General features: G+C 31.8%; 4 protein-coding genes across 8 annotated transcripts; 2 read left to right on the top strand and 2 right to left on the bottom strand.

The window, feature by feature from the left end:
• The first annotated feature begins 9,552 nt into the window (after positions 1-9,552).
• LOC134690643 (kelch-like protein 24) lies at positions 9,553-15,912 on the top strand. The gene is made up of 2 exons (XM_063550629.1): positions 9,553-9,626; positions 14,084-15,912. Exon 2 carries the CDS (start codon positions 14,121-14,123, stop codon positions 15,846-15,848), a length of 1,728 nt encoding a protein of 575 aa, XP_063406699.1. The 5' UTR covers positions 9,553-9,626; positions 14,084-14,120; the 3' UTR covers positions 15,849-15,912.
• A 5,714-nt stretch (positions 15,913-21,626) lies between these two features.
• LOC134691566 (uncharacterized) lies at positions 21,627-24,674 on the bottom strand. The gene is made up of 3 exons (XM_063552132.1): positions 24,466-24,674; positions 22,172-23,460; positions 21,627-21,637 (listed from the first exon to the last, which is right to left on the bottom strand). Exons 1-3 carry the CDS (start codon positions 24,672-24,674, stop codon positions 21,627-21,629), a joined length of 1,509 nt encoding a protein of 502 aa, XP_063408202.1.
• Positions 24,675-25,624: 950 nt separating this feature from the next.
• On the bottom strand, positions 25,625-33,327 carry LOC134690642 (clavesin-2-like). Its single transcript, XM_063550627.1, has 5 exons — positions 33,166-33,327; positions 31,857-32,287; positions 31,050-31,160; positions 29,398-29,585; positions 25,625-28,548 (listed from the first exon to the last, which is right to left on the bottom strand). The coding sequence occupies exons 1-5, from the start codon at positions 33,296-33,298 to the stop codon at positions 28,377-28,379; spliced, it is 1,035 nt and encodes a 344-aa protein (XP_063406697.1). The 5' UTR covers positions 33,299-33,327; the 3' UTR covers positions 25,625-28,376.
• A 5,785-nt stretch (positions 33,328-39,112) lies between these two features.
• LOC134690641 (protein FAM167B-like) lies at positions 39,113-70,329 on the top strand. Of its 5 annotated transcripts, none has more exons than XM_063550622.1 (3): positions 39,113-39,250; positions 65,456-66,035; positions 68,960-70,329. In XM_063550622.1, the coding sequence occupies exons 2-3, from the start codon at positions 65,523-65,525 to the stop codon at positions 69,209-69,211; spliced, it is 765 nt and encodes a 254-aa protein (XP_063406692.1). In that variant the 5' UTR covers positions 39,113-39,250; positions 65,456-65,522; the 3' UTR covers positions 69,212-70,329. The 5 variants fall into 5 exon arrangements, with proteins under 5 accessions (XP_063406692.1, XP_063406693.1, XP_063406694.1 ...); XM_063550623.1 differs by lacking the exon at positions 39,113-39,250 and adding an exon at positions 41,766-41,893; XM_063550624.1 differs by lacking the exon at positions 39,113-39,250 and adding an exon at positions 47,543-47,658.
• Positions 70,330-72,089: the final 1,760 nt, after the last annotated feature.

Raw genomic sequence — 72,089 nt, 5'->3', positions numbered from 1 at the left:
TCATTCCAAACCATACTTCGTCTGGAGAGGATGAGGTAAAAATCACATTTTAACTAAGCAAATATGGCAGGAGCTGGTACACTTTATTATTTAACAGGGCTGTGAATTACATAGAGGCATATTGGCAGTTGCCTCCTATTGCGAGCTGACGCAAAAAAAAAGTGGAGAAAAAAAACACTGAAAAGAAAAGAGTGGTTAAAATCATGCATTATTTTTATAGCACAGCTGGTTGTTAGTTAAAACAACAAGGTGGTTAATCATGAATGGCATGCAGGTGTGTTCAATATTTGGATCTGAACGGTCGGTACCCAATCAGTCAACTCCTTTGCACACATAAAATTTTCCCACCAAATACTATTGCATCTGCATACATAGAAGTGTCAATATTGGCAATATTGAATGCATAGAAGTGCTAAAAAGATGGGAATCGTCCAGTCAGAAAAAATCACCTTTAGCATTTGACAAAGCCAGAATATTTTTTTTGGGTGTATACAAACATTGTTACGTCTTAACAGAGACATATAATACAATGTATTATATGTCTCTGGTCTTAATAACTTGAACTTGATAGATAAAGTTATGAGTTGGTGAGGATTCATTTTCATTTTAATAATGTTTGTCTTTGAAACGATATCAAAATTAGTTCGATTTGGACAGTCAAATAAACAACTTCAGGGGCTTTCATTTTAATTCTTTGCAAATTTTTCCCTAAACTAAAGTAAAAATAGCTTGTAAAGAGTCATAAAGCAGGATAAAGCGAAAACAAATTTTACTCTACCGGGACACGTAATTGGGAGATACACTGCATACAAGGAAAAGGCCCGAAAAAATGGATGAGATCCGTATGCGCCAAAAATGCGTCATTTTTGCGCAAAAAATGCGTCCTTTTACGCAAAAACTGTTTGCGCCACCTGTTTTAAAATTACATGGTATCAATTGCGCAAAAAAATAAAGCATACGATTGCGACAATTAGAAGAAAATGACTTCCCTCCACCTTTATTTGGACTTGGAACCTGCAGTTTACACGGCAAATGTTTTCTTTTTTGAAAAATAATTTCTTCTTACTGCTGCTGCATGCATGGTACTTCTTAATTTAATGTATGTAGTAGCTTGTTACTTCACTTTATTGTCCAAAAAGACAAACATTGAACTACAAGGATGAAATGCATAAAACAGTTCATAATAATTCCCCGTGGAATGCGTCTACTCCATTACTAGTACGTCTTGCGCTAGATAGAGTTACACAGTCATTCCCAAAAAATGGGTACAATTACAAAATTACAGTGTTGCCGGCAAATAACCACTAAATGCAAGCTTAACATATGTCACAGATAATCTTTTTCGTGTTCTAAGTGATTAATATGTTTACTAAAATAAAATTATATTATTTTGTGATGTATATCTTAAATATATTTGTGTGGTTTTCTATTCAATATACGGAAATCTCACGATTTCCGAATGTCGCCAAGAAAAACTCCAAATATCGGTGTGAATTAAAATACTTTATTTCATCTAAATAATGATTAGATTTGCTTTTTTTTATTTGACACTATATTGATTTTTATCCACAAAAATATTTTAGAATCAAAAGTTATAATAAACACTTTGATTTACCCATTAAACCAATGTCGCCGATAAATACGGAAGCCGATAAGGGCCATTCAAAAAAAAATAATTATGTCGTAATTTCGACATAACATGTCGTTATTACGACATCGCTATGTCGTAATTTCGACATATCATGTCGTAATAACGACATAACTATGTCGTTTTAAAAACGACATAGCTATGTCGTATTAACGACATCGCTATATATATAAGAAAATGTATTATGATTTGTAAGAGACTATATGACACAGAAATTAACAATTATAGGTCATCATAATACCCCCAATAATTAGAAAAGCCCCCGAATTGTCAGCTATAAAAGAGAGAGAAAAGATACCAGAGGGAGAGTCCCCGAAATGATGTGTGGCAGACAGTGTTATTATTTAATTATTAGCTCCCTTGGTAAAACTCCAAATTTCATATTTAATGTATTTTATTGTTAAATAATTTACATGAAGCTTATGAAGTATATATATGTTAATTGCATAACTTTTGCTATTTGAATTCATTGGTTAAAGATTTCTATCTATATTGTAAAGTTTGATATTTGCATTGTCGCAAAATCCTAGGCTACCTTCTTTGGATACCTTAAATAAGAAATTTATATATTTTATAGATCTCATGTCTGATTGACATATATAGATTCTTACATTGATACCAGTGGATTATCGGATTTATCCAATCGAGATAGTTAAATTATCAATTTTAAAGTTCGAGCCGCCTCGGCGAGTACTTTAAAATTTATTATTTAACTATCGAGATCGGATAAATCCGATAATCCACGAGTAACTATGTAAGAATCTGTTTCTCTAATGATTAAAAAGACATTTTCTTTTTTTCTTTACCGAAAATCCCCTTCGAGTGCCTTTCACATTGCACGAAGTTGTCAATTTCATTAACACCTGTTATCATATTTTGGTTCATCCAGTCAGCCAAAAAGGTCATGACCCTTAAAATCATCCAATGATCTTCTGAGATCACTAGCAACCACACGTTGATTAAATTTTTTTATACAATGGGTTCGAAAAGGGATAAATTTCCATAATACATATTCTTTTAGTATAGCGATGTCGTTAATACGACATAGCTATGTCGTTATAACGACATGTTATGTCGAAATTACGACAAAGCGATGTCGTTATAACGACATGTTATGTCGAAATTACGACATAACGATGTCGTTATAACAACATGTTAAGTCGAAATTACAACATAGCGATGTCGTAATAACGACATGTTATGTCGAAATTACGACATACTATGTCGTAATTACGACATAAAATATTTTTTTTGAATGGCCCTTATCGGCTTCCGTAGATAAACGTATAACCTACCGTAACGTATCTTTAGGTACAGTCAAAACATATTTATATGATTGGAAATCATGCCCAAAGTGACTTTAAGCAAAGTTGATACATCAAATTTTAAAATCCTACATTTATCTTTTATTGCAATGAAACAAAAAATCAAAAAAAATCTTCTTTTTCTCTTTTTTTCGATTGTCGCATATAAGAATCAAACCTACGTAACGCGTATTTTGGAACGTACTGACCAAAAACAAATCAAAATGATGATTATTTCATTGAAATCACCCATAAAGCTTCTCAATAATCAGTTTGAGAAAGCAACTCAACAATATTGTTACATATTTCCATGTATAATGTGAATAAAACTAACCTCCGTTTAAATAACCTCCGTGACGCAATTTTACTGTTAAGTTGTCAGACTTTTTTATCATTATCAGCGGCTGCTGACACTGCCGAAAGTCATTTTTGTAGCAAACAACATTTATTATAAAGGAAACAGACAAACAAAATACAGATTTAGAGAAAAAAAATGTTGTTTTGAGAAAAGTAGGTTAACTTGTGTTTTCCCTTTTATGTGAGCAACATTATAACGTTTAATAAACGTTATATCAGCCATTTTCTTAGATGTAAAATAGTCTACAACACAATTTGTGTTATTACGACGACAATCATAACTTTAACAGTGGTTTAATGCAAACATTTTCAAGATCATTTAGGACTCATCAATGTAACGGAGGTTATGTAAATTAAAAAAATCTAAACATGCACGTAAACACGATCATACCAATTGAAATTCTTGTACATTTTTATAGATACCAAATCAGTCCATCAATTATCACTAATAAATATCAAAAGGTGATGTCAATCATAGACGACATCATTGATTTACGTTACGGAGGATCATGAGAAATTTTTGGATTTTTTTTTTTCTATAACAGGACTTTACTCTTTTTCTATAAGGATTTACTAAGAAAAATGTTTAATTATGTTGTCTTGTTTGTCATTTAATTCCAATATTTACATTCATTTATATGTTTGCTGTTGGTAAGAACTGGAATTGTCCGTTATGGAGGTTTTAAATGTCATTATGGAGGATAGAAATTTTCAAAATGAAACTATTTTGACCTTAAAACTTCATAGTTGAGTATAATAAAAAATTCCCGAGGCACATAAGTATAACGGGAATTGATTGTCTTCTTGCGCATGTGTAATACATGTACGTGTAAGCGTAGGAATTTTTAGGCGCCAAAAAATTAGGTTGTAAAGTGACTGTTTTATATAGTTAATTCTAGCCTGTACTTCGTACTGTGAACATCGTATTTTTAAGGTTTTTTTAAGGAAAAAAGATTTGCATAATTTTGTATTTGATAAATATATTGATTTTTATGTAGTAATCGTATTTAGACTTTTGTACCAAAACTTTTCATAGCCCTTGAGTCCTAATGACTCGCTTTCTTTTCTATTTCGATATTTACAAACAAAATTATGTTTTTCTTTTTCTCATTTGATAAGTGAGGTCCAACACTTAGAGTTTCGTTGGCATGGACAAAAGGACACAGGTTTCCTAAAAGGGGTTTTCCTGGGCGGCCACGAAACATTCATTTATTAAGTTATTCTAATACAAAAGGTCAACATTGATGAGTATATATTTTTGTTGAACAATGATGTTATTGTTTTCACATTGTATAGTGTATAATATGTTTGTATTGATCATTTGTCTTATTAAATCGACAGCTCACAATATGCAGTGCTCGAGCTAGTCAACAACATAAGTTTGTGTTGTGTTTTTCTTTATATAGTTAAGATGTATTAAGTGGAAAGAAGACTATTATACATTATAGTGTGAAGGAAGATGACATTATCTGTATAGAGCTAAGAAAATTAAGTTGAACAGTATTCGGTTTAGCCGGGTAAAACATATTTTTGAGTGAAAGTTCATGAATCGTTACGGAGATTTTGACAAGAACAAGTCCATTTGACTAAAAGAAACATATAACTTGATAGAAAACAGTTTTTTAGTTTGTAATGTCAATAAATTGTTTAGAAAAGCTAGCATTGAAGAGTTTAGTGTTACTATGGATCAGCATTTAGATACTGGTTTGATATTAACCTCCGTAACAAAGATAGGGGTGTGGATTAATACAAGCATAAAAAATACATACAAGTGATTCAAAACATATAAAATAGGGTTTTTCCTGGAAAGTTGTATTATGAAACTAAAATATTATACAGCATAACATTTCATTAGTTTAAATTCATTACTAAATAAGTTGTGGAAACTACTAATTTGAATTATTTTTTAAACGCTATATTAATTCAGACCTTAAAATTGGCATTTGCTTTCAATATATACAGAATAATACGTATAAATCAGTTTGCTATGGTGGTAAATGTAAACCATTTCACATGAGCCTGGATTTAAATCTTGTGTTTTGCTCTAATGTAATTTTTAAGATCACTTTATACAATACTAACCTCCGATACGTTCATACTTACCTTGGCTTACAAAAAATGCTAAAACTTGAAAACAACTAAAATGGTGTAAGTAAAAATTAAAAAAAATGACAGACTAGATATAGACACAGAGGAATACAGCACTCTCTCTCTGCTCAGTTGAAATTAATTTTTTAACAGTGTTTACATTCGAATTGTACCCAATTTTTTGGAATGACTGTACAGCTCATTTGGATAGTGAGAGCAAATCACAATTGTCATCAACGTATGTGGCTAAAATATAATCAGCAAAAGCTTATATTTTCTTCTCTTTTGGCATATCTTGTATTAAATATTCAGCAAAGCAACACTTTTTCTTCTCTCTGAGTCTCTCTGTACGTTAACTGTCTACTGCATTCAAAGACATTTCTCTCCAAATGCTCATCTTCATGGTGAAATATCTCCGATCATATGGTACTTTTTAAGCCAAAAATAAAAATAATTAATCATTTATATTTATGACAGATATGTGTACAGGTAAATTGACGCAAATGTGTTCCCGCGGATTATTTGCATGCGTAAATGATACATTTGGAAAACAAAATTTGACGCAAATGGTATCCCTGAAAAACAGTGATTGGCGCAAAAGGACTGCTGCCGAAAAAAAATATCCTTTTCTGAATGGAATGGGTCCAAAATGTTTTTGCTCGGCGATAATAAACTGCCTCCCCTTACAGGGCAGGCAATTTACGGCCCCTGGCTTACTTGCCTTTTGAAATAAATAAATATAAGAATAGAAAAATGTACAGTCCGAAGTCCTACGAATGCATTTCAAATGTGGTCCTTGATTTCATTGTTTTCCCTTAAGTTCTGCATGCACGATTTTCAAGGTCAAATAATTTGTAAATTTCGAACAGGGCACCAACAAGGCCCCCATCTTATTATCAAAATAAGAAGATATGGTATGATTGCCAATGAGACAACACTACTCTCCACCAGAGCCTTATCAGTAAGTGTCTTAGTAGACGGGATTCAGTGAAGTTTATGTGAGGCCGGACTAACAACACTAAAAGGGAAGCTGAACTGCATTGTTTGCGTATGTATACGCATAATGGTCCGTAATCACATGACAATGAGATGACAGTCCAATAAAATATCATAAATATGGTATCATAAAAGTTGCTGAAAGATTAATATAAGTACAGAATACCGTTTTTGGCTCTTTTTGCATAAATAGATATTCGTACATAGTTACTTACTATTTCTCGATCTACATGTTTCTTGCAGACTGCAATCTTTTTAATCTGGCCATCATCATCTTACATGTATACGGGTTGATACGATTTTTCGCACAAGTTGCAAAAATATTGTTTTAATTATTCGGCTAAAGATATGGTATAACTTGTGAGAAACACCATAATGAACACAAATATGAAAGCCATTGTCTTGCGTATTGAAACAGTACCGCTACGTTTCGTTTTCTAGGAAGCGTTCCAGCGGGAAGTATAAGTGTTCTAAGAAAGGTCGTTACCATATTTATTGAATAAATACTTGTTTGCGTGACTCATGATGAAAGCTAATACTATGTATTTGGCTAGTGTATTGTCAGCATTCTATTTTTTTTTCTTCATGGCTCAAGATAGATATTTGAACGCAGTTTGCCAGACCGTAGAAATACAAAAGAAGCAAAAGTAAGTGGTCTAAAACTCTTGACATTTAGCAAAAGAGAAAATAATTCACAGAGTTAACCGCTTTTTCAAACAGTTTTACAATTGGAAATATGATGCAAACGGAAGTCTAACCATTATAGATTATTTTAAGTTTACGTGACAATTGATGTTAATTGATGATCATTGATTGCATGTTATTTGTCCTTGGAATGTTGGCATGTTGATCAATACGCACATTTGAAATACGCAAAAGTTCTTTTCTCTCTCATTTTTGTAGGCCGTACTACATACATGCAGTTGACTATCGTGAATTGCTTATATTCACTTCATTTGATATTTGTCCAATAGGCAAGAGTACCGCATATCCTTATCTTTTAAAAAGAAACATATGCGTTAATGAAAGCTTAGATTTCGATATGTTTAATTAGAACAATGAATTCTATATTTTTCTAAATGTACAATTCCTTGGTTAGAAATTAAGCGCCATTCACGAACAAAAACTACAAAATTTCATATACCCGAATATTGACATTTTTCCGGAAAAAATAACCAAACAGAAAAAGATGTTTCCAACCGATCTTTAGCATGATGCCTTTTTCATAAAGTTTGTAATCTATGCCTTTCAACTGAGTCCAATGTTATTTATATATATGTGAATATGTGAATTCCGTTGATATAGCAAATTAATTTATTGGTTAGATATAGGAAGATGTGGTGTGAGTGCCAATGAGACAACTCTCCATCCAAATAACAATTGTTTGTTTTGCTGTTTTTGAAATTGCTGAACGAACGAAAATTATTTCTTCAAAGTATATTTTCAGAAATTCAAAATATAATGTCAATTTTCTCACTATTTAATACTAAAATAAAACCAAGTTTTAAGAAAACTGTGTATGTTCATTAAGTTAAAAGGTCAATCCCTCCATGTTGACCAGGAACTTGGCATATATAATCTGATCTGAGCGGATTCAGCCATTTAAAAAAGGGGTCCCAACCCAGGATAAAGGGGGTTGGAATTATATGTCCCCATGCAATTGCATTGAACGGCCAAACAATAGGAATTGTTCCAGCCCCCGGCCCCCTTTTCTGGATCAGCCACTGATACTGTTCTCAGATGTAAACGTAAATTTACAGTCTTACTTTCTTTATATCAAGTTAAATGATTTTACTATAGTCAGGAGCCTCTGGCCTTTGTTAGTCTTGTATGATTTTAAATTTTAGTTTCTTGTGTATAATTCGGAGTTTAGTATGACGTCCATTATCACTGTACTATTATGCATATTTTTAGGGGCCAGCTGAAGGACACCTACGGGTGCGGGAATTCTCGCTACATTAAAGACACATTGGTTGCCTTCGGCTGTTGTCTGCTCTATGGTCGGGTGGTTGTCGCTTTGACATATTCACCATTTCCTTTCTCAATTTTATATATGTGATCATATTATATTAAAATCAGGATAAAGTTGTACTTCATTTTACAGTATCGTACTGCGCAAATGATTTATGTACCCTCAACTAATACTATTGTGTTTGTATTTAAAGTGTACTTTCTCTGTATTTATATTTTAGAGAATAAGGTATCCATCTACTAGTAATATAAATAACGGTATAAAAAAATACATGCATACAAATGAGTCCCTTAAAAAGTCAGCATTTTAACAAACAAAATTCCATTTACTAAAACATCCGTTTTTCGTCTATTGTTTTGTTCATGAATACATCTGAGGCCCGTTTGAATTATTTATTATTATTATTAATTTTTGAACGTTATTACTTCCCATTATTAGTATTATAAATTATTATTTCCCATTATTAGTATTATAGGGTTATTGCATGAATATTGGGGAATATTGTCCCGAGTAGATGCACGAGCTTGCGAGCGCAATATATGTTCTACGAGGGACAATATTCCCCAATATTCATGCAATAACCCTTTTATTGTATAGCAATATAATATTTGGAAGCAAAAATTGGTCTAAACTAAGATTTAAACATTGATGACGTCATGGATTTTGAAGATTTATTGCACTAGTGCAATATTAGAATTTATTGCACGCTAACTTTTGGTTACGATCTGTGGGGAATATTATATTGCTATACAATAATATAAATTATTGTTTCCCATTATTAGTATTATAAATGATTATTTTCCATTATTAGTATTATAAATTAGTATTTCCCATTATTAGTATTATAAATTAGTATTTCCCTTTTTTATTATTATAAATGATTATTTTCCATTATTAGTATTATAAATTATTATTTCCTATTATTATTATTATTATTATTATAAATGATTATTTTCCCTTATTATTATTATAAATTATTATTTCCCAGATGACATATAGTATCAGCGTGATGAAATTTGCCATTGCTGATTATTGCTGATTAGGCTATGTAGATTCTATCAGAGACATATAATACATAATTGTATTATATGTCTCTGATTCTATGTACACAGTTGCAAAATAACTGCTGTACATCAACTGAATACGGAAATGTTTTGCATCCATTCCGATATTGGGATATAGATGATAATTATCTCCCTTTGTAAACAAACGAAACTTGTGTAAACACGAATTTGATACTTTTAAAAATAGGAGACTAAATGTAAGAAATTTACTTTTGTTCTATTGAAGAAGTTGAAAGACATATTACATCTTTTTTTTGTAACTCACAAGAGTGTTTCAATCATGTGTGCTCAAAATACCAAAGCACTCCAGATAAGACCCTGTCCATAACAACTGTCTATATAAATTTGCTGTTACTTGAATGATTCAATCCACCTCTGAGTCGGTCTTTAAGTATTCAAGTATTATACCTCGTTCCCACTATGCCTTTTTATTTAACTGGGTCTCGACCAGAATTAGCTACCCTAGGTTTAATTTAGGTTGGGTGAATGCCTTAGGGTCTTGGGTGAACTGCCAACTGGGATTAACCTTTTCTCTGCCATAGGGCCTATCCGGCCTATTCAAAAACACTACCGTTGAGTGCCACGCTGAGGCCCAAAGGCCAACGGAATTTTGACGTTACGTAATAATAAGCATTACGTCATAGTCATTAGTGCCAGAGTGCTTGATTTGGAAAATGGGCGGCGTGAACGCCGTGGATTCGGGTTTTGCCTGTCAGAAGAAGATGAAGAACCAGAGTTTAACGTTACCCAACGGGGAACAAATTAGAAAGCCAGATAAAACTGGATTTTTACAAATGTTAATTATGTTCATCATCAAAACTACTTTATCCGTACTAAAAGAAATAATATAACTAAAAAAGAAGATTTTCCTTCTTTGAAGTCATAAAAAAAATTCTAAAAAGAATTTCTCAGTTTATTCAAATTGAGCAAGCGAGGGCACCTGATAGCTTGGTATATAGATATAGGAAGATGTGGTGTGAGTGCCAATGAGACAACTCTCCATGTTTGAAATTCTTTATATTCGGAAAATAAAATGATGTCGCATTGTTGTTTTGTTTAGGGAAGTTGTATTTTTTGTTTATTCTAACTATAAACTTTAAATTGCCCTGTATCAACTATTCAAATTATCTTCTGTTGTGGTTGTCGGTGTTTCTGTTTCCATGTACTATATGTTCACTGAATGAATTTGAATTTATATAAAAAGTGTCATTAGCTAAACAAAACAAACGTATAAAAGGACAAACTATAGCACACAAAATTTCGAAGCACACACGTGCATATGTTCTGATAACGTTTACAGGGTACATGTTTCCGGAGAAAATTAAAAACATTAGATGACTCAATTATCTGCAAATATTCTTCAAACAATTCTATTTCTTTCTTATCAAAAGTAAAATCCAACAAAATGTGCCTTCAAAATATATATTTAGTATTTTAAATGTGTTAAATATTTGAAACCAATAGCAAAAAAAATATTACTGTACATCCATAAGACAGAAAAAAACAATACAAAAATGGGAAAAAAATAAAAAGAGTTAAGGGGTCAACAAACACTTCCGCCCATAAATTGTATGGCTTGATCCCTACTACACAAATATACGGTGGCAGAATGCGGCCATGAAAGAAAAAAGAAATATGTTGTTCCCTCAATATACTATGTCGTTCCCTCAAGATTCTATGTCGTTCCCACGAGATAGTTATCTCGTTCCCTCAAGATACTATGTCGTTCCCACAAGATAGTTATCTCGTTCCCACAAGATGCTATGTCGTTCCCTCAAGATAATATGTCGTTCCCTCAAGATGTTATGTCGTTCCCACAAGATAGTTATATCGTTCCCACAAGATGCTATGTCGTTCCCTCAAGATACTATGTCGTTCCCTCAAGATGTAATGTTGTTTCCTCAAGATAGTTATTGCGTTCCCTCAAGATGATATGTCGTTCCCTCAAGATATCATGGCGTTCCCTCAAGGTAGTTATCTCGTTCCCTCAACATAGCAATAAAATTATATTAATATGAGGAACAACATGTATCTTGAGATAACATCATAATTTTTTTCTTTCATGGCCGCATTCTGCCATCGTACAAATCACGACTGCTTGTGGATGAAATGAGAACAAAAAGTGTGGAAGATATAAAGGGTAACACAAAACCAGTCCTCCTAAAAAAACGCCCGGGAAGAGAAAAAGAGCCCGGAGAAAATAAATAGCGTCCGGGAAAGAAAATATAGGGCCCGGGAGAAGAAAATAAGATATTTAATAACAATAATAACACGATAAAAATCATTGCTCGTTTTATCTAAAGTGTGAAGAAAGTGTTGTTGCACTTTTACATTTTAGATTTTAAAATTGTATATAAGTAAGTAAGACGTAAATATAAACAAGAGGAAAACAAAAAATCATGAATTGATATTGTCCTCGATCAAAACGTATATTTCGTTATTTAAAAAAATCAGTGCCCGAGTTCTAATATTCGCAACTGCATTGTGAGTACTCTTCAAAGTTTTGTATTTTATTATACACACTTGAATAGCCATTGGACGGTCGTGGGAGGGTTTCAACATGCCTGTCACTAAGAAAAGTTAACCCCACAGCTAAAGCAAATATGACCTTGTGGAATGTGCAGTTAAAATTATAAAATTTATTAATTTTTGTTTTTATAAAACCAAACCTGTTCAAACCGCGGCTTCTCATCGGTGATTCAATGGTTTTTGTTTTATACCAAACACCTGCTTTTAAAATTCATAGTATAATTGTTTTATTTGCTGCTGCTGATATGCATGTGCGTGTCACTTTTATCGTTCTTAAATAATGTGTAACTCTTTTAATTTTATAAAATTACGGGTAACGATACAGTAACATGTACTGCACAATAAATAAGTACGTCTGAACCAGTGACAACACTACGACAAATTTTATCGGATCATTGGCTGAAAACACATTCTGTATATATAATTCGTCTGAATATCAACCAAACAAAGTAAGATCTGTAAAGTTGCGGAATTCTATATTCTGTTCAATAGGGGAATGGCAAAGTAACGTCGTGATTACATTGTGCATCAAATTCTAAATTTAAAAGTTTCTATATATATAACATGTACATTTGAAAGGATTCAAACAGTAAACACAAATTCGTGTACTCCTGTAAATATCATGTAAAACGGAAAATGTATTGACATAAAAGATAGTTTCAAAGAGCTGCATCTGATAAAAATCGACCGAATGCAAGTGAGTTTATATATGTGCATGTATATAAGACTCAATTTAAGACTTTGTTTGATTTTGGAACATTCAAATACGAAAAAGAAGATGAATTTTGGACTGTTAGTAGGGTTCTTATAACAACTCAGTTTTGAAACACTTACAGACCCTCTGTAGATTAACAGATTTTGCATAAGATCGATTTCTATTCGACGTAGCTCAATTTTGATACATTTATATACTTCTTTCTGAAGAATATTAAATTCGCTCTTTCCCACGAACTATAATATTTCTTGCATCCTTTTTTTATATATATATATTTTCTGCTCTAATAGGTTACTATAAACTTTGCATATTTCTTAAACACCCACTAGATTGACCATTTTCCTTTATTATCAAACAAAAATCTAACTGACAAACGTCGACCGTCGTTATATGCATTGTTACGCTTCCTTTGTGACGTTTTCCGTTGAAATTTGAAATCAAGGGCCTTTCTCTTGGCACTCAACGGTAGTTTACCCCAAAAAACCGTGGCACTCTAATGGTTAAAAGTATGTTACACCTAATTTTTGGTGGAGTTAATGAAGGTAGCACTATTTGCCCTTTACCGTCAGATGTCAAACAGTGATTTTTGGCTACCGTTAACGTCAAATTGATTTAAATTGAACCCGTGATTCGTCAAACTATCCTTATTGTCATGATCATGATTCATCAGAAGTCGAAAATAATTATTGTTATTGTCAATTTTGGAAAAAAATCGTCAATATCATTCGAATTTTTTTACCCTTTAGAAGAAAGTGCATATGTTATCATCATGCACCAAATATACAGTTAACGTAATTTTGCAAGAATGTGGTGGAATATGATATTTCTGGTTTTAACTATTTACTGCTATTGTATGAAAAAAAACACCACAAGAACACAATAAAGATAAAGAGATAAATTCTGAAACAAACTTTTGAAAATATGTTTTTTCTTTTGCAGTATTTTTATGATAAATGTACAGTAAGTAGGTGTACAACATGTACATGTACAAGTAAGTAATTTTTATTGGTTTGAAATCCAAATCGCAGGATTGATACCAAGACAGTACACATTGGTTATACACAAACATAGAAACATATATATATATCAGACATGTACAAGTAACATGATGTAGATCTTTGAATGTTTTTGACTTGATAAATTTGTTAACTTTCATGGATTGTTATGAAATTTGGACAGAACCTTATCTTCAAGACCGAGAAAGAGGTATCTCAAGAAAAGTTAGATATTACTATTACTCATTTACACTGGCAGAAGCAATTGCAGACATAGGGTTCAGCAGAACCCATTATGATTTTTTTTAATATTTTCAAGATAACCGTCAATCACTTCAACAATATCATTGATCCTAATAATATAAAAAATAAAGTCTGTTGATATAAGATAATCTTTTTTTTTCTTTCTTTTCAGGGCAAGGGTTGATAGCCCATATTAAGAATAAACCAACATGGAAACCTGCAACCCATTTAAACTTTACTTAAAAGATTTCCAAAATGGAATGCAACATCTCCGTGAAGATGACTTGTTCCATGATGTTGTCCTTGATGTCCAAGGTCAAACCTTTCCTTGTCACAGAGTTATCCTTAGTGCATTTTCAAACTACTTCCGGGGAATGTTTGTATCAGGAATGGTTGAAAGCAACAAAAACATTATTGAGTTGAAGGGTTTGGAGTCAAAATGTATTTCAAAAGTATTAGACTATCTGTACGGTAACATTAAAATAGATCCAATGGCTGCAGAGGAGATTTTAGCAATAGCCGTTTATCTGCAAATCGACTGTTTAAGAGAAACTTGTGAGTTGACATTAGGAAGTAACTTAGATAATTCCAATGTTATACGACTATGGAACATGTCATCCAAGGAATACCCAGAATGCACTATTCTTAGAAATTTTTGTGAAGTTTATATGCTCTCAAACTTTTCAGATTTTTCAAACTCAGTTGAAGCATTACATTTAGAACCAAACGAGGTCATATTTCTGTTACAACATGAAGAATTGTGTGCACCTACCGAGGATGTGGTATGTGAGTTTTTGATGCATTGGTTTCAACATGACCTTGAGAACAGAAAATGCTATTTGGAGGACTTATTCAAATGCAGTAACTTTCCTCTTCTTTCTGGTGACTGCTTAACAAGATTCATAGAACATTTTCCATTGATGCGAGAGGACTGTTTGCAACCATTCGTGCAAGATGCTATTGTTTATCAAAGCAATCCAGCTGTTCAGCTAGATAACTTGACTTCTGCCATGGATTTCCGTTTAAGATCTAGTAGAGAAACATCTATAGTTGTTATAAGCTTTGCACAGAATGTTAGTGATGCTGGACTGCACATTGAAATGTGGCGCTATGGATTGCACGAAAAACAATGGGAGAAAATGTCTTCCCTTCCATCATACCCTGGTATAGGTTTTTCAACATGTACTTATGGTGAATCAACTATTTTTCTCTCAGGTGGTAGTACAGCAAACACATTCTTTAAATTTGATGGCTCGGATAATCGGTGGGAACAAATGGAGAATTTACCGGAAACCCGTTGTAGACATTGCATGATTGGACTAGATGATTATATTTATATTTTAGGTGGGACTACGAGTAGGCGAACAAATGCTATTGAAAGATTCTGTTTAGATTTAAACACTTGGGAAAGATGCGGTGAACTCCAAATGGCTGTTGACGATTCATCTGTTGCAACAGCTCATGACAAAATCTACGTTTTCGGTGGATTTTCTCCAGACTTTGACATTTTAAAAATGGTACAATGTTATGACACAGTCACTAAATCAACAACAATTGTCAGTGTAGTTCCAAACATGTATGATCTTATTGATGCCGTTGGTACAAACGACAATATCTATATCATAGGACGGCAAAGTGGCAAGGTAATGAAGTTTATTGTTGACAATGCTTTTGAACCGGTTCAGGTTATACCAAGGTTGCAGGAATCATACGGAATAATCAAACACGGAGATTCTCTTTTCCTACTAATCAATGACAGTGAAGAAAGTGACGATATTGAAGACCGATCTATAACCTCCATTGTTGAGGTCAATCTGAAAACTGGAGAGAAAATAGTGGACCACAACCCACTTTTGAATACAAAATTTGATTGTCATTGTCATAAATTAGTAATTTCTAAAAATACTTACAGCTTTAAGTTTAATAGAATAGGCTGATAATTAACAACATGTAGATTACATTAACAGGATAATAAATTTTAATTTACCATATTTGCTCTAACTTGTAAATGTAAGAAATGGGATAGTTGATAGAAATGGTACATGTTGTATATTGACTTTTGTAAGCAGAATTATCAGCTAAGGGCTCATTATTCATATTGAACATCATAAAAAAAATTCTTTGAAACTACATTACCACCTGCATTTTGCATATACTAGTATTCAACATGGTCAATGTATGAAAAATGGAGAAGTGATATATCAAAATGGAGTATGGAGTAATTACAAAAAAACCACACAGTGTTATATTACTGTTTTTCATTTTAAAGATAAAATGAGGCCTTCAACATAAAGCAATAGACTCAACCTCACCTCATAGCCTTCAAAGTCAAAATGAGGCCTTCAACATGAACCAATAGACTTGACCTCACCTCATAGTCCTCGAAGTTAAAATGAGGCAGTCAACATGAAGCAATAGGCTCAACCTCACCTCACAGTCCTCAAAGTCAAAATGAGGCCTTCAACATGAAGCAATAGACTCAACCTCACCTCATAGTCCTCAAAGTCAAAATGAGGCCTTCAACATGAAGCAATAGGCTCAACCTGACATCATAACCCTCAAAGTCAAAATGAGGCCTTCAACATAAAGCAATAAGCTCTCAACTCACCTCATAGCCCTCAAAGTCAAAATAAGGCCTTCAACATGAAGCAATAGACTCACACCTATAATAAATATATAAAGATAAGATGTGGTATGATTGCTTATGAGACAACTATACCAGAGTTGAAATAAAGAGGATGTAAGCAATTATAGGCAAAAGTACTGCTTTCACCAATGAGAAAAACTCATACTGTATAGTAAGCAAGGTCCCAATATCAAAAATATGAAACAACTCGGTTGAGAAAATCCATGGTCTAATTTATAACAAAACATTTAAATTTTATGAAAAAACATATGATAAACATGAACTAACAATAACCACTGTTGTGATTGTGAGTTTGTCTTCATGTCCTTAACGTCGCAAAACAGTGTTGACGTTGTGTGATAGTGACGTGAGGGGAGAGTTGTGTTGCCGGATGGACAAGATGGCTGAATGTTTGTACTATCGGAGTGTATGCCGTGTATTTTATGTAATGTCTGTATAATACATGTCATACATGTAATGTGAATAAATCATCAGGACTGACATTTTCTACAAATATGGTGTTTACTTATAAATTATGAACGCTCGGAATTCTACGTTTACAACAACCACCATGACCACTATGTATGTATTATATAGTTTGAATCCCGTGCAGGGAAAAACATAAAATTCCTTCCCAAAATTTACAGATCTAAATATAATTGGGCTGTTATTAAGATGAGTTATATATATACAGAATGAGTTTTCAGCCTGGTATCACCATCATGATTGATAAAATCTGTTGTAGTAATGTCAATGTCACAGGTTCAGACATATGCACATACATATATATATATATAAACAAAAGTGGATTCAGAATGGGAGCACCAGGCCTTGAAGTCATAAAACTTTCGAGTCAGTTTTTTGTATTCATACTCTAAAATCAACCAATAAAAATGACAGATTTAATGTTGTGAGCATGATTTTTTTGCTCCAAGCACTGAGCAAAGTTTTATGACTTCAATTCCTGGCTCATGCCCCTAAAACAGAAAAAAAAGTTGAACATAAATATTTTGTCAACATGTGGTTCTATAACTCCAAGTTCTTTATTTTCTGCCAACACAGTGGAACAAATGCAATACAGAAAAAACAACTTTATGAAGGAACCCACAAAAGTCATTCTTATAAAAAAAAATTGATTAATTTGATTGTTAGAAGCTTAAGGTACTATTTAGAGCCTATGAGAACATGAAGAAGTTTCAAAGAATATTCATAATATTATGTTTAGTACACACATTACTAGTGTAGCAATGTATCATGGAGTCCAAAATTAGAAAAATAACTAAGAAGCAATGTAAAATTCTTCTATGTTTTATTTATAAAACTTGTAGACTAAAACAAATTATGCAAAAGCAGAAATATATTACAGTATATCACTAAAATGTATAAACAAAAGAACTGCATGTAAAATATATATAAACTACACATTTTGATAGAAAATTTCAAACAAATGGAAGGGCGAGTTTAAAAAGCATTAAAAAAAAGATAATTTTAAGAATACATTAATTTTGCCAATCTTTGTTCAATTTTTATACGACCGCAAATTTTGAAAAATTTTTCGTCGTATATTGCTATCACGTTGGCGTCGTCGTCGTCGTCGTCGTCGTCGTCGTCGTCGTCGTCCGAATACTTTTAGTTTTCGCACTCTAACTTTAGTAAAAGAGAATAGAAATCTATGAAATTTTAACACAAGGTTTATGACCATAAAAGGAAGGCTGGTATTGATTTTGGGAGTTTTGGTCCCAACATTTTAGGAATTAGGGGCCAAAAAGGGCCCAAATAAGCATTTTCTTGGTTTTCGCACTATAACTTTAGTTTAAGTTAATAGAAATCTATGAAATTTTGACACAAGGTTTATAACCACAAAATAAAGGTTGGGATTGATTTTGGGAGTTTTATTTTCAACAGTTTAGGAATTAGGGGCCAAAAAAGGGCCCAAATAAGCATTATTCTTGGTTTTCGCACAATAACTTTAGTTAAAGTAAATAGAAATCAATGAAATTTAAACACAATGTTTATGACCACAAAAGGAAGGTTGGTATTGATTTTGGGAGTTTCGGTCCCAACAGTTTATGAATAAGGGGCCAAAAAGGGACCCAAATAAGCATTTTTCTTGGTTTTCGCACCATAGCGTTAGTATAAGTAAATAGAAATCTATGAAATTTAAACACAAGGTTTATGACTATAAAAGGAAGGTTGGTATTGATTTTGGAAGTTTTGGTCCCAACATTTAAGGAAAAAGGGGCCCAAAGGGTCCAAAATTAAACTTTGTTTGATTTCATCAAAATTGAATAATTGGGGTTCTTTAATATGCCGAATCTAACTGTGTATGTAGATTCTTAATTTTTGGTTCTGTTTTCAAATTGGTCTACATTAAGGTCCAAAGGGTCCAAAATTAAACTTAGTTTGATTTTAACAAAAATTGAAACCTTGGGGTTCTTTGATATGCTGAATCTAAAAATGTACTTAGATTTTTGATTATTGGCCCAGTTTTCAAGTTGGCCCAAATCGGGGTCCAAAATTAAACATTGTTTGATTTCATCAAAAATTGAATAATTGGGGTTCTTTGATATGCCAAATCTAACTGTGTATACATGTAGATTCTTAATTTTTGGTCCAGTTTTAAAATTGGTCTAAATTAAAGTGCAAAGGGTCCAAAATTAAACTAAGTTTGATTTTAACAAAAATTAAATTCTTGGGCCTCTTTGATATGCTGAATCTAAACATGTACTTAGATTTTTGATTATGGGCCCAGTTTTCAAGTTGGTCCAAATCAGGATCTAAAATTATTATATTAAGTCTTGTGCAATAGCAAGTCTTTTCAATTGCACAGTATTGTGCAATGGCAAGAAATATCTAATTTCCCAATATTGTGAAATAGCAAATTTTTTTTAAATTAAGAGTTATCTTTCTTTGTCCAGAATCAACTTAAATCTTTGTTATATACAATATACAATGTATATTCACTTTTTACTACCAACTGATAAATTTAAATAATCTTTACCATTCAGTGATAACAAGCAGTTTTTTTACATCATGTATTTAAATGAGTAGTAATTGTTGCAAACTCCATTAGAATATTTTAATTGAAATTAGTTTTGGAATAAGGGAAAGGGGGATGTGAATAAAAAATTGGATTAAATTTTTCTCATTTGAAATTTCATAAATAAAAAGAAAATTTCTTCAAACATTTTTTTGAGAGGATTAATATTCAACAGCATAGTGAATTGCTCTAAGAGAAAACAAAAATTTTAAGTTCATTTGAATACATTCATTCTGTGTCAGAAACCTATGCTGTGTCAACTATTTAATCACAATCCAAATTTAGAGCGGAATTCAGCTTGAATGTTGTGTCCATACTTGCCCCAACCGTTCAGGGTTCAACCTCTGCGGTCGTATAAAGCTGCGCCCTGCGGAGCATCTGGTTTTTTATGAGCTTATTCATGAACTCTGCCTAGAAAAGTCAAAGGGTTTTTCCAAGACTAGAAAAGCAGTTTCAAAGAACAAAAGTTTAAAAATCTGTTTTGAAAGTGTGCATAAACTGCCGAAGTTACTCTCAGTTGCCTGCAACTTTATAAGTACATGTACTAACATTTATGATTCAAGTTCAATGGTCCAATCTTTTTTTGTAAATTCAGAAATTAGTGCATTGATTATTGCCACTTCATTAATTTAGACTAAAACACGATTTAATTTTGTGTGATATTGAGAAAACCCGTTTAATTTATATAATTTTTTTTTAAATTATTGCGATTATAAAACCTGTCACATTTTTTCCCAAAAACTAAAAAATCGTAATATTTTCTGAATTTACAGTACAAAATATGAATGTGTCCATAGTACATGAATGCCCCATCTGCACTATCATTTTCTATGTTCAATGGACTGTGAAAATGTGGAAAAATCTTTAATTTGGCATCAAAATTAGAAAGATCATATCATAGGGAACATGTGTACTAAGTTTCAAGTAGATTGGACATTAATTTCATCAAAAACTACCTCGACCAAAAACTTTAACCTGAAACAGGACAGACAGACAGAAAAATTAACGGACAAAAGAACAGATGAACGAACAGAGGAACGGACAAACAAACGGACGCAGACCAAAAAACATAATGTCCCTCTACTATTGTAGGTGGGGCATAAAAATGTATTAAAAAGTGCAAAAATGTAAAAAAAGTCACATGAGGTGAAGTCTATTCTATATTTTGTGTTATGGATTAATATTTCATAATTACATCTTTCAATCCTAAGGCATACTATTCTAATGATATCTGTTTTGTAATAATATTTAGCTGTTTCAAAATAAAGATTGACTTGTAGAAAACATTTAATCAATGAGGGTCTAAATGGGGGTACCTTTACCTGATGAATAGCAGTAAAAATTCTGGCCAAATGAAGTTAACAGTAATTTTTGGTGCATGAAGATAAAATGTACTCTAATCTTTTAGAAGATAACAAAATCTTCATAATACTATCTTTGTCATGTTATGGTCGAGAATGAAATATCAATTAATTACAACCTAACTACAAATCAATAAAAAAAAACAATTATGAGATTATCCCTCAAAATTTCATCTTTAAACTTCATCTTTGGTCTAAATGTTTGTCCCCTTTTACTAAAGAACAACTATTCATTCTTGTCATGGATTAAAAATCAAAGTTTTAACCCAGGAATTCAACAAAATTTATATTGATAAGGTCCACAATCATATTCAGTTTTCATGATTTTTAATATACATTATTTATTAACAAAAAGATCTAAAGAAAGAAAACAAAAAAAAAACAGAAAAAAATATTACAACTTTTAAATACACAATGTAAAAATCATTTTTGGCACAACTTGACAACAAATACTGAAACACAATGTTATAATTATCTATAAATAAATTACAGCTGAGTTATATCACTACAGTTAACCCAAAAATAGACATGGGGAAAACACATCTAGTGCATGGACATTAAATGCATAATTATTTACAATTGTTTGATCAGGCTTGTCTTTAGATTTTTTTCAGAAAGTATAACTGAGTTATCTCCCATTGTATAAAATATTTTTTGTAATATATATTTTATTATTTTCATATCATTTTCAAATCTCATCTACAAATAAAGATGTAAACACAAATTATTCTGCTATAAATCTTAAACATATGGTTAACCATACTTGTTATAAATTATAAAATACATTGTACAAAGTCAAATAACAGAATACAGAATACATCTGCATTGAGCTCTATTTCCTAATAATATTATTAATGTTTGACCATTTTTCTTTTATTCTTTTTGCTTTATTGGTAGAGCACAAACTCATAGAGACCATGTCAACCCTATAATAATAGTTAAGCCATTCAATTGCTTCAGCAACAGATGGGACTGTAAATCTAACTCTACATAAGTAAACATATCTCTTCAATATCAGAATACAAGTATTTAGAATATCTTTAAATATGTGATAATTAACACCCAAGATTATACTTGATAAGGTTGGGAGAAAGCTTACATTACATACATCTTCTAACTTTTGAAAAAAATTAAGCCAGAATGTTCGAACGTATCTACATTCAAAAAAGAGGTGTATGTATGTTTCTTTAGTTTCTGTACAAAAAGTGCACAGTTCTGTTTCACTATATTTACACTTCATAAGTAAAATATTTGTTCCTAGAATTCTATGGAGTAATCTGTATTGAAATGCCCTTAATGTGGGATCTTCAGTTATAAGTAAAGGAAGACTAAAAAAATAATTCCATTCTTCGGCCACAATATCTATTCCCAATTTTATTTTCCATTTCTCTTGTATGCGTGATGGGGTTTCCTTTATTTTCTCTAGAAAAAATTTATACAAATGTTTTGATACTTTATCAACTGTTTTTATGGCGGTAACAATTTTGTGACTGACAATATTTAGTTTGATAAATACTTGTGAATGAATTATATTCTTCCATTCCTTTGGAAGAGCCAAGATTAGTCCATAGAACTCTAAGAAAGTTGTTTTTATATTATAATTTCTAATAAATCCATCATAATTGTAAAATTCTCCATTTTCCTGAATGAGATCATTTATGAAAAATACATTATTCTGTATCCACCTTTTATAAAAAGCTGTTTTTCCATCAATCATAATATTTTCATTTAAAAACAATGGTTGAGACAAGATATCACTTGGGGCTGTGGTCAGAGGTTCACACAGTGAGGCATATGATGAAATTACATTTTGCCAAAAAGGGTTAAATTCTTTTTTAATTTCATTGAGTGCTGATTTTGATAGATGCCACATATTTTCTCCACCATTCATTTCAAGGTGATCTGCCAATAGAACTTTCCATGAGGAATAATTTGTGGGGTCTAAAACTTTTTTAACCCAGGATAACTTAAGTGATTTTATAAATGATTCAATATGTGGCATTTTTACACCACCATCCTCGTAATTTGAGATAAGTATATTTCTTTTAATTTTGTCCCCTTTACCATCCCACACAAATCTGTATAGCATAGCTTGTAACTGCTTTAATATATCTGGGGATGGATCTGGTAAAACAGTAAAACATTGAATTAGAATTGGTAGGGCGAGAGTTTTCACAACTACAATTTTCCCATATATAGTAATATTTCTGAATGACCAATCACTTAAAAGATTTTTTACTTTTTGAATTTTTTCTAAATAATTATCAACACATATATCAACTTTTGACAAACAATATTGAATGCCTAGGAGTTTGAAATTTCCTGAATGGTTCCATATTATTGTTTTATTTGTGTTTAGCTCCTCACCACAGCCCCTTTTTGCCCCAATCCATATAACTTGGGTTTTTTCAAAATTAGCCTTCAAACCAGAGCATGAGTAAAACAAGTCTATCTTATCTAGAGCACTGTTGAGAGATTCTTCACTATCATCCAGGATCAAAGTCGAATCATCAGCATACTGACTGAGTAAAAATTCAGAATTTTTAATCTTTATACCATTAATGTTGTTGTCATATTTTATAGATGCACTAAGCAGTTCCAAACATAAAATAAAAAGATAGGGAGACAGCGGATCCCCTTGTCGTACCCCCCTCTCTATTACAAAAAAATCAGATAGATAGCCATTATTTTGAATGCAACTTTTTGAATTGTAGTAAAGAGTTGTGAACCATTTCACTATTGTGTCACCAAAACCTAGAAATTTCAAGGTTTCGCATATAAAGTTCCACTCAAGAGAGTCGAAAGCTTTTTCAAAGTCCAACAAAACAAGCAAGCCAGGAATATCTTCCTCATCTACTTTTTTCAAGAGGTCATATATAAGTCTTGTACACTCACCAATATATCTGCCTTTCATAAAGCCAGTTTGGGTTTCACTAATCAGGTGATCTAGGACTTTTTTAATTCTATTTGCAATACATGTTGATACTATTTTATAGTCTACATTAAGTAGTGAAATAGGTCGCCAATTTTTTAGAAAATGTTTTGGTTTACCATCTTTGGGTAGACAGGTAATAACACCTTGTGTTTGTGAAATTGATAATTTACCTCCTTGAAATGCTTCTTTGAAAGAACGCAGTAGGAAAGGATTAATGTCCTGCCAAAAAAATTTATAAAACTCAGTTGTAAAACCATCCAGACCGGGAGATTTTCCATTTTTCATATTTTTTAATGCATTATGAATTTCTGAGCTTTTTAGTTCCCCCTCTAAATTAATATTTTGTTCATCAGAGAGAATTTTGATAAATGGGTTTTCCAGAGAAAAGAAATTAGCTCTGTGTGTATTATTTATAATTGTTTTCTTGGATGAATATAGATTTTCATAATATAACTTTTGTTCCGCACGAATTTTTGCTTGATCAGTGATAGTTTCACCATTATCTAGAGTTAATTTTTGAATTACTTTTTCAATATAATTTCTTTTCTCTAGATTACAGAAATATTTTGTACTTCTCTCTCCTTCAATTTGCCATTTTGCTTTTGCTCTCATTATTGCCCCTTTTATTCTAGATTCTCTTAAAGACCTTAACTGAAGTTCAATATGTGTAATTTCTTCCCTTTTATCATTGATATTTTCATTATTGTTCAAATTGTTCAATTGACTTTCTAGTTCTTCTTCTTCCCTACTGCGTTCTTTCTTTTTAAAAGATGAATAAGATATTGTTTTTCCTCGTATCATCAGTTTTAATGTTTCCCAAAACAGTTGGTCTGAAATGGAAAATTCTATTTCTTCCCTATTTTCAGAATCAACTATTTTATATTGATCAATACAATCAGCAATACAAGTTTTAGTATTAGCAATAAATTCTTTGTCGTATAATAAAGCATTGTTAAATTTCCACAACCCTTTGCCTTTTTCATTTGTATTAAATTGAATGGACAGAGATACAGGTGAGTGATCAGACCTATATGCAACACCAATATCACACGAGATTATCAGTGGTTGAAAATCAGATGAGACAAGGTGAATCCATTGTATAAAATAGATTATAATTATTTCAAAATATTATATGCATCATCACTCTCTAGAAAATTTTGTATTCTTTATACTGCGGATTCATTTATTTTGGTGGGTATCAATTTTCGTGGATTGCTGAAAACTTTCATTCTTGGATACTGGGTTTAGCCAATCTCCGTATACAACGCCTATTGAAAATATGACATTCGTTGAACATTTGAATTCGTGGTTCACCTGTACCCATGAAACCTGCGCACAAAAATTGGTATACAACGAATAATAATGAATCCACATTAAGGTGGTACCTAACACTACAGGGAGATAACTCTGTAAAATCAGCTAAACGTTTTAATCACGTTGTGTTGTTAAGGGAATATAAAGCTTCTCAATGATCAAAGTTGGTGTTTGTCAAACTGCTATATAACCAGTGTAATTTTTCTGACAAAACGGTTGGTTCAAAATTTTTGAAATCTTTATATTTTTGTTATAGGGTTAAAGTAAATACTTTTGCAAAATTTTATGAAAATTAAACGAGGTCAAATTTATTTTAGTAAAAGTGTTGGGTACCCCCTTAAATACAATATATTTTTAGACATATGTAGTAATAGGTAATCTTCTATTTTGAATAAGACTTTTTGAATGAAAAAGGTTCAATAAATAACAAAGTGCAGAAATACAAAAATGAAATAATGACAATTTACAGGACTTTTTGAATAAAAAGTTTCAATTGCTAAACAACAATGTAAGGTGGCATTAAAGGATTGGTGGGATATATAATATAATATACTGCAAAGGTAAACATATAAACTAATTTGGCACAACTTGTACAAAGTAATATGTATATCTAACATGCATAAACAGAAAACGAACAATCAAACGCTACAAAAAATAAACTTAAACAAAAATTATAAATGAGTATAAATGCAACTGTAGACTCAATAAATTCAATAGCAACTTATTAATATCAGTTACAAATCAGACATTTAAATTCTAGGTTTGCAAGTGCTGACTTCAAAGTAACAGCTGAAAAGGCAAAGTATTAAAATTGACAATTTACATTTCATCATAAAAAGACAATATGCTTACTTTCAACACAAACTCCAGATCTTCATAAATGACAATAATAAAAAGAGTGTATATATTGCACAATTTCCCATAACAAAGAAGAAATAAATAAAAACAAAACATAACACAGCATAACATAACATAAACTACTATTACAGTGTATAAGTCATCAACCAGTTCTTTGTATATATTGCATGATTTCAAATAACATAACATAACATAAATTACTATTATAAGACACCAACCAGTTCTTTGTATATATTGCACGATTTCGAAAAAAATATACCAGTAAATAAAATAAAATACCGTCATAAGACATCAATCAGCCATGTGTATATATTGCACTATTCCAAATGAATATAAATTAAAAAAAATACTGTTCAGGCAATAAAATATGTCTTAATCAAAAGAAAAAGATGGATGTGAATGTAAAATCATGTTTTAAAATATTTAAATATTTAGCATGGTGAGTACACAATGAAGAAAATTTATTTCATAGATATTCAAGTTTCCAACTTGGTAATGAAAATTCTGTAAAAACCCAGGCCAATCATTTACATTAACATTAATCAATATTTGATCATTAAAATTAACATTAATGTTAAGGTATTCAACTAAAAATAATCAAAAATTAACATTGACTGTTTAAGTTGTAAATTGTAAACAACATATTACAAAATACAAAAAAGAACAAAAAGCTTTGATTGTATGTTATTAAATGTTGGTGACAGAAGTAAAAATTTATACAGATATAAATATGTAGACATACTATAAAGCAGATTTTCATAGGTGGATTTCCTTCAATAAATGTCATCATTAAAATTAAATTTAACTCACCAAATATTCATTCTAGACTCTTAGCACAGAAGAAAGCTTCAAAAATTTCTGATAAAATTTGTTATTTTTAAATAACAATTGCACAAAATATTATTTGCCTCCTGCTTACACTTTTCTGAGTTTTCAAACATTGTTGACAGATGGATGGACAAAGTGAAAATTTATAAGGTCCAGCTTCAGCGATTATCAAGCCCTTTAATGATTATATCCCCTTATATAAATATGCAAGGAAGATCAGATACAAGGATAAGAAAAGGGCAAAATTTAAACTCCATCAATATTAACCATATAATCCAATCAATAAAAAAACATATATGCATTAAAGCCAATTGAAGTGAACACATTTCAAATCAATATTGCACTGGTATTTGTATCATATAATATGAAAATTAACTAAAAATTCTTATAATCAATAATTATCTCCCTTTGTTTTAGTGTAACTGCAAGTTTATAAACCAGACAAATTATTGTTTAAACGAGCTCTTGATGCCTGGAGACTTATCCATGAAGAAATAAGGAAAAATCTGTTCAAGTGTGTGTTAAGTTTTATAAATAAAATCTAAAAAGAGGAATTTGTCTTTAAGACATGCCTTATTCTTTAAAACTGTATTAAAAGGAACAAATATGATTCCAGATATGGCTTAAGTTTTTATAAAGCTACCATATTAAATAAACTAGAGGCTCTCAAGAGCCTGTATCGCTCACCTGACTCTACTTGGGTTTTTGAAATCATATAAAAAAAGATAAAATTTGGCTACAAAGTAACCTCATAAGGAAAGGAACATTCATGCTATGTTTGATTTCATTCAATTCAGTGGTTCTCTAGAAGACGACTTTTGTATGCATTTCCCATAGGGTCCTATGTTAAACAAAGCCCCCTGCTGGTGGCCATCTTGGATGATGGATCGACTACAAAGTAACAACAATTGGTCAGTACCTCATAAGGAACAGTCCTGCTATGTTTGGTTTCATTCCATTCAGTGGTTCTCTAAAAGAAGTCATTTGTATGCATTTCCCATAGGGTCCTATGTTAAACTAAGTCCCCTGCTGGCGTCCATCTTGGATGATGAATCGGCTACAAAGTAACAACACTTGGTCAGCACCTCATAAGGAACATTCCTGCTATGTTTGGTTTCATTCCATTCAGTGGTTCTCTAAAAGAAGTCATTTGTATGCATTTACCGTAGGGTCCTATGTTAAACTAAGTCCCCCGCTGGCGGCCATCTTGGATGATGGATCGACTACAAAGTAACAGCACTTGGTCAGCATCTCATAAGGAACATTCATGCTATGTTTGGTTTCATTCCATTCAGTGGTTCTCTAGAAGAAGTTCAAAATGTAAAAAGTTAACGAAGACGACGCTGGACGTCAAGTGATGAGAAAAGCTCACTTGGCCCTTCGGGCCAGGTGAGCTAAACAGGAAGAATTCTTCATCAAGATGTGTCTTAAGCATGTTAAATCTTTAAAACTATACAATAAGGAACAAATTTTGGTCTACATGTGCCTTTAGTGTTTATAAAGCTATTCTATAAGAAAGAATTCTTCGTCAAGATGTGCCCTTGCATTCCCTAGTGACTTGCTACTTGTCAACTTTGGTTTGGTCTTAATAATGTCTTCTTTATCTTTACTAACTTCTCTTTCTTCATATTCAGCCTGATTGTACAATTCACTTGGCAATGACTCAGATCTGTTCCTGAAAATATTAATACTTTCAATAAAATCTGACAGTCAAAACATTTGATGATCCATTTCTAAAATTTTAAAATAAAACTATTAAGTCATTTAGTTTATAATACAAATGGAAAGTATGATGATGATTGATTCTGGAAAATCTTCTTCAGGATTGAATCTGTTGTTCAGTGGTTGTTGTTAGTTGATGTGGTTCACAAGTATTTCTTGTTTTGTATATAGTTAAGAATGTTGGTTTTCCTGTTTGAATGGTTTTACAGTAGTCATTATTAGGGCCCTTTATATCTTGTTGTTCAGTGTGAGCCTAAGCTTCATGTTGGAGACATACTTTGATCTATAATGGTTTACTTTTACATATTGTGACTTGGATGGAGAGTTGTCTTATTGGCACCCATACCACATCTTCTTATATTTTATTAGGTGTTTGGACAATTTAAACATTAATAAAATAGAAACAACTGTACAAAAATTTAAGTGGCGGGGTAAGAAAAGTGCTTTCAAAATCCACTACAAAATAATCAGTTGGGAGTCACAAATAATGATCTGGTAAAAAGGCAGGCAAAGTATTGAGATTCACATGCAAGATTGTTTGAATTTATTACAATAGGAAATTCATATAAATCACCATAATTTTGAATTTAAAATGTATTACTTACAGATGTATGTACAACATTATTTTACCTCCACAAGATTGGGACATATAGCTTTCAACTACATCACATAGGAACAGGTGTTTTGATGATGTTGTTAAAGTTCCAATTTTGGTAAACACTGTGTATTTACCCAGGTAGTTGTAATCTGTATTAAGATAAAAGTATTTTATATTTCAAAAATCAAACTTTTAATGTCTTACTTGTAAGAAAAGCAGTGATCTGGCCAGTATATTTGCTTGTCGCCAAAGCTGAAACTCTCATCACCTATCAGTTCCTTTGCCCAGATGAGATTGTTATAAGGAGGTAAAGTACCTCCTAACTCTGCAGGTAATACCTCTTTATGTATGTAGTTGTGTAACGTTCCTAAGTTGATACCATGCATATGAATCTAAAATATATAGAAAATAGAATAGAACCAGGTGCTCCGCTGTGCGCAGCTTTATACGACCACAGAGGTCTAACCCAGAACAGTTGGGGCAAGTATGGACACAACATTCAAGCTTGATACAGCTCTGAATTTGGATTGTGATCACATTTTTGACATAATATGAGTTTCTGACACAAAACAAATATCAAGATCTTACAAATCTATTGCCCAATATTGTGCAATTAAAGATTTCTTCTTCAAACTTTTCAAAAATTTGGAATTTGAGAAATTTGGGGGGAAAAATGAAAACTGCCCCCCCTTTTTTGCAATTATTCCAAAACCTGACATTTCTTTATACATAATTTACAAGAAGTGTAAGGGAGGTAAATCAGAACATATCCAAAATTGTATGTTTAATTTTTTGGAATTACCTCCCTTACACTTCTTTTAAATTGTCTTAATTGTCCATAGACCAGAAAAACCAAGTTTTCCCCCTTTTGCCCCTAGTTCTAAAAATGATGAGCAATAACTCCCAAAATAAATACTAAACATCCCTTCATAATATGGAAATTTGTGGTATAATTTCAGAAGAGATTCATACACTTAAACACAAGATATTGTTTGAAAACTACAAAAATGCTTATTTTGGTCCCCTTTTCTGGCCCTTAATTATTCCTAAACTATTGGGACCATAACCCCAAAAGTCAATCCCAACCTTCCTTCAGTGGTATTGAACCTTCTGCCTAAAAATTATAAAGATCCATTGAATAAATCAAAAGTTATTGTCCGGAAACAAAATGCATCTTCGGACGACGATGCAGACAACGACGACGATGCAGACGACATGATACAATTATACTACGCAATTATTTTTTTTAAAAACAAATGAGATGGGGTATCCATCAATGACACAAAATCAGTACAATGCATGGCAAAAAACACACAAAAAGCCAAGAAACAGCATAACAAAGAGCCATTTATCCTTGAATATTTTGCATCTGAGATCTGAGATCTATTGATGTGCATACATCAAGACATCATGATCAATTTCTTAGGTTGTATATGTGTATTTTGCATGCTAGAAATTAGTGTTTTGTTTGTTTCACCAGCAAACAGAAAGTTGACGTAATAACTTCAGGTCAAACTTATCAAATTCGGTAATATGTCAAGGTCATAACTATTTGATGTCACAAAGCCTTAACATATGCAATTTCATTGAGAGATGAGAAAAGTGATAAAGACAGTGGGAAGACCAATAAGTTTATTTACGTTACCTAACTGTATATTAGTCTAGGACTCTAGGTCATACAATTCAATGATAAAAAAGTTTTATAATGTTCAAGGGGAGACAATTTAAATTTTATATAAAACTTTTTTCTATCCACATCCCCTACTCCTATCATACAATTGTTTAAGGGAGACTTAGCAACAAGCAAGGTACAATCATCAATCTAAGGGAGATAATTAATACTATTGCATACAAACCCTATCTCTACTCTTTTCTTTGAGGAAAGGCTTCAGTAACTTAAACATTGCTTCTATATACCAAGGCTGGTTAACAAAATGTACTGCCCCAAACCTGGCAGGAAAACAGTCCTGTTAACAAAAAATGCATATTTACATTATAAAAATAAAACACAAAAAAAACCGATAATCAATGTATACTATTAGGATCATACAAGAAAGCATTACTTTTTATTCAGCTCTATATATGCATATTTGTATATATTGATTTTGAGTTTATTTTTTTTGGTAAATTTGGGAAACATTGTATTGCAGATGCTTAATTTTATGATGTTACATAAATTTTGCAAAATAGAATGTAATTAATCCATGGAAACCAACAAACAATAATAAATTAACTGTATGTTGAATTTCCAAGTTAGAAGCTATGTATAATGAATTCATGAATTTTTCAAGCCTGCACTATTTTACAATGTATCATAGCTTTTCACTTAAAATTTCATATTGACATGATTTACTAAAGACCTTATGTCAACATCTATCAATCAGTAAACTTTTTTTACTTTTACAATGCAAGCTGATCTGTATATTGTAGAGTTTAAGATAAAAACTTTGAATATTAACTAGAAAGTGGTCCCAAAATAAACATTTCACAATTGGAAAAATCTATGGTATTCTTTTATTTCAGAAAATAAGCGAAGCTTCCTGTTCTTAACAAAGTTGACAAAGAGTTCAAATGAGGAGTAAACAACTACCGGTAATGAGCAATTAAGATTGGGACCTGTGTACCTGAAGATGACAAAAATACATTGCTTGACCTATGCCTACCTGTAATCCTTCTATCATCTGTTTCAGAACTTTTGGACTCAACCACATTGACTGCTTAAAAGTAAACTGACTCCAATCTACTATTATAACAAAGCCATTAATCTGAGCCTCATCCTCATCTATCAACTTTTCTAACGTCAACAAAATGGATCTATATATAGAATCTAGGCCATAGCGGCCATTGTCCCAATTTGCAGAATACAAAACAAATATTTTCCTACCAAAATGGTCATGGTTTGGAAGAACCCCTGGAAGACCATCTAATAAAGCATCTTTTATTCCAGGTTCTGATGCCTGGAATTTCTTAAAAATGTCTGAATTGTCCTGCCTAAATTCAAAATATCTTCCATACAGTTTAAATGCCTCAAATGTATCAAATTTTCTGGCTCGCAGGAATCGTAATATAAAAGTATCATCTGTCCGTAAGAAAGCTACAAAAAATAAAACAATAGTTAGCATTGTACAATAGAATTCAATACCATCAACCTTTAGTCCATTCATAAATTATTAACTCAAAAACTTTTGCTTTTCTTTCATTATTGTAAAAGTAGCATCAGGATAGGTGTTGCAAAAAAAACCAAAAGTGCATTGTAATTTTGATAGTATTGTTGGCCCTAACCTTTACCTGTTGTTGACATGTATGTAAATAATATATGGTACAATATACTGCAGTTACCTAATTTATTAAGAAGAGTTTATGTTAAGCATGTATCTGATGTTAAGTAGTTGTTTTTTGTTGATGTGGTTCATAAGTGTTTCTCGTTTCTCATTTTTATACAGATAAGACCAGATTAGACCATTGCTTTTTGTCATTTGAATGGTATTACACTACTGACTAGTCAGCACTTTGACCTTTCATGGTTTACTTTTATATATTGTGACCTGGATGGACAGTTGTCTCATTGGCACTCATACCACATCTTCTTATATCTATAGACTTGAAGACCATACTTTGACCTATAATGGTTTACTTTTTCAAATTGCGACCTAGATGGAGAGTTGTCTCACTTGCACTCATACCACATCTTATATATCTATTGTATAAATTTTTGTTCTTAAATGTGATATTTTCTGTGGATTCATTTATTTTCGAGATTACCAATTTTTTGGTTGGATAACGGAGAACTAATTAGTGTATGTTCTTTGATATTTAATTTGGGGTTTTGCTGATGATGTCTGCATACAAGCCTATAGAAAATTTGTAACATTTAATATCCTGGTTTACCTGTACCCACGAAATGCACGAAAAAATTGGTATGAAAAGAATTATGATGAATCCACAGTTTACCATTTTAACTCTAAAACCTACTTATATCTGGTCTTGTGATTATCTGTTCCCTTACTCCTAGTATTGCATCTTTTATGTCATCAGGATCCTCATTTAGCTCCCGTTTAGCCTTCTTTTTAAGTTCCTCTGATAAACCCCAGCCAAATTCTGCCATGTCTACTCCTATATCTATACATCATGTTCAGGTCTGGAAAGAAAAATGGTATAATTCAGTAACAAGTCATTAAAATAGGGAGATGTGGTTTCAATGTCAATGAGACAACTTTCCACCAAAGTAAATTGGATGTAAGCAATTATAGGCATCTGTATATCGTCTTGAACAACAAGAAAAACCCATACTGTATGGTCGGCTATAAAAATCAAACTTCATTCACAGTCTGTACGCTGAATAGCAGCCCAGGCTTGTGAAATAGCTGTTGTGCATGCCTGTATAAATCATATCTACAGGCCAACAAAATCTAACTAAAAAAATTCAAAAATTGAGCTCCGGGCCTGTAGATTTAGCAGTTCATTGTGAAGACTGCATTCATTATGTGGTAGTTTTTTGTAGCTGAATAATCATTTTAGTTTTTAGTCTGTTTTTTTTTTATAAATTAGACAATTTTTCAAAAACCATAAATCTATTCATTACTATATTATTGAGTCACTTAGGATTTTGGAACCACAAATTACACAATCTTTACATAAATGTTTCATCGATAAAAAGATATGGTTTGGAATTTTGGCTGTACGGTACCTGTAGAAAAACTTATCAACAGGATCATATAGCACATCCTACCTTTTAGGTGTCAGACCACCAATTACTCCCTCCAGTTTAGAACGTATGTAAAAGTAGCCCTACTCTGACACAAAATAGTGCCTTTGATGTACTTGTTTACTTAAACTAAGCAACAAATATGCAGAAATGAAACTTTTGGTGAAAGAGACATATATCTAGATCATTTTGAGCCAAAATTTACTTGTCTATGAGTTTGCATCAAAAATTGAGGATTAATGCGCTCCATAGTATACTAATTTTAGATTTTCAGAAAACCAGGTTTGTTTTTTTGAGTATCTCTGTTTGATGGTCAGTTAATTTGTTAGAAGGCTTTAAAGGTATGGTGAAAATTGACATGTAGAATGCTGATACATGTACAATTCAGGATATACCTGGTTTCTATGAAGTTAAACTTAAGGTAAAATATTAAGAAAGCTGTGGAAATTGCAAAATTTGGTTGAACAGATAGGGATTTTTAATTGGTGGTCTGACACCTTTAAGAGAAATGCGGTGAAACCCAAAATTCAGAAAATAATTGATGTTTTGGTCTTAACTGATCATTTCAAATAAAAGTAGCCACATTTTAAATTTTTTTGGAGAAAAAAGTCACAAATTGCAAATTTAGAGCATTAAACCTGAATGTGTGCTATTTTTAGATTTTCCTACCTTGACAATATGCTTTCACATAAAAAATGTTATTAATTGTTATAAATGCACAGTAAGTTGTTTCTGTGGTGTTAAACATTTAAACAAGGGTTGATTACTACCCAAAAAAAGTTGTTGTCATGAAAATTTGATGAAATTATTTGATTTTTACCACTTATATCATTGCGGCATACCATGTATATGACAGTTAACATAGCCTGCTATAAATACTGCATAAACTCACAAAAATCTCATATATTATCCCAAATGAAAGTTTTATACCTTAAATTTTATTGACTGATAGTAAATAAAACAGTTAAATGACCATGACTGCACTTTTGATCAGTTAATAGTTCCATTACTGACACCAGGTGTAAAAAAGGGGGGTCAATATTCCTTGACTCTTCAATACCTTGGATTTTTTATCAAACTCATTGTAAAATTGTGGAAAGTCTTTAAAGCAGTAGAACAAACAAGGATAAATCAACAAAAACTGATCTTGATATTGAAAGTTTATGTTCCTCTAGTCCAAAATGAGATTTTCAAGTATTTTCTATCAAAGGCTTACATTACAGTCAGTTTAAATTGAGCTGTGAAATTTGTAATATGAGTCGCATTATACTCAGAAAGGATGTTTTTAACTTCAAATTGACTAAGGATCAAGAATAAACAAAACAAAAGATTTCTGATCAACTTTTTTTGCTCTTTAGGTGTCAGACCACCAATTACTCCCTCCAATTTAGAACGTATGTAAAAGTAGCCCTACTCTGACACAAAATAGTGCCTTTGATGTACTTGTTTACTTAAACTAAGCAACAAATATGCAGAAATGAAACTTTTGGTGAAAGAGACATATATCTAGATCATTTTGAGCCAAAATTTACTTGTCTATGAGTTTGCATTAAAAATTGAGGATTAATGCACTCCATAGTATACTAATTTTAGATTTTCAGAAAACCAGGTTTGTTTTTTTGAGTATCTCTGTTTGATGGTCAGTTAATTTATTAGAAGGCTTTAAAGGTATGGTGAAAATTGACATGTAGAATGCTGATACATGTACAATTCAGGATATACCTGGTTTCTATGAAGTTAAACTTAAGGTAAAATATTTAGAAAGCTGTGGAAATTGCAAAATTTGGTTGAACAGATAGGGATTTTTAATTGGTGGTCTGACACCTGGTAAATTTTTAAAATATTTTTGTAAACTTATAAACCATGAAAAATTGAATGTACATGATTTTTTATTAGTTGTATTTTTCTTTGAACTAGCTTTCAATAAGTGTGAGTTCTCTAAGATCTGTTCTATCATGATCATGACTATGGGGCTTTTGTGTTCTTGTAAGTTTAATATTTGTGATGTATATTTTGATCTGATAAGTTAACAATGTATTTTAATAGTCAGACTGTCAGATAGTATAAAATTGAGAATGGAAATGGGGTTGTTGAATAGTATGTTCAAATGTTGAACTGTTATTAACTTGTTATAAATTGATACTTGTAATTATTGTCTTTATTTTTATTCATTTTTTTACTTATCAATGAAATGCAAATTCATACCCAAACGGCAAATGGGTTAAAGGCAATTGCCAATGAGGCATGTGCATAACTCTCCAAAAGAATAAAAAAAAATGATACAAAGCTGTTTAATAATAAAGAAAAGTTCAAAAGGGGGAAGAGTGTTGTAGACCTGAACATATATAGGTAAATTAACTTGTTGAGTTAGGGAAGATCTTCTTTGGCTAAATTGGTTAGAGCGCAGCCTCTAGATCTGAACAGAGATAAAGGTTTCAAAACTACTGGTACCATTCATGGATTTTTCTCATCATTGGCGCTGTGAGCAATTACTGCTTGTACAAACAAGCTATAAATACCATAGGCGCCTGGCAGTTTGATATGGTCATTGTGGTTGACCAGCTTCCATAGGATGACAGTGACATATCTAGGTGGAACTGGACAGATGATTTCTGAGTAGATGTCTTGGATTGTACCTGTGAGTTGCTCAGATAGATGGTATATGCAGCCCAAAAAAAAGAAGAAAAAAAAAGACCTGGAGATATAAATGTAGTCTAACTAGTTGAGTAAGGGAAGATCTTCTTTGTCTCAACTGGTATTAGAGATCCTAAGATTGAGGGGTTGTATCCTGCTGCTACCACTTCCATGGATTTTCACATCAATGTCATCATTGCTTTTGAATAAAGACTATTATCATTAATGACATTAGTGTAGGGTTACACCCAGGTTACGGGAGGTGTTGGAGCCCCACAAGCATGTTCAACCAAAAATTAATCCCTTTTGGAAGTTTGTGGTGGGAGCAATTTTATAAAATTATTGCCCTATAGACATATTTATAAATACAAGCATTCCAAGCGTTAATTTTTGTTTGATTTTAAATAATTTTTTTTGAACAGCGGTATACTACTGTTGCTTTTATTTACACTAATATGCCAATTTGACCGCCATTACGTAAAATCAGACAGGTTCCCGTACGTAAACTTTGACATGATAATTTAAAATATTTGATGTGGCAATTTAAAAATGATTGTTGCTTGACGTCAAAAGGTGATTCTGAGTCTGTCTAAGGTCATTCGGAGGCAAGATACAGCTAAATACCGAAAGTGTAAATACGTTTATTTCAAACCTTAATTGGAATATAGTGATAAAATATAATGACCCTGGTCTAAAATATATATAGTTTACTGAACATAAATTTGATGAGCCTCTCTCAATCCTACTTACGAAATCCCGATATTGAAAAGTGTGGAAAGTATTGCATTATTCACATTTTTTGTACTGTATGTAAAAAATACAAAAAGGATCAAAGGATTGTACTGTTGTAGACAGTCAAGTGTTCTGTATAGTTTTGACGTTTCAGGAACAGACCAGAAGACTTTTCAGTGGTTGTTCAATAAACTTACAAACGAATATGCATTCCAGGCATTCCAAGCATTCCAGGCGTTAAAGATATCTCAAAATATGACATTTCTGTGACCAAAACAGAATCAAGCTGTCTGCTAAATTATCATAATACAGTGGCATTGATACACAGCCCAGACAGATACATATTAAATGTTTACAAAAAGCTATTTATACAAAATATAGTGTGTTTTGTTTTCACACTTTATTTATTGAAAAACAAGGTTACTATTATAAAATAATGTAAGTTTTTTTGTTTGATTTTAATTATTTTTTGTTGTTTATCACACGTGCATAATAACTTCTGACTCAAACGCGGAAATGCATTGAAATTCCGTAAATTACTCCCTTACATAGATTGATCGAGTTTTGATTTATTTTAGGGCTTCTAATCCAAATATCTAGAAATGCATAAATTAATAGAAATACAATTGAACAGAGTCAATTCTCATGTATAATATACAATCATTGTTAAAAAATATTCTCACCAATCCACACACAAGTATTTCTTAAAAGTAAAATAACAATTACTTAGTACATGTAGTAATACCCGGCGAACACCACGCAAAAGACATTAATCAAAAGGTTAAACATCAGGGGCGGATTCAGGCGGGGCGTGACGGTCGTGTGCAAATTTAAGTTTGCGCCCCTCCCCATAAACATAAAATCCTGTTTCCGCCCTTGAATATATATAAAATGAAGAACGAAAACAACTGTCATCATGGCATTCCAGAATTGATATGAGTATTTGTATAAAATGCTGGATAATGATGATGGAAATTTTTAACGTCCTTGACTGACTATACAGCCCTTGCAACGTTAAATTAAACCTGACTGACCTATCACTAAGAAAAAAATCCAGGTTTTATGCAAACCTTACTTTAACTTAAAAGGATTGGGTTATGTTTTTTTGTCCCGAGAGCCAAGTTAGTTTTTTTTCAAGCAAAACACAATGAATTTCAATATTTAACAGTACATGGTATGTGGAAAATCTGGATTCAAATGATTTTTTGGGTCATCGAATTGGGATTTATAGAATATTTTTTTTAGGAAAAAAACATACCCCCCTTTTTCATTGAGGGTAATATTTATAGGGGTATAATATGGGACTGATATAGGGGGTCGCATTGAAAAAAAATTTGTGATGTTGGATATAGGGGACCAACAAGTTGTTGATCAAATTAAAAATATAAGCGCTAGAGTAGTTATCACTGCAAAAACATTAACCTATGCCTGTCATTGAAGGCCGTCAACGTTTTTCCACCGCTAGATTATTTTTTTTTACTTCTGTGTAATTTTGTGTTGTTGCCACACTGCCGCATCGCCGTTCAGAAGTACCGTCACGACACCGAACAGTACGAGATAGCGAAAATATCTTTTAAAAATAAATTTTAGATGATTTATTACACTAATTATGCAAACTTACATTGGCGTCTGCACATATGTCAACAAGAACATACAATTGTGCATGTAATATAAATGTAACATGGTAACAAAGTCATACATTCAATCGTATCTAAATACAGAGAATTTTGTATTATATAATATTTATCTTGACAAGATTTCCTTATTACAGTATCTTTGATGCACTTATTAATGAAGGAAAATGAAAGTTAAATATACATTTAATATGTGATACCTTAATAATAATTCCAAGATAAGTTTCTAAATGAGTACATATTATATACCGATACCTGTAAAGTGATATGCACAACATGTATGATATAATGTTAAATTGACATATGGAAACAGTTGATATACTTTACTTGATAAATAAAGATCGTTAAAAAGGTAAGAAAATTATGTTTTTGCACTGGTTTCCAAATACAGAGAATTGCCCATTAGACTAATATGCATGTGATATTTTTTTTACAGTTAATTCAGGACCCCACGTTGCGATAGGTGCAGTTTTAAATCTTATGCTCAAATGTGCAAATATTTGTTTTTGAAATCAGGATTCAAAATCAAATTAATTCGTTATTTTAGAATCTTAATAAAATAATTGAATAACCATTGTGATAAACTGATTGAAAATTGTGAAATACGTTCACTGTTTTGTGAAGTCTGTCATTCAAATTCAAATTTCGTTACAGAATAGAAAAATATCATCCTGACATACTGTCCTTTTCCAATCATATGTGTTAATGTGTAAGAATTGCCCATATATATACATATGGACGTGAGGTGCTTTTAACATTTGAGTTCAGAACAACATGTAGCGAAAAAAAGGTGCAACTTTTAATCTTATGCTCAAATGTGCAAATATTTACTTTAAAAATCAGGATTTAAAATCAAATCAATTCGTTATTTTAGAATCTAACTAAAGCAATTTAAAACAACCATAAAGATGAACTAATTAAAAATAATGAAATAAGTTAACAAAATGGTAATTATCTGTGAAGTCACTCAGTCAAGTTCAGCAAAAACATACAATTTTAACTGACTTTTGGTACCAAATGCGATTCAATTCACCTGGATCTGAAATAACATTTGTTGCTAGTTAACATCTTAAAATCGATCAAAACTGTAATTCTTCTAGACTAAAACATGACATAGGTTTAAAAGAAATTACAGACAGTGCAATATATGGCATATATCCACTTAAACACTTAAGATTTTAATCCACGTCTGTCAAAGAAGAACAGATGAAAGGAATTTTAAAGGTTATTAGAAAAAACGGAACAATGTGATATATATATATGTGATATATCACGAAGGAGCAATTCGTCGGTTTTTGAACTAAAGTACATATACATGTATTAACCGCATTCCATAAATCCGGGTTAAACCATTTATATTTTTTTTTGTATTAGGTTCACCCTGTCTACAACAAAAATAAATTTCTGAACTTTGAGCTTTCTTTATAGTAGTGGGGGATACAAAGTATTTTTTCTATTATTTTTTTTTTAGAAATGAGCATTACAAATGTATGTTTCAATGAGTTTTGCAGATGTCAGGACATTTTTAACCATTAGATGTTGAAATTCTGAAGGCAATTTCTCACCTAAACAAAGATAATTTTAATGCGATTTTTTTCTATATCATGAGTATATGCAGTGTTAAATACGTTTAGCTGTTCACACAAAAAATCTTTCTTATTTATGCATAGTTCAGATTTAGATTTATTGTCGGTTGCTTAACGTTCAGTGGCAAGTATTTCATGCATTTCTGGACGAGTTGATTGAGGATATACATTTTAAGAATTTTGGATTCTACTTGATTTGATTTTATATAACTAAAATAAATAGTCGAAATGGGTAACTGTACATAACACTTTTATAACTTTTGATGATTTTGTCTGATACACATATGTACGTTAAATCTGGATGATAACTTTAGTGTTAGATTACGGCAAATTATATAAATCTACTCGCCCTACGGGTATATTTATTTATAAATCGACGGTCATCTGACTGGCCACTTGCCGAAGGTGTATTTCAAAATAGATAGGAATCACGTTTACTGCATGATCTAATACAAATAGGAAGATAATACACAACATTTCTAAGAATGCTAAAATTAGATGGTCATGTCCCCTGTCTCTGAACAAACTATCATTAACTATTTTTAAATTATTAGTGCAAATTATATGCAAATTATACTGGATAGAAAATGGAAGAAAAAACATAGGAGGACTATCCATTGACCAACCGCCAAACATCTATGCATGCATATTACTTTCTTCAACAAAGAAGGGACTAAAACATTGTGTCCCGCTTAGCACTAAAGAGATTAATTAAACAGCTACATTTGATTTAGTTTCCCCAGTATTTGTGAAAAGGAATTTCATATGATTGACATTGTATAATCAGGTGTTGCTAAAATACCAGAAAAAGACACCATGGTAAGAAAAAAAAACCGGTTAATTTTTTAAAATAGTTTGGCCCATTTTCTTCCCGAATTATTTAAACTTTAAAATTGATATTGTCACTTGAAGAAGCTAATACCACTCATTTGACTCTTGTATACAAGTTGCGTATTTATTTAGTTCTAATTATTTACAAATACTTAAGGTTTAAATCTATGCAGTTTCGAACGATATTGATTCAAGATAGATATGTAAGCACATTTAAGTCCAATTATATATTATCGTAAATCATTTCTCGAATTTCAAATGAACATACCAAGTCTTATCTAAATCTTAGTCAAAGTTGCAATTCAACTATAAGTATAATCAAACAAAATTTTCGCAGTAAATTCTTGTTAAACACCAGAAAATCACCATATTCAAACAGTTTTAAAGATGTCTATTTTGATATTCAAGGTTCGATAACTCTAGTGTTAAAGGACAATCAGATAAATTTTACATAATAAATATATACTATAAACTACGGTTGAGATGTATGCATACAATTACTTAGTTTGATGGATTTAAATATAAAAGGTTCGAATTATTTAGAATTTCGTGAAAAGAAATTAGTTTCGATAAGACAGGTGAGTGAATAATTTTCCATAAATATATTTATTTAATTAAGCGTATTTGTATGTTTGTCATGTTTATGTCTGCCAAGGTGGTGCAAACGATACCCTCAATTAAGAAACTGGAAACTTGTACAAATATTGCATTGAAAGGGATCAAAAGGGTAAACTCATTTGGAAATTATGCAAAGGATTTTTTCCGCGTTAAATTTGTATAATCATGTAGGTCTATCTTAATGATCATACATATTTGAGGATACTTATGTGGATACATCTATAGATTTCAACGTCCCATCTTATAAATGTTCACAATTACTGAGGAGTCATGTAGCAAGTGCCAATCGCAAAAAAGAAGAATAAGTGAAGCTTGGTTTTGTTCCCCTAATAATGCATGCAAAACTGATAAAATAGATATCAATTAATTTAATTTGGAATACCTTTAAATTATAAAGCGTTATTTCTGTTTACTATCGCACTGGGTCGGTACCACTGCTGGTATACAATAAGTCTTTAATAATGGTATCGTAAGCTTAGAAATTAGTGCTTCGGTATTGATGAGATATCATGGGGGAATATCAGTCTTCCAGCTCTGGTACAGACCCAGTGCTATATATATATATAGTAAATGATAACCGCTAAACTCAGCCGTTGAGAAATAATCAGAAAACTAAAGTTCAATCTCCCTAGAGCAAAGTTGGCCTAAGATCTCTGGATTTGGCTTTCCCTTTTATGTCCTTTTGTGCATTTAGCTCCTTGCGTTTCCCTGTCTTTTGGCCGGGCTTTCTAGTGTTGATTTTGGAGCCTTCCATATATATATATTTATAAAGATTGGAATGTCATTCGGACGCACACAAATATTAAAGTGATATTGCATTTACTGGACCAACTTGAATTTGTATTAAACGCATTTAGGATTGACATCGTGTTAATGTCTAGCTGTCAGGCTTTTTTTAAATGTTTTTAATGCATGCTTGATCATTGAATTTCCCGAAAATAATTGAATAATTTCTATCTATATGCTCAGAATATTATGTATATTAGTTTTACAAATATGTCGATTCAAAACTGATTTATGAAATCTATACCATGCAAAACAAAGTACAAAATCTGTTAAGCATATGCGACATTGGAACGCAATAAAAATGGACGAAATCTAGTTACTTAAATTTTGTTAAATGAGTATCTTGTTTATGTGATTAAGTAGATATCCCGTTTCCTCCTTATATTTACGAGTGTATAGTTTCAATGTTGACAAGACAAGTTTTCTCATGTCATGGTCCATTTGAATATAATTGTATCTGAAATTTAAGATTCAACCAAGTGCATTGTATAGTACCTCGAACTCTGTTGTCGGTGTATTTTTTACGATACTTAAATGCTCAAATTGACTGTTTAATATTCTCGTATTTCTTTTTGAAACAAACTATACAAATAAAGATAGATGGAAAAACGAGAAAATACATTATTTGCCTGTAAATAGGCGTTTAACAACAATGTTACTGCATATATAACAAACGAAACAAATACTAAAAGTAATTAAAACACGGTTAAGATGACATAGAGCACATTTTATTGCACTTTTTAAATTTTCACACCATTTACTTGGCCATCATTTTTGATTTATTGTATTACATTTTGTTGATTTTTTAAACTTCACATGCATGAGGTACGGGATGCAGTCATTTACTTATGTTTTCGCTATTCTTCATAAATATTGTCCGTTATTCTCTATTCTTTATATTGTAACACCTCATTATTCTCTATTCTCTATTTTGTTGTGGTATGATTGTCAAGGAGAAAACTCTCCACAGGAGACCTTCAAAAATGAGCAAAGCCCACACTGCATATATAGTCAGCTATAAAAGGCCCGAAATAAAAATTACTAAAAATTCAAACGAGAAAACTAACGGCATATGTATGTAAAAAGAATGAAAAAAAACAACAACATGTAACACAAAACCAACAGCTGCGCCATGAGCGCATGATACTGAGGGGGAGGACAGGGGGTACCCTTCTCCCTTCTCCCATCCCTCTTCTCCTTTCTCCTACCCCTCTTCTCCTTATTTTATTTTTTCAAATTTACCTGAAAAAAGAGAGATATTTTTTTTTCATATATTATTTTTTTCTCCAACTTTTTCTCCTTTCTGACAGCCTTCCTCTCCTTTCTCCTACCCCTTTCTCCTTTCTCATACTCCCTTTCTCCCTGTCTCCCTTACCCCTGTCCTCCCGCTCGATACTCCCGTCGTCTTGTGTGAAAGTTTAATGCAATAATCATAAATAATGTCTGAGAAAGTTTAAAGCAATAACCAAATATTGTTTTTGAGATACGAACGGACATATGACCCCCCTCTTTTTTAAACAAGAGTGTACACGCTGAAATGTCTCGCCTTCTTTACTAATCATTGATATGATGTCAATAGTCCTAAGTATAAAGCTTTAATAAAAACTGTCACATAAACTTAACATAAGATAACCAAGATAACTAAACAAAGACCAATGAACCATGGTCAAGGTCAGATAAACCATACAAGGCAGCCATGTACAGCTAACAATGCTTACATACAACAAATATAGTAGACCTATTACTTATAGATTAAGAAAAATAGACCAAAACACAAAAAAATAACACTGAGCAATGAACCGTGAATTTGAGGTCGAGGTCATATATATTAAACCTGCGCGACTGACATATAGATCATAAAATATTTCCATACACCAAATATAGTTGAGCTATGGCATGTAGTATTAGATAAAAAGACCAAAACTCAAAAACTTAACTTTGACCACTGAACCATGAAAATGAGGTCAAGGTCAGATGACATCTGCCTGCTATACATGTACACCTTACAATCATTCCATACAACAAATAAAGTAGATCTATTGCATAAAGTATGAGAAAAACAGACCAAAACACAAAAACCTAACTATAACCACTCGACCATGAAAATAAGATCAAGGTCAGATGACATCTGCCCGCTAGACATATACACCTTACAATCATTCCATACAACAAATATAGTAGATCTATTGCATAAAGTATATGAGAAAAACAGACAAAAACACAAAAACTTAACTATAACCACTGAACCATGAAAATGAGGTCAAGGTCAGATGACACCTGCCTGCTAGACATGTACACCTTACAATCATTCCATACAACAAATATAGTAGATATATTGCATAAAGTATTAGAAAAACAGACCAAAACACAAAAACTTAACTATAACCACTGAAGCATGAAAATGAGGTCAAGGTCAGATGACACCTGCCAGTTGGACATGTACACCTTACAGTCCTTCCATACACAGAATATACTAGCCCTATTGCTTATAGTATCTGAGATATGGACTTGACCACCAAAACTTAACCTTGTTCACTGATCCATGAAATGAGGTCGAGGTCAAGTGAAAACTGTCTGACGGGTATGAGGACCTTGCAAGGTACGCACATACCAAATATAATTATCCTATTACTTATAATAAGAAAAAATTCAACTTTACAAAAAATCTGAACTGTTTTTTCAAGTGGTCACTGAACCATGAAAATGAGGTCAAGGACATTTGACATGTGAATGACGGAAACTTCGTAACATGAGGCATCTATATACAAAGAATGAAGCATCCAGGTCTTCCACCACCTAAAATGTAAAGCTTTTAAAAAGTGAGCTAACGCCGCCGCCGCCGTAGCCGCCGCCGGATCACTATCCCTATGTCGAGCTTTCTGCAACAAAAGTTGCAGGCTCGACAAAAAACTAAATATCACTAAAAAAAAATTGAATCAAAACCAAAAAGTATACAGATCTTAAGATCAATGTAACAAAGAAGTGTGTAAAATTTTAAGCAATAGTCATTAATTGATTTTGAGATACGGCGTGACATGTAAAAATACCCTTCCCCTTTTTTACAAAATACTAAATGACTGAAAAATAAAATTTTAAACAATCACCAAAAAGTTTACAGATCTTAAGATTAATATAACAAAGAAGTGTATAAAGTAAGCAATCATCATTAATCGTTTTTGAGATACGGCGCGACATGTAAAAACCCCCTCCCCCTTTTTTTACAAAATACTCAATAACTCAAAAATGATCATTTGACCATCATAAGAAACAACTATAATAAGTTTCATGAACTTTGGATAAGTCGTTCTCAAGTTGCGGCGAGACATGTTTACGCCGGACAGACGGACAGACGGTATATTTTGACGGGCGTATAAAAACGATATTTGCATAGTTTCCTCAGTCGTTCCTTCAATTTCATTATTTTCTATGTAAGTTAAATTACACGTTCAACCATGCGAAGTTGTAGCTGGTAAACCATTATAATAACAAAACAAAACCGAACAGGCAAACCAAAACGAAGAAAAATACAACAAAATTAAAGTATGTGTAACCAGGCGATGCTTAGTTGGCTCATAAGGGTAACATCCTTTCCAGAATCAATTGACAATGATCGTCGATTTCGTAGGTTAAGTTTTAAAATTTTAGACTGAAAAATCTGAAAACAAAAATTAGAAACCCAATAGAACTAGCTTGGGTAGTTATTGTTATTATTTTTTTTTAAGTTCCTGATGTATATAACTGTGTTCACACTTTATGCACTGTGCGTTCGTATTTGTGTTCGTAGCTGATAAAATCATTTCAGAAAATTGCAAGGAATTCGAAAATTAGAACATAGGCAACAAACAAAAAAAAGAAAAGAAAAGAAACCCAATCTTTACGCACTGGTTGCAATTGATGCCAAAATTTTATGGTCAATCAGTGGCGACCCAGAACTTTTTGTAAAAGGGGGGGGACTGACTGGCCGCTCCAGTCATGCTTCAGTTTTTCCTTATATAATCAACCAATTTTTTCCACAAAAGGGTGACCCGGGCGCCCCAGGACCCTTCTTGAATCCGCCTATGTCAATTAAACCTTAAACATATGCACCAATGGTGTGCTCATCAAAACAAAAGCTAAAGTTATTTAGTTGAACCTTTAAAAAAGAACCGTTGGTCAAGATGACGGTTAGTCAATTAAGCTAGAAGCAAGGATGTCACGTTTTCTATAGTATGTCTAATAGCTGACCAAAACTTACAATATAAGCCAAAACTTGCAATTTTGGAAAAGTTTTAAATTTTGACTTTTTATCACATTTGTTGTTATCATTTCGCTTTTGAAATAACAAAAACAGATGAGAAAATTGCAATGAGTTCACGCTTTTAAAAAAGCTCTTGTATAACTATTGTCAATGGATAAAGATTTCAATCACTATAAAACAGTATGATAATGGTACTGAAACTAATAAAAAAAACTATAACGACGGGTGGAGGTTCATGGGAAAGTTTAAGTTGTATTTTCCGTATTGTCTCGCAAGCGACCGTCAACACATTTATTCTGTAACCTTAGACTGTATTTGTCAGATCAAAAACTATTTATATACAAAAATATGACGATCCACAAATTATTATTATTAATAAATATGAAAAAATATCATACATAATTCATAAGGAATAAATTATTATGAGATTCATTATTTACAGAATATTTTTTTCAAATTAAAAAACAAATCTATGAATAAGCACAGTAACTAAAATAAATCTCATATCTGTGTAAATTATAAGTTTACAGCGGTTCAAACCTCTTAGGAACGCTATTTTACAATTGACTAATTCTCAAGTAAATGACCTCGGATTACAGTAAGGCAGTACGTATACGAGACTTTATTTAATTTTATGGGATTTAAAGTTTCAAAACCTGGATAAATCGTCAATAAGAGGAAGATAGACGTTCATTATAGTAGGTAGGGTATTTTTGTACATGTATCTTTAAATGCTAGTCCTTTATTTTCAAATTGTTAATTTGAAGACCATTGAAATTCTCCTTAAATGAGTAATTTTATACATTTACGAAACTTGTGTGTATATAAATGTACTCTTTATTTTGCATTAAGGCAAATCGAGGTTTCGACAAAATTTGGTCCTACATTTTTGAATGGTTAATTTGATGTTACTGTATATTACATTTTTTCCTAAATCATGTAAATGGCGTTATTTAACATCATTTTGATTTTTTTGTCCATGTAAATTTACCATTTATTTCGCAGTAATGCAAAACGAGGTTTGGTCTACTAGTAATTATAATTAACTACTAGTAAGTTAAACATGTATATGCTTATATTAAAGTTTCTTTGTTCTTAAAAAAAGTAACGAGGAAATACATGCTTTTTTCGTAAAACGGAAAACAAATTCATGTTTGTTCATATTACATGAAAATTATATATAAATTCACGAAAATTATACATAAATTAAAAATCTAGACGTTTTCTCACTAAAAACAAATTACTCTTAATTGTCAATCTGTTGTTTACACACACCCTATACATCATTTTAAAAACTTTAACATGCAAATACACAAATGAATGTCTTTTCTGTCGAATAACATATCATTTGTTCTACTTTTCTTTTCGGACATGTAAATTAACGTTAGCAAATCATGTAAAAGGAATATGCACTTTGGTAAGATGTTAAACTAAATGTTAATATTCATGCTAGATTTAAATAAACTAATTGAATTCCTCATGTTTTGGGACAAGATGTAAGAAAATCCTGTAAATGATAACATGTATTGTTAAACATTAAAAGATAATGTATGTAAAATAAGGATAAAATAATCAAAGATGTCGTTTATATTTTGTTTAAAAGATTTTATATAGAATGTTTTGCATTACAACACGAAACTATTTGCAAAGCGTCGGAAAAACATCGACACTGATTCATCTTCAGAGGGTAGCCTAGGGACATGGATTTTTGCAGTCGACTCCTTACTAGAGATAATACCCTTTGATGACAATTTATTTTCATTTTTGCATTATATGATGACCTTAAAAGTATTGCTATACAAAATATAAACACGAATATAGCAGACATCGATATATGATGGATGATGGAAGTTTTTAACGACCTTGACAGATATACAGCCCTTGCACGGTCGGCAAATAATAATATATATAATGTATATTTGTGTCTTATATACTCGGACTATCTGGCAATATACCCCACTATACACACATACTTTTTCTATGGCTGGGTTATTCAAACTGTGATAAAGCACATTTTTAAAAGTTACATTTAAGCTTAATATTTCAACCAGGCCTTCTCAAGTTTTATTAACTGATTTATAAAAGTATAGTCTTATTTTTTGTCATCATAAATTATATATTATCTAAATAAATATATTTCTGTCAATTATACCGTCTTAGCCTAATATACCATACACATATCATTTCATAAAGAAAGTCATGTAAACCCATATCAAAACAGATGTAAATACAATTTTGAAATTTTAAAATTTGTTAAAACGATATAAAAACAATCCATTTTCTATCCGACGACTTGATGTCTGAATACTAGAACCGATTTATACTACGAATTAACACGAACTCACAACTCTTCCATAAATATGGGTCCAATAAAAAAGAAACTGTCGTTATTAATAATCACCTTCAGATACAAACGGTGCCCAATCTAATTAAAATATTGATCTCTGATTATGTAGTATAACGTAATCAGAGATCAATAGAAATAGATGTCGATATACGTCAATGATTGGTTGATTGATTGTTTGTTGCTTAACGTTCAGTGGCAAATATTTCATGCATGTTCCAGGACGAGAACAAGTTTAACAATAACTACAATAGGTAGGTCTTGTAATAGAGGTCATCCGAGATGATGGTTGGGTAAATTTGGACTGCCATTGGAAAATGAGCGTCTATTGGATAGGGGCAGAAATTTTTCCTTGCAACAGGCCATCTATACGGACCCCTGAAAGAGTTGTTGCAAGGGTTCTTAACGTGCAAAGAGCGTGTTACGAGGCATCGGATTTAACGTCCTTATTCTGACCGGACGTGGCTTCAAACTTGATACATCCAGCACAGCCAAACGAACGCCCCACTTTGGCAAGCGTTTTACTGCCGGTCAGGAGAACCCCAAGTGACCATGTTACGTTTCCCCAGTCACTCTTGGGGAGATACTTCAATGAAATAGCTACTCGACAACACAAAACATCCTTCAAAATGGTATATTCTACATTCCGGTCCCCATTATTAAAACAATAAAGTACTTCCTTAATGTAAGTAGTTGAACTGCTGTATCCCTATGTTCTGTCAGCACTAACATTGTGAGTTCGAATCCAGCACGCGGCAGGTGCACTCGACTCCATTGTGAGTTCGAATCCAACACGCGACAGGTGCATTCGACTCCATTGTGAGGTCGAATCCAGCACGCGGCAGGTGTATTCGACTCCATTGTGAGGTCGAATCCAGAACGCAGCAGGTGTATTCGACTCCATTGTGAGTTCGAATCAAGCACGCAGCAGGTTTAGTTTAAACATATTTATTTATAGTGGATTGGGAAACAAGTTTTGCAACTTATATTAATCCCTTTCCACTTTGCGGGTGCGAGTGCTGCCTTGTAGCGGCATTAGCCTACTCTTTTTCGAAATCTACAAGGGTGTCTTTAACGTGCAAGAGATATGGCTCTCTCTTAACACGGGTCAGCCATTTATCGTCCCCGTCCGATGGACTATCATCGTTTCCTCAAGACCATACTCGCGAATGGTGTCAAGGGAGAGCCGAAAATTTGACAAAAGGTCGAATCCAGCACGCAGCAGGTGTATTCGACTCCATTGTGAGTTCGAATCCAGCACGCAGCAGGTGTATTCGACTCCATTGTGAGGTCGAATCCAGCACGCGGCAGGTGTATTCGACTCCATTGTGAGGTCGAATCCAGCACGCAGCAGGTGTATTCGACTCCATTGTGAGTTCGAATCCAGCACGCAGCAGGTGTATTCGACTCCATTGTGAGGTCAAATCAAGCACGCGGCAGGTGTATTCGACTCCATTGTGAGGTCGAATCCAGCACGCAGCAGGTGTATTCGACTCCATTGTGAGGTCGAATCAAGCACGCGGCAGGTGTATTCGACTCCATTGTGAGGTTGAATCCATCACGCAGCAGGTGTATTCGACTCCATTGTGAGTTCGAATCCAGCACGCAGCAGGTGTATTAGACTCCATTGTGAGGTCGAATCAAGTACGCGGCAGGTGTATTCGACTCCATTGTGAGGTCGAATCCAGCATGCGGCAGGTGTATTCGACTCCATTGTGAATACAATCTTAATTGGCTAGAATTGTTAGTTTTACACTACCGAAGGTTTGTGGTTCACTCCGCGAACTGCACCATCAATAAAACCTGATATCCATGGAATAGCGAAATAGTTCTGAAAATGGCATTACAACACCAATTAATCAATCAATCGATAATTATTTTAGTTTACATATACTTATGAGATCTTTATTGACAAATTTAAGTAAAATTTAACATCGCATGTCTGATAACAATGTATATGTCAGTTTTGGCGAAGGGTCAAAAATTTAAAAACTATTTATTTATCCGATTTGTTTTTATGTTTATGTTTGATTAAATAAAGCCGTAAAGGCATTCTATAATATAATATCATTACAAAAGCTAAATGGTTGTAAGTAAATAACCTGTTTTGTGCACCTGTTAGTCAAGTATCCACTTTATGAAAAGTACTGGCCAAGTGTCCACTCAAAAAATTACAACAGGAAAATTGAATTTCTAAGTTGTGTAAGTTTTTTTTATTATAATAATTTACATTTATAGATTACTTTACTAAATACTTCAGATCGTTTTCTGAACATTTTTAACAATTAATCAATTATTCTATATTTTTATCAATTTGAAGATTACAGGGTGTTTTTTTTTGTTTGTTGGAAAATTGAATTGTGTGTACAGTTTTATGTATTCAAAGATAAAAAAAAATCGTTTTTAATGTTTGATTCTAGGATCTTTTTTTCATATTTGTATTATACAGCCTATGTATATAATCTTATGGCAATACGTTTGCCTCGAGCGGAATAAAGATCGTTGGTTCGATCTGCCAGCCGTGTGTCAAACTGCTATTTTCTGCTTTCCGCCAAGAACGTTTTAGAAAATCTTGTACAATGCTTGGTATATACAAGTTCTACATTTACTTGTCCAATTAATAACAAGTCGTTCTTCTGGTCAGGGTTTCCAAAAAAAATAAACATGATATATTTATTATAATATACAACTTTTTCTAAATCCAATTCAACTATGAAAATTTCAAATATTTGCCACTGGACATTACACACCCATCATTTAGTCATTTTTTCAATCTCCTATACTTTTTACTATAGTGGTTCATGCATTTGTAGTCCAAATAAAAACAAAAATCGCTATTTTTTCGAAGTTAAGCAACATAAAGATGACTTGGAGACTAAAACAGCGATACAAGCGTTGTTCCTATGCTCTTTGTGTGTTTTGCTGTGCATGTACTGATTTTGTGATTTTGGTGAATATCCAATTGCAGTGGCGGATCCAGAAATTTCAATCAATGGGACAGGGGACCCTGACTGCTAAGAAAGGGTCTGCTCCAGTCATGCTTGATTCCCTATACGATCAGCCAAGTTTTTTCCCTCAAAAGGGGGAGGATGGAGGCTGCCCCATAAATACTCCTCCTCATAGCCTTTCTTTTCTAATATAGGAATTAATGTTTTTATTTTCTTCTTCTATTTTATATACTCCAACTACTTTTGTTAAATTAAACCCAATTAATTTTCTTACGTAAAAGTTGAATTATTTCTATACATGAATATTATATCAAAATTTGAACAGCGTAGAGTATTATTACTGTATCTGAATTATTATTACAGGTCGGTGTAGATTTAAATTCATTATTTAACCAAAACAGTGTTACATTCTACACCGATACGATCTTTTGTGTGCTAAATATTGTAATGACTATGGAGATTTAATAATGAACGGCGGTAGATTGGAAGAAAGTGCCAAAAATTGATATAACCTTTAAATACAACCCTTTTTTTTTTAATTCACGACGGATTATTAAGAAAACGACGCATTGTTAAGGATGCTTTACAAATTGTACTGTGTCTTTCTAGCTCTTATAATATGAACTGTGGTAGATTGGACAAAAGTGCCAACTATTTATATAACATTTAAATACAACCCTTATTTTCTGAATCCATGACGGATTGTTAAGAAAACGGCCCATTGTGAGGGATGCTTTACAAGTTTTAACTAACTCTGTTTTCTATACCTTGTTGAAAGTCCATTCTTCTACCCTATCGGAGGGTCTGTACGTGGGGGTCTTTGTTTCTATATACTTTAAATGTTTAGGCCGTTATTCTATATTCTTAATAAATTATTAATTTATCTACTCTTTGTATTAGTTGTTTAGCACCAACTTATTATTTATTCTATGTGTTTTAGTATCCAATTATTTTCTACTATTCTTTATAATTTAGGTCCATTTTGTTTTTCTATTATTTTTTTAACCACTTTATCTGTACACTCAATCCATCGTTTCTCTATTTTGAACTTCCAATCTGTACTTCAAACTCAGTAGAAGATCTACTATAAACATGATATACTTGGTGTACTCGAACAAAACATAAACCAGTGGTTTATAACAACACCATCATTAAGGTCACTTAAGTACATAATGAAACATCTTCAATATACCTACATTGAATTCAGTGTCCTTATTTTTTCAAATATATGACGTTAATCCCTCCTCTGACAATTTATTTCTGTCATCTTTAAAAAAACAAATTTTAATTATTTAGAAATATTTTTCAAAATATTTTGACGCTATTGTTGTATACATCCCGTTTATAAATATAGGCAGTAAATTGTGATATCTTCCGTGATATAAGATAAGATAAGATAAGATAGTAAAAAATATTGGCGGAAAATCCAAATAATAGAATTGTTACTAAATAAAAAAAATAAACTAATTGAAGCATGAACGTACATTGACAAAATATTTTTTGTGCATGACAACTTGTCTCTGATAGTGATCTTTCCATTTCAATCTCCGGGTTATGATATCTATGCATTTCGGGGAATTGTGTGCAAGTTGGGCTTAAGAGCATGCATACATACGATAAAGTTTTAATCCCACGGTGATATATTGATAATGTGAAATAATAAATGACACTGCATGTGGTTCTTTTATAGTTAAATTGAATATAATATTTAAGATATTTACTGAATATTTTTATTTTTTGGACATTAATATCCTTTCACTACAAATCAAGGATTCAAATTGTGATATTTGAGACTGGACGCTTAACACCGATCCGTCATTTCTTGTTAAATATTGTAGTTAATTAGGTAAACAATGACAAAAAGAATTTAATCAATCGGCTACATTGACTTTTTGGAAATAATTCTTTGTGAATCACTTAACGAGCTTATTGTTCCGGCAATAATAAGTCTTTTCTCTTCTCATGCAGACTTTCAGTTTCCTCCTTAAAACGAAGTGTCATGTTGGCTGTATGAAATATTACACAGCTCAAGATCAAACATTTTGAAATTACAAGTTTAAACTACGATTTTTATCTTGTATATTATATTCTTTTATTATAGAGCAGACACACTTCAAATTAAAGGATATATATATATCTATACCATATTAATCATTTTTATTTTAGTACCGGGGTCTTAAGGTTACTTCTATATTACCCAATTTTCCATACTTATAATAATTGTTTATGACAATAAATGGTATCGTTTTTCTACATTGATCTATAATGGGACTAATCGCTTTGTTTTGTGTTTGTATATTTTAAACTGGATCACTGCTCAGGGTAATGTCGAATTCAGTTCAACCTTAGGTTATAGACCACAAAGAAGAATATAAAAGGAAATATTTGTTTATAAACAAAGACACACGAACAAGTGATTTTTTATTATTTGAGATTTACAGGGAGACAAGAAAACTACATCTGCCAGGTATGTGAATTTTAAGAGTTTTTCTTCGAATATTTAATATGGAGAAATGGTGCCACTACTATGTTTAGATTTTAGTCTAGGTTTTTTTTCTATATGTCCAACGCCGTTATATTACATTAGGTTCAGAGGTTAGAAACCTATTGTTAATCGTCATTCGTAATTTCTAAATTTACCCTCTGTTCCGGTATTTGTGTCACTCTCATAAAATTATTCCTTCGTATGAAGAAAATATCAATGAGGTAGAATAAGTTGTATGGTACTATTGCTGATTAGGAACCAACCCATTTACCATTTTTCTTAGGTTTAAGTGTCCCTATTCAGTAAGAAAGACGAAATTCCAACACTCGGCATCAGACCCAACTATCACCTTGCTTTTCGATCGAACGTGACTGTGTATTTATACATCCAGCGCAGCCAAAGGGCAAACTCTTCTAATGTCGCGCGGTAGAAGCTCAGATAAAATGTTCTTTATCTCTATAGCGGCGAGAAACAAACTTCACCAAATTGACTATTCTGTCACTGCATGCACGGCGTGCGCCTGACAATGTGTTAAAACAAACAAAATTAAGATGTTTGTCATATACATGAATATTTAAAAGTGAAGGTTTGAATCGGGTGTCTATAGATTATATTTTTAGATGATTGTCTTACTCTTTGAACAAATTTACGACTACTGATAAGAAGATAGAATTGAGTAGAGTAAGGCTTTCCAATTCCTAAATGTCCGTTGATAGTACGATTCTTTCCTTGTGGTTTTATATGATAGGATCTGGAAATTAAACATTTTGCCAAATTTTCTTGACATTCCGTTTGGTGGTATTAGTTTATGACCACATAATCGTACCAAGCACTTAATGGTATACATTGTCGGAATCTAATCTGTTATGCATTATGTAAAGGTTAATATCTTATCTTTGATCTTTTCTAATGACTCTTTTGTTTTTGTCAATATAACGGAACTATAAACGACTGCCATACAAGTTGGAGGTTTAGTTAGCTATAAAACCAGGTTTAATTCACCACTTCCTCGAAAAATGTTTGTACTAAGTTAGGAATATGACCTTCACAATCTAAAGCAAGTAAAAATATCTTAGGTTTTATGACCTTTGCGGAATGATTAAAAATAAAATACATCTTCTAGTCCCCGACTTCAAACAAAACATTCATTAGTAAAGATAAAAGATAAAATACCTAACCTTTTGACCGTTTTTATCGCCATTGTGTTAAGGACTGTACATTTTCTGGTGAACTATGACAAAGCTTATTTACATGTCGCTTAAGTGCACAAAAACATTAAAATCATATTAATTAGGAAATGATTTTAAGCTTTTTACCCTGTATTTATCTGTACAGACAGATACTGTATTCTCTAAAATCATGTGACAAAGGTACAGAGACAGAACTATATTTATATTTAACATACAACGCTTAAGGTGAATCAAACATAAAGTAAATTTATACAAAAATGACAATAAAAATAATATTAATAATAATAATGATAAGTGGAAAATAAATATGTATAATAAAATTTCCATTATAACCATTAACCTTGTTCACTGACTTTTCCATGTATTACTCTTGTACAGTGTTTTAACATAGATATCCTTTATGTATTAAACAGAGTGAAATATAACTGTATTTGGTCTCATGTAAGGATATGACAGAATAAGACGTGTGCTGTCGTTTTCTTACGCTGGGTATTTTATAATTTAAAGGCAAGGTCAATCAAAATTTTGGAAGGGGGTGGGGCATGAGTATTTATTCGCAGACATAACATTTATTTCAATCTGCTGCTATGCTTATTGCGCGCGAATTTCGTCATTTTTTTTAGCAGTGTTAGTTCTGTTTGCATTTGTTTATCTCTCGGGATGATGTTTTGAGTTCATGCGATGTAAAGTACCCACATATCAAACAATACCAGATCTTCAATTCCGCAACAACAAACAATTGTCATATTCTGCATCGATGCAGGTGTGCTTTACTAAGGGATCTTACGTAACCATGGTAACTGTATCGTATTGTGTTTGTTAGAAGTGTTACATGGATACCAATATATTATCAAAATTACATTTTAGAAACAGGTCGATAATTTCAAAAGGGAAGGGAACACCAAAACAATAAGAAAATGTAACACTGTCTACAACCATATTATCATGCTTATACCTATAGCAACTTAATAATTTTACAAAAATGTTTACAAGTTTGACCCTCACACTATTTCCAGCTAAATGTCATATACGATTTCTTATTCATCTCTTACAGATATAAATTATTATTTTATAAGTACTATTCGTTATACGGTTGTCAAATTCCATTATAAACATTCGAATTCTATACTTAAACGCCTAGTTCACCTAATCTCAGTTGTCTATTGAAAAACCATGCTGTGAAACAAAATGACAAAAAGATGAGTACTGTAATTCAATTTTAAATATTACCTAGCAGACTACGTTATTTCTTCTAGAGATAAATATTACCTAGCAGACTACGTTATTTCTTCTAGAGATACTTGATATACTTCAATTTTAAATATTACCTAGCAGACTACGTTATTTCTTCTAGAGATACTTGATATACTTATATTTTAAATATTACCTAGCAGACTACGTTATTTCTTCTAGAGATACTTGATATAATTCAATTTTAAATATTACCTAGCAGACTACGTTATTTCTTCTAGAGATACTTGATATATTTCAATTTTAAATATTACCTAGCAGACTACGTTATTTCTTCTAGAGATACTTGATATACTTCAATTTTAAATATTACCTAGCAGACTACGTTATTTCTTCTAGAGATACTTGATATACTTATATTTTAAATATTACCTAGCAGACTACGTTATTTCTTCTAGAGATACTTGATATAATTCAATTTTAAATATTACCTAGCAGACTACGTTATTTCTTCTAGAGATACTTGATATATTTCAATTTTAAATATTACCTAGCAGACTACGTTATTTCTTCTAGAGATACTTGATATACTTCAATTTTAAATATTACCTAGCAGACTACGTTATTTCTTCTAGAGATACTTGATATACTTATATTTTAAATATTACCTAGCAGACTACGTTATTTCTTCTAGAGATACTTGATATAATTCAATTTTAAATATTACCTAGCAGACTACGTTATTTCTTCTAGAGATACTTGATATATTTCAATTTTAAATATTACCTAGCAGACTACGTTATTTCTTCTAGAGATACTTGATATAATTCAATTTTAAATATTACCTAGCAGACTACGTTATTTCTTCTAGAGATACTTGATATACTTATATTTTAAATATTACCTAGCAGACTACGTTATTTCTTCTAGAGATACTTGATATAATTCAATTTTAAATATTACCTAGCAGACTACGTTATTTCTTCTAGAGATACTTGATATATTTCAATTTTAAATATTACCTAGCAGACTACGTTATTTCTTCTAGAGATACTTGATATATTTCAATTTTAAATATTACCTAGCAGACTACGTTATTTCTTCTAGAGATACTTGATATACTTATATTTTAAATATTACCTAGCAGACTACGTTATTTCTTCTAGAGATACTTGATATAATTCAATTTTAAATATTACCTAGCAGACTACGTTATTTCTTCTAGAGATACTTGATATACTTATATTTTAAATATTACCTAGCAGACTACGTTATTTCTTCTAGAGATACTTGATATACTTATATTTTAAATATTACCTAGCAGACTACGTTATTTCTTCTAGAGATACTTGATATACTTATGTAAATATTACCTAGCAGACTACGTTATTTCTTCTAGAGATACTTGATATACTTATATTTTAAATATTACCTAGCAGACTACGTTATTTCTTCTAGAGATACTTGATATAATTCAATTTTAAATATTACCTAGCAGACTACGTTATTTCTTCTAGAGATACTTGATATATTTCAATTTTAAATATTACCTAGCAGACTACGTTATTTCTTCTAGAGATACTTGATATATTTCAATTTTAAATATTACCTAGCAGACTACGTTATTTCTTCTAGAGATACTTGATATACTTATATTTTAAATATTACCTAGCAGACTACGTTATTTCTTCTAGAGATACTTGATATAATTCAATTTTAAATATTACCTAGCAGACTACGTTATTTCTTCTAGAGATACTTGATATACTTATATTTTAAATATTACCTAGCAGACTACGTTATTTCTTCTAGAGATACTTGATATACTTATGTAAATATTACCTAGCAGACTACGTTATTTCTTCTAGAGATACTTGATATAATTCAATTTTAAATATTACCTAGCAGACTACGTTATTTCTTCTAGAGATACTTGATATATTTCAATTTTAAATATTACCTAGCAGACTACGTTATTTCTTCTAGAGATACTTGATATAATTCAATTTTAAATATTACCTAGCAGACTACGTTATTTCTTCTAGAGATACTTGATATAATTCAATTTTAAATATTACCTAGCAGACTACGTTATTTCTTCTAGAGATACTTGATATAATTCAATTTTAAATATTACCTAGCAGACTACGTTATTTCTTCTAGAGATACTTGATATAATTCAATTTTAAATATTACCTAGCAGACTACGTTATTTCTTCTAGAGATACTTGATATACTTATATTTTAAATATTACCTAGCAGACTACGTTATTTCTTCTAGAGATACTTGATATAATTCAATTTTAAATATTACCTAGCAGACTACGTTATTTCTTCTAGAGATACTTGATATACTTATATTTTAAATATTACCTAGCAGACTACGTTATTTCTTCTAGAGATACTTGATATACTTATGTAAATAGAGTATTTATTGAATTTATGAAATACAAATTAACTATATAGATAGGAATTTACTAGTTTATTCGAAAGAAATAACACCACAGGGAAGTACATCAACAACATGAACAAGGTAACATTAAAAATATATCTGTTTTTTTTAATTCATGGCCGCAGACGACTCACTAGGTGTTTTGTATGAAGGCACTTGATATTTTATGTCTAACGTCCTTGTAAATTACATGTCATTCATACCATACATTATGAGTTGATGCAATTTGATACTCATTTACCATATACTGGTTTTAAGACCAATTTCGTGTTTAAATATCCTACAGTTTAAAGTTAGACAATTCGTACATATGGTCTCCATTTCTGCTTTAAGTTTGAGCTTTTTCACCCTAGCTGAAGATATTAAGTTGTATTGTAATGTCTCCTTTTTTGCAGGACATCTGTGCTGGAAGTACAATTTTCTATTTTTGGTTGGCCGGCTCCTAGCTTTTTATTATACATGTCACCCTGCATGATAATTATAAACCTCCACTGTCCCCCTCTCTCTCTCTCTCTCTCTCTCTCTCTCTCTCATGCCAAAACTATTCACTTTCGCAAGGTACTTTAACGTTGTGATAATGGCGTTTAAAGAAGTCACTGATGAGTCTTTTGTGTACGAAACGTGCGTCTGTCGTATCAAATTATAATCCTGGTACCTTTGAAACTATTTCTAACATTGAGTTATTATTTCATCGGTCATCTGACAGTTCAAAATAATGAAACGTGTAAAGTATTGAATGGAACGTCTACCATCTTATTGTTAACAAATATTTAAAAAAACAAACAATCATCTGCATATTTTCAAGATTTCTCTTAAACACCAGATTATGTAATTTCAAATGTACAAAATGTAAATTTAACTACTTGATAATGGATAGAACTGTTTTTTGCACACTGAAGCTATTTTAGATCATGTCTCGCCAAACATCCAAACTTGCCAATTTATGCTGTATCTTCACTTACTAAAATTCCGAACTGCAAACGAAGGCAAATCGGCCAAATATTTTACGAGTTTTAAACATCACCGTCTTAATTATCATAATGACTATCTCTTTAGTTTATATTTTGAACAATAAATGTCATAAATACTAATTGAAGAAGACGTGTTGTCAGTACAGACCAAGTGTTGCTGTGCATTACGTTTAAAGCATACATTTACTTTTACCTTTTCTTATATATCTACTGGTATAAAACAATCAAACATGTCATGTTCAAAATAATATAAAACATAATAACTTGTGCAATTTGCTATCTTACAAGCATACTCTAGGTCTTGACCAAAGTTTAAATTATGTTGAAAAGTGAAACAGTTTCAGACTTTACCATAATTTTACCACATTGTCATTTGAAGATTCTCCATAATGTCAAAACAATTGTGAATTTGGTACATTTTTAAGTATTTTCGAAATCCTTGCGTTTTGTCAGATTTGTTTTCTTTTATGAAATTCGGTATTAAACTTCCAGTTTTGTATTTGAACGTGGTAGAAGGGAAATGGTAAGAATAATAATATGGATATAAACTTATAATAAATACCTGGACTAAATATTTATATACGCCAGACGCGCGTTTCGTCTACAAAAGACTCACTAATGACGCTCGAATGGAATTATGATATCCTGATAACTAAAAAAACATAAAATACATATAGAGTGGAATGAATTTTACCCATGCTATCTTTGATACTTTCGATATATCTGTCAACTTAAGAATATTTACATATTTTAATGATTTAAAATTTCAATTTCACACTTGGTTATGTAATAGGACTTGTACAAAATGTAATAACTGTACGAGAGTCTTTTCATTGAGACTTATACCGCATATCTATGATAACAAAACTGCATGAACATAGTTTTTTTTGCAATACTTGATATTAGTATTGAGGACCATTCAAACTTTTAATATTTTGGTGTATCTATGCATGGTGTATCTACAGTTTAAATTATTCCGATGTGCAAATTTAGGCACACCCTATCTCTCTAATTATGTTCTCTTTCTTTTTATACGATAATGAACTTTCAATTGTATTTTGATATAATGTAAGAAAAGATATAAAAAATGTTGTTCACATTTATTCGGGATATCATCGGCGAATTGACAATTACAAACTTAAAATATAAAAGATTGAATGATATGTCAAGTATGCTATTGTTGTATACAAATTTTGTCTTTTGACAATACATAATTTAATTTGAAAAGAGTAAAGTTGTGAATAGTCTAAGACAAAATCTTGATGTGACACTATCATTCCTTCATTTAATATAATGTAACAACGTGTCAGTACTGTGTTACTTTCCACAATGCTAAAAGATAACTCTTTTTTTCTTTTTCTTATTTATTTAGTATAATAATTAAATGAACAATACTTTTATGTCATTTATAAACTGAAATTATATATCCTTAACATATGTCCTGATGCACTTGGACATATTTTAAGCGTTTACTTTTTTCCATTGCAAATTTAGGTTATATTTAAATAGCATACCGTTTTAGAATTGTAGACATCTTCATGTTCAAACCTTTGGTACTAAGACTTAGTTTTGATACCAAAACCGTTTTTTTTTTATATATGGCTAGTCTTGTTCCAACTGCATAAGATGAGAGTTTAAAAGGAATCTGATGTACAGTAGTTGTCGTTTGTTTATTTAGTTCTCGTTTTTTTAAAGAATTGATCGTTGTTTTTCCCGTTTGAATGGTTTTACATTACTAATTTTTGGGCACCTTTATAGTTAGCTGTTCGGCGTGAGCCAAGGCTCCGTGTTGAAGGCCGTGCCTTGACCTCTAAAGGTTTACTTTTATAAATTGTTATTTGGATAGATAGTTGTCTCATTGGCACTCATACCACATCTTCCTACATCTATCTTATCAATTAAAGAAATAAAATAGGCCTTTGAATATGATAACTTTGTAATTGATATTTATAAATGTATGATTTAAGTATATTTTTTCTGATTTTTTAATAGCGGACCTCTTGTACGTTTGTGGGCACCTCCCATTCTGAAAATCACATATCCCTCAGAGACGGAATGCTATATTACATAATACAGTTATATATCTTTGTAATTTTATAATAAACTTCTAGTGTCATTTTAACATAGTGAAAATGAAGTTGTAAGAAGATTTATCATAGACTGAGTTATCATTTCATCGACAAACTGACATTTCAAAACATTTAATATAGAGAGGGGAACAGAATCATTGATACTTAAAAGATATCACCTGTTTAAACAAATCCAGATCATCTACATAACTTCAAGATTTATAATTTCACACTTGGTTATGTAATTTGAAATGCACAAAATGTGAATATAACTGCGTGATAATGAATTGCACTGCATGTCTTATCGCCTTTTTGTAATACTTTCTATCTTATATAATTTCTCGAGAATCATTCAAACTTGTAAATGTTAAGCTGTATCGTTAGTTACAAATGTTATTATCTAAAAATGAAAGCACCTCATCCAAATAATTCACGAGTTTAAAACACCCCCGTCTTAATCATGCATTGACTATCTATCTATATACATAATTATATTTTGAAGACCATCTGTAGAATATACTAAACGATGAAGCCAGAGTGCCAGTATAGAGTTACTTTTCATAATTTTAAAACATACCATTTTGGGTTTTTCCCTATTTATACTGATAAACCACAAGCAGAGGTATAAACCAATGCAGTGATGTAAAAAATTAAAACAGCACGTTGTAAATCTTATGCGTTCGACGCATTTCTGGTATTTGACTACATTCTTTAAATTTGACCGTGACTGACAGGTTCCTTTAATTTTGTTAGGAGTACCTCTCTTTTTAAAATTCATAAATTCACCACTGCTCTTTCTATCTCTCTTACACGTATTAAAAGAGAAATTTCAAAAGATAAAATATATAGATAGAAATAGAATGTTAACCATGTATTCATTGAAAACTTAACACTATCCCGACCCGAAGAAGATACTGTGTGCAAATTAATGTTCTTATTAATTGCCGAAATGGTGTGAGATTCAAATTTTCAGTAGTGGTTTCTGTATCTTCTTAAAATATCTCTCTCTCTCTCTCTCTCTCTCTCTCTCTCTCTCTCTCATGGGGTAAGTCATAAAGAAAAGTTTGTAACATTGAGTTGTGGTTTCATCGGTAAGCAAACAATTTAAAAACATAAAATGTATAAAGAATGGAATTAAATGTTATCCATGCTATCAATGATACTTAACGGATATCACCTGTTTAAACAAACTAAGATCATCTTCATATCATCAAGATTTATAATTTCACACCTAGTTATGTAATTTCAAATGTACAAAATGTAAATATAACTGCATGATAATAAATATTACTACAGATTAATCAATAACAATGCATGTTTTATGGCTTTTTTTTTTAAAAAACTCTCTATTTTATATCATATTTCGCGAATCATTGTATCTACATTTACAGAATAGAAACACTACAGCTAAAACTGAGATGGGTTTTATCGTCGATTTGACATTTACAAAAATGAAATGTTAAGAGTGAAATTTAATGTTGAAACTAAATCCAGATCATCTACATATTCGAGCGTCACTGATGAGTCTTTCGTAGACGGAACGCGCGTCTGGCGTATATACTAAATTTGGTCCTGGTATCTATGATGAGTTTATTCTTAAGATTTCTCATTTCATACCTGATTATGCAATTCGAATTGCACAAAATTGTAAATAGCATGATAAAGAATAGAATCGCATGTTTATTTTTTTGTGTAATACTAATGATAGTTTAGAACCTTTTAATACTGTGCTGTATCTACAGTTACAAATATTCTGAATGTATCTGCAAATGTGGGGCATCATCCAAATATTTCACGGGTTTTAAACATCAGTGTCTTCTGTTATTTTTTAAAGAGAAAATATCGATAATAATGATTGATGAAGATGACGTGCCAGTATAATGTTACTGTTTAAATACTAGAACACACTTCCCTTCCTTTTTCTTGGTTTTCTAAGTCTTTTTATTTGTTTTGTATATGAAAGGGAAAAAAAGCAAAAACAAAAAGGATTTTTGGAAACATTTTGGATTTATTAAAACATTAAAAGCACATGACTTGATTTCATTTACAGTTCCAGTTACTTCTGGTCACACTCTTCCAGTTGAGATGACCAACGGTTTTGATTTATAAAAGTGTAGGACATCTTATATCGTCAAACATAAGTACCTCTTTTAATTGGAATGTAAAAACAAAGCTGTTATAAAAACCTTGACTTTTCAAAACAATGAGATTCAAAGTATTAAAGAATAGAAAGAAAAAATACAATAACTGTGAAAAAATTCATTAACTGAAAAATACATTAACTGTGAAAAAATACAGAAATGACAATCTGGCCACGCTTAGATTCAAATGTGCACAATGCAATTCAGAAGTGCTTCTGGAACAACGACATTTGAGAAGCCGAACAGGTGAAATGCAAAAAAAATAAAAACAGCATTTAATTTGTTATGCATTGTCATTGTGATTTGTCTTTTATTTCAGTTTTCAGTATATATACTGGATCTAAAAAGTAAAATAACAAAAATACTAAACTCCGAGGAAAATTCAAAACGGAAGGACCGTCATCAAATGACAAAATAAAAAGCTCAAAAACATAAAAACAAAGAAAAGAAATACCAACTGTCATATTCCTGACTTGGTACACGCACTTTGTAATGCAGAATATGGTAGATCAAACCTGGTTTTATAGCTAGCTAAACCTCTCAAACTTATTACTAGGGTATTGGTTTGATTGATATCATACCATGGAAAGTAAATAGTCACACATTACTGGTTGTAAATATTGCTTTACAGCTACACTTATATTTAGGTAATAATTGATCCACTCCTCTAACTTCTATTTTCATTTGTTTTTATTGTTTCTCTTGCAGACTTATTGATTGTTATCTAATCGAAGCAATGAAGGCGTTTGCTGTTGTTAAAAGATGATCATTTTCGATGTTACATGTACCGCCATCAAACAAAAAGGAAAGTACTAACATGAAAGAATACCGTCGACCGTCGTTGTCTGTTATCGATGAAAAGGGAAGTGACGACGATTTCGTTATACCAGCCATTAAGGTGTCAAGTTGTGACGATCTGGATCAGAACAGAAATGAAAGATTTAGCTCATTAAATGGACTCTTATCTACTTTTCATTCAGAAGGAGATTCATTAAAACCAGGTAGTGATCTGATAAAGAGCCATAGTGACTCGTTTCAGTTGGGTTGTGATTCGGGAAAATCCGGAAGTGAATCCGATTTGTCACGATTAAAAAATACAGCACACAGACTAAACTTAGGAACAAGAAGACCTAGTTACATTGAGTGGCAGGAAAAATATATGAATCGATCAAGACGTCGGTCGAAACCGGAACTTGTGACAGATCCCGATTTAAGCGGGAAAGACACTTTAACTGTAGAACGTAAAGAAAAAATAAATCAAGCATTGGACTGGTTACGGGAGGAACTGGTAAGTTTTTTTTCTATACTTCGTTTGAACGATATATCTTCAGGTTTTGTCAGTAGTAAATTTTAAAAAGAGGGAGGTGTCATGAGCAGGTGAAACACATGGATTTCAATCATTAATGAATGTGCGTTTAGGCTAACAAGTCATTTATACAAGAGGGGCGAAAGATAACAGAAGGACAGTCAAACACGTAGATCGAAAATTAACTGACAACGCCATGGCTAAAAACTAAAATGACAAACAGACAAATAATAGTATACAAGACACAATATAGTAAACTAAATACTAAGCAACACGTTTGTTTTTGTCCCTATTGATCTTTAATCAAAACTGGGTTTTGGAAGAGAATGTTAAAAAAACTTGAGTACATGGTTTACTGCAAATAAAAAAGTTGTAGTATAAACAACAGATATGCGTATTGATAACTGATATACAAAGATTCAGTTCAATGATTCATCTACATTTGTGTGTGTATTCCATGCAAACAATTACATGCAGTACACGTAATCAAAATGAAAAATGGAATTGTGTTCTGTCACATCTACTTTTGCGATACGTAAGAACAAAATGTTATGTTCTAAACACAAAATTGATAGATTTTAGACATGATAATTTGAAATCATTTAAACGACAGTAATGCGTAAATATTTAGACTTTTATTTTCCTAAAGTGACATTTCTCTCTTTATTTAATCTCGAAATGCGTCTTATTTTATCGTTTATTTTATAAACAGTCAATACTAGGGGTAGTTATTTTGATCTTGTTTCGTTAGATCAATGAAATATAACATGCATTTACCGTTCACTTGGTATCATTTAAGCCATGCTGACAGAAGTATACTTGTTTATGTTAGTACACTTAATCTTGATCTACCTTGCTCAAATCATACATTTCAAGATTAAATAGAAAAAGTAAAATCACAAAAAAACTGAACTTAGAGGAAAATCAATTCGGAAAATCCATAATCACATGGCAAAATCAATAACAAAACGCATAAAAAACGAATGGACAAGAACTGTCATATTCCTGACTTGGTACAGGCATTTTCAAATGTAGAAAATGGTGGATTAAACCTGGTTCTATAACGCTAACCTTCTCAGTTTAATAACAGTCTCATCAAATTTCGTTATATTTACATTGATGCGTTAAACCACAATAAAAAAAATAGTCAAAATATTAGAATAATAATTGAAATTAATAACCAATTCTTCAGAGAACAATTGAAGGTCTTTCCACCTCAATAATTAGAATGAAATAAATAAAAGATGTTAGAATGGATCACTCCTTGTTGATGTATTTTGGTACCTCAACTGATATAGAAAAATAAGATTAATAGGTATATGCAGAAGACTTAATTGTTTTATAACGAACAAAAACAAATTTAAAGCAAAGGTCAAAATCTAGAACATCAAGTTGACCTTTGACCTTGACCTAAATTTCAAGGTCATAGGTCAGTGATCTCAAATCAAACGACCCCAGGTCAATCACTTGTATGATTGTAGAGAAATATCGATTTCAAATACAAAAGGGGGGAAAACTCCTAAAAGGGTTGACCAAAACACTGCGACTTAAATGGGTTGAAGTTGCCCCTTGTTGTAAACAGAAATTTGACAAACACATCGTATCATTAACTGTTACAGTTTCTTTTGAATATAGATTACAAGCAAATTCCAAAAATTTAGAATATGACCTTGACCTTCAACCTTGACCTCAAATTCAAGGTCATAGGTCAGTGAACTGAAATAGGAAGGCCCCAGGTCAATCACTTGTATGGTTGTGGAGAAATAATGATTTGAAATACAAAAGGGGAGAAAACTCCTAAAAGGATAAACCGAAACACTTCGACTGAAATAGGTTGAAGTTGCGCCTAATTGTGAACGGTAATTTGGCAAACACATCATATCATTAACTGTAACAGTTTCTTTTGAATAACGATAACAAGCAAAATTCTAAATTATAATATGACCTTGACCTTTGACCTTGACCTCAATTTCAAGGTCATGAGTCATTGAACTCAAATTAGAAGGTCCAAGGTCAATCACTTGTATGGTTGTGGAGAAATAATGATTTCAAATACATAAGGGGAGAAAACTCCTATAAGGGTTAACCAAAACACTTCGACTGAATAAGTTAAAGTTGCGCCTTATTGTAAACAGTGATTTTGAAAACATATCATATCATTAACTGTTACAGTTTCTTTTGAATAACGATAACAAGCAAAATTCAAAATTTATAACATGACCTTGACCTTTGACCTTGACCTCAATTTACTTTATATGGACCAAGGATTTCATATCAAAAGACTGTAGGCCTCTACAACTTAAACCGTATGAATTAACCCAACATATCGTATATTTTAAATTTTCAAAGGGAAATAACTCCCATAAGATGTCTTCTGATCACCTCGGTCAAACGAAAACAAACTATTCTTAAGAGTAGACAAACAATTTGGTGAAAACAGTTTGTAAAAATCTTATACGGTTTTAGAGATATAGCTATAACAAGAAAAAGGGGACGCGGGGAGATAACTCCTAATAGAAACCACATTTAAAAAAACGGGTTATCTTGTTTTTATATTTAAGTAGGTGCATGTGATTTGTAGCAGTTATCCTAACGTACTTAACCATTAAAAAATTGTTGTTTCGTAGCTATCTAGAAAGCAGCTAGGAATTTGAAATCCAGATTAAAAGTACACTTTATGATAAAAAAGTATTGAGTGATGTGTACTTCAAATAATGGTGCTGCTAGAATGTTTAAACTTGAACGATATCAGTAAATTGCCCCTCCCCTACGTTTCAGTCTATAACACCTTCGCCACTACATTGTTAATAATGTACACAAGATACAAACGATATATCCGTTTATCAATCTCTAAATAAAATATGCTATAAACTCATTACTTAAACGACAGCAATTTTATTTTTTAGCATGAAATGAGATCACAGGACCAAGAATTAGCACGAACATTATTAACATTGCGACAGGATATCAATCAGTTAAAATTAAAAAGAAGTTACGAAGAGCACAAGGACATGTTAGAGGGCGTGAAATGTGAAATGGAGGATGCCCAAGAAATGAAAGACATTTGCGATCTACCAATCGATACACCGGAAAATCCACTCAAAAGACTTGGGGTTACGCCCATGAATATATCATCAAGACGATTTTCTATATTTTAGTCAAATTTAAACCTATTGTTAATTACAGCCGCATAGGTTGGTGAAACATATATCTGCAAGCCCCGCCCAATATGATATATGTAGATAGTTAATTTGAATATTATACTCGAAAAATGTTTATTTCGATATTCAATTGTACCTGTAGATAGAAAAGCAATCTTAAAATGATCTCTTCAACTATGAAGAGTGCAAAGATCTAAAAAAAAAATATGTGACTGACCACTGGGCATTTGTATATTTTTAAAGAACATGAAATGTATTCCTCTCTTTTTCAAAAATCGGTATGAACGGTTTTTGATGGTAACTTACAGTTCGAAATGTGATCGTTCAACGTAATAAGTCTTCATTTAATAAACAGATTTAGTCTGCTCTTCTGGTAGAACTTAGTATACACATCGCCATTAAACAAATATATAAAAGAAGATGTCGTTTTTCTACCATTCACATGTATTTTGTAGAATTTTGCGGACTATGTTACAAGGGGCAAGCAATTCACGGATATTTGGACGACCAAAATAAATTTACAAAACACAAATAGAAGTTGCAATGTATCATAGATATATGCTGGTTTTGATGGTGACTGATACAAAAAGAAGACAAGTGGGTCAAATCAAGGTGTGAAATCTAGCTTTTAAGCATCCCTCTTATTCACCTTTCGTAAGTTGATTTTGAAATATGTCTTTTCATCTGAACCTGGGCCATTGGGATCAACGTCTCTGTTTGATTGTATGGTTTTATACTGCATTAAAGCCAAGCGACGCGGAATGGCCTGCCTTTCTCCGTTAGCAATTGTAACACTGCCTAACCTAAATAAAACAAAACCTCAAGGTTTCACAAGTTACTCAGGGTTATCCTTGAGTGCTAAAATATTAAAGTTTATATGTTCTTTTCTAGTCCGTTGATAATATGTACATATTTAGACAGTTGACCTGCAAGTCTATAACTTGTAAGCATGGAAGTAGAGTATACGTCCATGGTGTGAGTAAGCAGTTAGGTCCATTCTTCTCAACTCGGCCGATTCCGTACCCTCACAAAAGGAGAGTAGCGGATTCTACCGAGGATTGCCGAATGCAGTTAGGTCTTGTATGATTGGCAATGATCTCCATAGAAGATGTTTGTCATTTCAATTTTGTGTGTATGCATGCCAATAAACAGCAGATTGTCAAGTTCATCCGTTAGCGGCATATGGTGTTTTCTTGAAAATTAAATATTGAAGTAATTTTATGTTATAAAGATACCTCTTGTCTCTATATGATTAACATGTTATACATAAATAAAGCATTTATTCTGGATTTTCTACTTTCACTGAAGCCCCTTTAAAAAATCCATAAAAGAGAGGCGGAAGATGTCAGAGGTCCGGAAGGGTAAGCAGGTTCTTTTCCACATGTGGCACCAGTCCACAATGTTGCTTATGTAATAACAATCACAGTATGTAGTCTAATTCGGTAGGTCACGTTCATGAAAAGGTCACGGGATTGTAGTTACGACACAAGTAACATATCTGATATCATCTGTGAAATGGATATTCCATAACTGTCAATCAATTCATGTTGGCGTCCGTAAAATTTACGAAGGAAAGATTTCAACTTCACTATTTGGAACTCTTGGTTTAATAGCTTTCTTGTGAGCAGCAACCTTCTACTAAGGAAATCATGATAGAAAACACAAGCCCGGGAATATCGTATCAGTTGGGTGATATATACTCCGCATGCAGACGCTGCTGACATGTTGCTACAGAAATTAAAAGTTCACAATTGGGACGCTTAAATGATGTTTTTTGTCGTAAAGTTTTGTTTTCAACCAAGCCTCAGTGTCAATATTTATTGTAATTCAAGATATAAGGCAGACTTAAATGTATCTGTTGTATCCTTTATCTCAAATAGATAGGATAGATGCGTTCAACATAGTCACTAAATGTTGAATTATTTAGTCAGAGAAAATCATCAATATAGCTGAAAGTAAAGTTAAAGGATATTGCTAACTTCATTTCTTTCTACCTAAGAAGTTCCTGTATGAAGTCAGCTTCATAAAATTAAAGGAACAATCCGGCATATCATATAATAGTAATAGACAAGTTGTGTTGATTGATAAGCATGAATTTGATAGATTACTATTTATAAGTTATAAGTAAGCCTTGTCCTTGGGTCTATGTGAACGTTTTCTATTTTTTAGTTGTCATCACCTGTTCTTCGCAATCCGTCGTTCGTTTTCTTATCATAAAATATTCAGCCATTAAACTAATAGGCAAATTGAAATAAAGCATTTACCAAAACTATTCTATGACCATCTAGTTTAAGATTTACGTCTGATGATCCTGCTCAGCGATCAACTGGCATAACAGTCACTACTAAACATAAACCATTTTGGAAAATGTTGGAAAGCGGATTTTCAAAATGAATACTTAGCCTGTACTTACAAGAGTTGAAGAAAAAACTACAAGAGTTGCATAAGCTAGGATTAAAAATTCTGAAACATAAAATGAGTAAAATTAATAGTTGTATACCATAGTAAAAACTAAATATTCGCGCGACGAAGACCCCAATAAAAAAAGATATAAACAAGCGTAGCAACAGAGGAAAATGAATTGTTAACCCTCAAAAAGTGAGTCTATCCTTCCCCCAAGAATATCATATGGTCGTCCCATTATCTTGGCGACTTTTACCGGGTATACAGATAAAGAGAAACTGTAAATAGAACACAATTATCAACAGTACATGATCTTCAAATAAGTGTGCTCGTTAGGAAACATCAGTTGATTCTTCATAGGTTGAATTATGATTTTTTACTAATTTTTGTTTTACGGGAATTATATCTGATGACGTGAATCTTAAAAAAGTAAAATTGTGACAACATAACAATTTTAGACATATACTCAAGT

The sequence above is a fragment of the Mytilus trossulus genome, chromosome 11 (assembly GCF_036588685.1).
Source record: "Mytilus trossulus isolate FHL-02 chromosome 11, PNRI_Mtr1.1.1.hap1, whole genome shotgun sequence".
Classification (NCBI taxonomy): domain Eukaryota; kingdom Metazoa; phylum Mollusca; class Bivalvia; order Mytilida; family Mytilidae; genus Mytilus; species Mytilus trossulus.
This window is presented reverse-complemented; position numbering and strand designations above follow the sequence as displayed.

Excerpts from the sequence above, each read along its gene's own strand:
- LOC134691566 (XM_063552132.1), bottom strand. The coding sequence starts at position 24,674 with ATGATACGAGGAAAAACAATATCTTATTCATCTTTTAAAAAGAAAGAA. Across the intron at positions 23,461-24,465 it reads ATGAGAGCAAAAGCAAAATG|TCAGTATGCTGATGATTCGA; the intron begins GCAAATTGAAGG and ends ATTTTTACTCAG.
- LOC134690641 (XM_063550622.1), top strand. The coding sequence starts at position 65,523 with ATGTTACATGTACCGCCATCAAACAAAAAGGAAAGTACTAACATGAAA. Across the intron at positions 66,036-68,959 it reads ACTGGTTACGGGAGGAACTG|CATGAAATGAGATCACAGGA; the intron begins GTAAGTTTTTTT and ends TTTATTTTTTAG.
- LOC134690643 (XM_063550629.1), top strand. The coding sequence starts at position 14,121 with ATGGAAACCTGCAACCCATTTAAACTTTACTTAAAAGATTTCCAAAAT.
- LOC134690642 (XM_063550627.1), bottom strand. The coding sequence starts at position 33,298 with ATGGCAGAATTTGGCTGGGGTTTATCAGAGGAACTTAAAAAGAAGGCT. Across the intron at positions 32,288-33,165 it reads AATCACAAGACCAGATATAA|CTTTCTTACGGACAGATGAT; the intron begins GTAGGTTTTAGA and ends TATTTTTTGTAG. Across the intron at positions 28,549-29,397 it reads GATCACTGCTTTTCTTACAA|GAACAGATCTGAGTCATTGC; the intron begins GTAAGACATTAA and ends TAATATTTTCAG.